Here is a 72,089-nt window from a genome sequence, read left to right as displayed (position 1 = left end):
ATCTCGGAGGTCACATCGGTCACCTGGCGAAGGATACGGTAAGGACCGGAGTAGCGAGACATTAGTTTTTCAGAGAGGTCGACGCGGCGGGTCGGAAACCATAGAAGGACATGATCCCCGGCAGCATAGTGAGTGTCACGGTGACGACTGTCATAAATGCTTTTCTGTTTGATCGTGGAAGCACAAAGGCAATGGTGAGCATCTTGGCGTGCTTCTTCGGCTCGGGCAATGACGTCGCGGGCATACTCATACACGGGCTCTTGAGGGGTAGGCAGTATTGTGTCAAAAGGCAATACGAGATCGCGACCGTATAACAAATACAATGGCGAGTAAGCAGCAGTGTCATGGCGCGAGGAATTGTACGCGAATGTGACAAAAGGGAGAGCAGTATCCCAGTCACGATGGTCATCAGACACACACATGGAGAGCATGTCCGTTATTGTTCGATTAAGCCGCTCAGTAAGACCGTTCGTCTGCGATGGTATGCAGTAGTAAGTTTGTGTTTGGTAGAACAGGAGCGGAGAAAGTCGTCCACAACTGTAGAGAGGATGTAGCGACCCCGATCGGTAAGAAGTTGACGAGGAGCGCCGTGCTAAAGAATGATGTTGTGCAACAGGAAGTCGGCTACGTCTGTTGCACAGTAGGTTGGAAGGGCTCTGGTGATCGCAAACCGAGTTGTATAATCAGTTGCGATGGCAATCCACTTGTTGCCCGAGGTTGATGTGGGGAAAGGTCCCAGGAGGTCTACACCAACGCGAGAGAAGGGTTCGGCAGGAACGTCAAGAGGTTGGAGTCGACCAGCAGGGAGCGCAGACGGCTTCTTCTGGCGCTGACATAACTCACACGAAGCGACATAGTGGCGGACAGATTGGTACAGACCAGGCCAAAAGAATCGTCGCCGGACACGGTCGTACGTACGAGATTCCCCAGGTGACCAGAAGTTGGTACATCGTGCAGCTGGAACAGAACATTGGTACGAAGATGCCGGGGAATGACAAGCAGCATCTCAGGTCCGCTAGGGTGCATGCTGCGCCGATGTAGAATGCTGTCCTGGAGTACGAACAAGCGAAGGGAGGCATCGCTTGACCCAGATGTGAGCTTGTCCATGATACTATGTATGGTTGGATCTAGGCGCTGTTCGGTAGCGAGGTCAGCAAAAGCAGATAGCGAAAATACAGAAGCATCGGACGCAGCAACGTCAGGAGGGTCGACTGGATGGTGGGACAAGCAGTCAGCATCTTGGTGTAAACGGCCGGACTTGTAGGCAACTGTGTGCGAGTATTCCTGTAAGCGTAGTGCCCAGTGCCCTAGGCGACCGGTAGGGTCCTTCAGGGACGAAAGCCAGCAGAGTGCGTGGTGGCCTGTGGTGACCTTAAATGGTCGATCATATAGATAACGGCGAAATTTCGCCACTGCCCAGACAAGCGCAAGACACTCACGTTCAGTGATGGAATAATTACGCTCAGCGGGAGAAAGCAGACGGCTGGCGTATGCAATCACGCGGTCGTGACCTCACTGATGTTGGCAAAAAATGGCACAGATTCCATGACCACTAGAATCAGTGCGGACTTCTGTAGGAGCAGACGAGTCGAAGTGAGCCAGGATGGGTGGAGACGTCAGGAGGGAGATAAGCTTCGAGAAGGCGGTTGCCTGCGCAGGACCCCAGGAAAATGAAACTTCTGCCTTCAGAAAAGCAGTAAGAGGACGGGCGACTTCCGCAAAATTGTGCACGAAGCGGCGGAAGTATGAGCACAGACCCACGAAGCTCCGGACATCTTTAGTACAGGTTGGTACAGGAAAGTTCGGTACGGCACGAACTTTGTCCGGGTCTGGGCGCACACCAGATGAGTCAACAAGATGACCGAGGATAGCAATTTGGCGGCGGCCGAAGTGGCATTTAGATGAATTAAGTTGAAGGCCAGGAGTGCGAAAAGCAGAAAGAACGAGTGAGAGGCGCTCCAGGTGCGAGGCAAATGTAGGAGCAAAAACGATGACGTCGTCTAGGTAACAGACAGATGGACCACTTCAGGCCATGCAGGAGTGTGTCCATCATGCGTTCAAATGTAGCTGGAGCATTACATAAGCCGAACGGTATGACTTTGAACTGGTATAAGCCGTCGGGCGTAATAAATGCAGTCTTCTCGCGGTCCAAGTCGTCCACGGCAATCTGCCAGTAGCCGGAACGAAGGTTGATGGAGGAAAAGTACTTCGCACCGTGGAGGCAGTCGAGGGCGTCATCAATGCGTGGTAGAGGATAAACGTCTTTCTTTGTGATCTTGTAGAGGTGCCGGTAATCCATGCAAAAGCGCGAGGTGTCTTCCTTGTTTATAACTAGAACGACAGGGGACGCCCAAGGACTGGATGACGGTTCGACGATACCTCGAGAGAGCATCTTTTCGACCTCCGTGTGAATGACTTGTCGTTCATGCAAGAACACGCGGTATGATCGCCTGTGACACCGGTGTGCGTCACCGGTGTCAATACGGTGTGTCGTGAGAGAGGTCTGGCCTAAAGGGCGACCATGCAGGTGAAAAATGTCGCTGAACGAGGCAAGCAGGTGGCGTAGCTGGTCGGCGTGGTGTGGCGGAAGATCGCGAGCAATCATGTTTGTTAACTCCGGATAGACAGCCGGCAAAGGAGATGTAGAGGGAAGGGTAGACGACGTAATATCAGCAGTCAAGGCTGATAACTGGCAGTCTTGGGAGGAGGACAGCGTACCCAAGGTTATGCCTTGCGGGAGAACGTAGTCCCCAATTCCAAAGTTTACGAGAGGAAGGCTGGTGGAGTTGTTGGTGATAGTGACGACGGTGTACGGAAGAGCAACGTGATGGGCAAGGAGGACGTCCGCGAGAGGAAAAACAATATAGCCACCATCAGGCACAGGTGGAGCGGGGGAGAGGAGGACGCAGGTCATGGCTTGTGCGGGGAGTCGAATGTGCTCACCTGAGCACACTCTACTGGGAACTTCCTCGGGTGGGCCAGGGCAAGGCAAATCGAGTTGAACAAGTCCAGCGGAGCAGTCGATAAGTGTGGATTGAGAGGATAGAAAATCAAGGCCTAGAATAACGTCATGGGGACACTCGAATAACAGTAAATAATATAGATGTTTGGCGGCCAGCGACGCCCACACGAGCGGCACGCATTGCTATTGTGGCCAGTGTTCTTCCATCAGCGACTCTCACAACACAGGACGCCGCAGGTGTCAGGACTTTAGTGAGCCGTCGGTGAAGCTGATCGCTCATCACAGAGATGTGCGCACCGGTATCAAGCAGAGCAATAACAGGTACACCATTCACATACACATCAAGTAAATTCCTATCCGTCGGTAAGGTCAAAAGGTATTGCAGTCCGGGTCGATCTAGCAGCGTCACCCCTCGGTGCGGCACCCGTCAGTTTCCCGTAGAGCGCCGGTACATGGGTGACGGAGAACGGCGAATAGTGGGTGAGGGTGAACGACTCTGCCGTGTAGATGCGGGCGCCTGAGTAGAGTAGTGTGGCTCTGTGGAATCTTCCGGTGGTGGTCGAGTACCTGGTGAGCGGCGGTAAGGTGGGGATGCAGACTGATATTGCGATGACGTCCAGGTATTGCGGCATTGACGAGAAATGTGGCCAACGCGTCGGCAGTTGAAGCAAATCGGCCTGTACATCGGATGTTCGCCATTCAGCTGGGTTGCTAAAAGGCCGAGAGGGGTACTGGCATCGCGAAGCAGGGATCGTAAGGAAGGTATAGGTATCCGATCGGTTGATGGAACAGACAGACTGAATGCCACGGTTCGCCAACTCTTCACGTACGACAGACTGCACGAGGGAAATTGTCCGTCGAGAATCGGTAGTATAGGTCTGGAAGCCAACCGGTGCCGCGGCTTCGATCTCTCGCCGAACGACACGAACGAGGCTCTCAGACAACGTTGGCGGCTGATGCGGAGAGTGAAGATTCTTGCACGGCGACGTAGCAGCTGTGTTTGGAAGACGCGTGAATTGGTGTGCGATGCGACGACTTTTTGCTTCTTCGAAGCGTCGACATTCAATAATGACGTCGTCGATGGTGGAAAAATTCTTATATACCAGCAGATGAAAAGCATCGTCTGCAATGCCCTTCAGGGCCGGTATTTTCTAGCGATGCCTTTAAAGTAATAATGCCTTCTCGCGCTTATCGCGCTTTGTCAGTGGTTCCGCTCGCGTTATCAACGTTGATATCGTGAGCGGACCGTCGCTCTGACCACTGACAAAGCGCGATAAGCGCGAAAAGGCATTATTACTTTAAAGGCATCACTACAAAATACCGGCCCAGTACGTGGTTCACTTTGTCTTCTTACGACATCTGCTCGTCAACCTTGCGGCAAAGGGCGAGAACATCCTGGATGTATGTTAGGTATGATTCGGTCGACGTCTGGACGCGAGACCCAAGTTCCTTTTGCGCAGCTCGCTGACGGCCAACAGGCTTGCCGAATAACTCGCGGAGCTTTTGCTTGCATTGCTCCCAGCTAGTCAATTCTTCATCGTGGTTTAGAAACCAGACCTGTGCCGTGCCTTGCAGGTAGAAAATTATGTTTGCCAGCATAACAGTTGGATCCCACCTGTTATGGGCGCTGACAAGCTCGTACATGTGGAGCCACTCATCGACATCAAAATTGTCGGTCCTGGAAAACGTGCCTGGGTCGCGGGGCTGGGACAAGATAACTGTCGGCGTTAGGGTAGCGGTTGCTCCTGTCGGCTGGGCGGCTGTCCCAGCACCGGCTCCAGCGGTCGTCATGTTGCTTAGTGGCCAGGCTACGTCCGCTGCGGAGCTCCGTCGTACACAGTAGTACCCAGAACCTCCACCAAATATGTGACGGAGGGAAGAGAGAGAGGGAATAAACATCTTTAATATGTAAATGCAGCTTTGGAGAGGCGTCCTTATTCCAGAATGCCTTGAGCTCGGGCGGCGTCCTGGGCCCTCGAAATCAGCCGTTGCTGATTTTTGAGGTCGGAGCTGGCCAAGGCTCTCTCCCAAAGCTCGTTGGTGTGGTAAGGGTTCGGAGCATTGAGTGGTGCCTCTCTGCAACCCCCTACTATGTGCCTGAGGGACCCGGGCTCTGCGCAGAAGCGGCATTGCGGAGAGAATTTTGTAGGGGCTATGAGGTGGTTTCTGGTTGGGTGGGGGAATGTAAGCAAGACGGGAAGATATATTTACAATATTTACACGATTGACAATGATAGACACAACCAGTCAGTCACTGAAGCGTCGTCTTCTTCAGCCCTCAAGCTCGTGCTCCTCTTCCTCGGTATTGTGCAGAGCAGTGTAACAATATTTCATTGTAAAACAATGTTATCAAGCGGCTAGCCCAAGTTGTTTGGCACTGACGACGTCCTAAACGGAAACGAAGGGTGTTACCGCTACTTTTGATTTTCTTCAATTTTTACGCAGAACAATGCTTGTACTGTCCCTTTCAGCGTAAATTTCTGGCAATTGCCTCAAAACAGCTATGGCTCCGCGTCGAAAGCTCAACTTTTTCCACTTACTTCGTCTCACGAACTTTGAGCCAGGTTTTCTATAATGTCATCAACTAACACCATCAGGGCCGAAAGGTAATGAAATCGCGAGATTTCGAAACATTCTACAAAATATGCACAACACCGTGTAGAATATAGTAAGACTGCATTTATAGTTTCTGTCGCTGTAAATTAGCCGATGCACCGCAGGGAATCATCGCAGATTTATTCATTTCAATCATAGCATACATTTATTTGGCGACGGTTTTTCTTGCCGGCGATGGTTTCTCGCCGGTCTCATCTCACAAATCATAGAGGGGCGGCGCCTGCAAAGCCACAGGCACTTGCGTGTATTCGCGGGATTATTTCACACTTGGAAAAACACATTTATATAGCACGTATTGAGCAACAGAAAGCTGTACCGGGAGTTTTTCATGTTGCTCCACAATCTTCTCAATGACATTTTCATAATTATAGGACAGTACTTCTCGAGTTAGATAATTAATTACATTCAACTAATTAGATCTCAGTAACAAAAAAATTACTGCTGGCTACTACCTACACTGTACTGGAAACAATACGCACTAGGTTTGCTTCGCGTAACGCCGTTCCTCTTTCTTTAAATCGTGCTGCGTGATAGCTGGGATACTCTGTATATATAGGCAGTACAGCTGAACCGCTCTACATCATTATACCTTGTACTTTTCTCTCTTTTACTGACATACAATACCATAGGTTAGGCCAAGATGCTCTCGCCAAGAACAGATGTAAAAATGGAGCAAACACATGCTGAACATAAACGAGCGACGCTGAGGTCACTGTACTCAGCGTGGTTCGAGTTACTCCGTGACGCACACCCGCGCTTATAAAAGACTTGAGCGCCGACCATTTTACAGTCCTTATCAAGGCAGCAGTGACACCTGCGTTTTTATACTTCCAGACCAGCTCCGGCTCGGTGCGAAGCCTGAGCAGACATTAGCGCATGCGCGTGTGAATACGGACGTGATTCAAGCCGGCGCTCGTTGCTGCATGCAGACATTTAATGGCCGTCTCGCGTTTCAAGGCGCGCCTCCGAGTTCGGGAACGGGCTGATTGGCGAAAAAAACGGCGCCGCAATCGACGGCTCCACTCAACTGTGGGCGTCCGTGCTACGGCGTTGGCTCGTATATCGCGGGGTGTGAAGACATGCGCGTTTGCCACGCTGCATGTATACGACCGTTGCGAGAATCCGCGTGCGCGAGCGAGTGCCGAAGAGGCCGTTAAACCCCGTGTACGTGTAAATCGTGAGCGGGGTTTTATGACGCAAAACAAGCCCTGGTCATGCGCTCGTGTACATGCGCGCCAAAACTCCTGTTCTCGCATTTGTGACGACGATCGTAGGCGCACAGAGAACGCCTTGCTTGTCTTTGGGGCGGCCGTTAAGGTTGACGGAGCGTGAAAAGAAGCGAATGGCCGCAGTGCGGGACGTTGCAAGATCCAGCGGGGATTAGCAGGTTTCCGGGAAAGATATAACGCATGCGGCAAGAAGTGATACAAACCGACGACACATAAAAAAAAAAACACACGCACAAAAAAAAAAAAGCCACGTTGCTGTGCGCTGTCTTTGAGAAGCACATCTGACAGCAACGGCAAGCGTTGTCATAGACTCCGTCTTCGATATTCACGTGTATATATATATATATATATATGTTTAAAGCGGCAAAGCAGCTTTCTGTTTTCTGACAGTGCGAATTACTAACAATAAATCTCAACAAATATTCAAGCCTAATTTTGCCTGCCACAACTTCATCTAATACTTTTACGATAATTGATATATGCACTAGTGATCCAAATATAATTGCTACAGCTTTTAACAATCGCTGTCGTTCAGCCTTTCGCGCAAAAAATGTCGACATTTCTCCTTTCAGCAGTAAGTATAACTGTTCAATTATTGATATATTTATATTACGCAAGGCGTCTTAAGTTTGCTTCTTGAGTTTTAAAGAGGTCTGTGGTTCTCAAACATTCCCAATCCTCTTCTGCTTCTGTATTTGGTGTAGCAGGTTCCTTACCGTATTTTTAGAAGTCCTTGCTAACAGCGTCTGTTCCTTCCACCTGTAAAATAGCAAAAAAAAAACAGAAAAAAAACGATCCCGTTTCATATAAGCCTGGCGGTAAACACGAGCTTTCTAACGACACACCAATTTCGTTAGGCTCGCAATGCATCTAGCTTCTAAAGCATCGAAACTATAAACATATGGTTGAGTTCCTTGAAGCTAACAACATGTTATCTCCCCGTCAACAAGGTTTTTGTAGATGACTAAGTACTATCACTCAATCTTCACACCATTTTCATTTCTCCTGGCATTAACTATAGTCGCAGAACGGATCTCTCCATTGCCATTCCATATTGTGAATCGGTTTGGATAGAAATTCAGCAGCCTCATTTTACACATAATCAAAAAAATTTAATACTTGCTAGCATCTATCGTTCACCTTCTTCCTCACTTACTCAGTTCTTATCGGCTCTTGAGACCATCCTAAACAATCTATCATTAGAGAACAAAAACATATTGTTGGTAGGCGACATCAACATTAACTTATTAGATTCTCAATCGAATAGTACCATTGCTTATAATGATTGTCTTCTAGGGTATGGGTTAATGTGCCTCATTGACTCGCACACTAGATCCAACACACGTGGCACTAACACTCTTTTGGGTCATGCTTTTTCTAACTTTAGTCCTCAAGTGTCCGGAGTAGTTGATGTCGACATTACCGATCATTATCCCATCTCCATCACATTTGATAGCCCTGTAGCTCGAATCAACACAGCTTTTACTGCAACGCGCTTGACCAAGAAAGTTTCTTCCGTGCTATTTCAACTGTGACTGGTCCAAAGTTAGCTCACAAAATGATCCAGAATCAGCAGTCGATACATTTTCCTCTTTATTCTCAGAAGCTGTTTCTTCTAGCACTCATACCATTGCTTATAACAAGAGGTACGAAAAGCCTCAAAACCCTTGGATGACCTCTGCCTTATTAACGAGTCTCAGAAAAAAGGATAATCTTTATAGGAAAGTGAAGAAACAACCCTTTAATAATGCCTTGGCACTTCGCTATAAAGGTTATTGTAACATTCTTAACTCTTTGGTAAAACTCGCCAAGAAACGCTATTATAATGAAGAATTTATAAAGAATAAAAATAATCCTAAAAGGCAGTGGAAACTGTTTAACGAATTCTTAAATTCACCTGCAATCAACCCGCCCATAACGAAAATCACTCACCATAACGCTACTTATTGTAACTCTGACGACATTGCTAATGCGTTTTCTGAGTATTTCTGTTTGCCATCCAGCTGTTCAAACAAGGTTCCTTCACCTAATTTGCCGCGCTTACCTCACTCATTTTTCCTCTTTCCCTCTTCCTCTGACGAAATAGTATCAGCTATTCGCAATCTTAAAAATACTTCTCCCGGTCTGGACATTTGTGCACATCATTAAGATGGTTGCTCATTTCATTTCTCAGCCCTTAACCCATATAATCAATCTCATTTTTTCTAAAGGTTCTTTTCCTGACTCATTAAAACGTGCTAAGGTCATACCAATTTTTAAGAAAGGTGATAAAGATGCTATCAAAAATTATAGGCCTATATCTATTCTTCTATCATTAAGTAAACTATTGAACATCTGTTCGTAAAGCGTCTTAATGCTTACCTTTCGAAATTTAATGTTATAAAGCCTTCCCAATTTGGTTTTCGTCATGGAAGCTCCACTAACCATGCTCTGCTTTCTTTGACTGACTTCATCAAACATTCTATTGATAGTGGTAACTTTTCGGGTTCAGTATTTTTGGACTTAACCAAAGCCTTCGACACGCTCAATCACTCCATTCTTTTTAATAAGCTAGATTCCTATGGTATTACTGGACCGCCTTTAAAGTTTCTGAAGAGTTACCTATTTAACCGACAAAGCGTGGTCTTTACTGGTGGCTCTTACTCTAACACTAAGATTACTAATCAAGGAGTTCCGCAGGGGTCCATTCTTGGTCCTCTCCTATTTATTATTTTTATAAATGATCTCCCTGATGTCATAAGTTTTGCACATTGCGTGTTGTATGCTGACGACACCACAGTATCATGTAAGGCCAAAACAGTTCCATCTTTAATATCAAAACTAAACTCTGTACTCAACAATGTAGTTTCATGGTGTAACAACAATGACCTAACTATAAACCCCTCTAAAACTCAGTTTATGATTTTCAGATCTCCTCAAAGCAGTTATTAACTTCTGCTGCTCTAACAATGGGTCCTAATACTATCTATGCTTGTGATTCTGTTTCTTTTCTCGGAGTACGTTTAGACATAACTCTTAATTTTGGTCTACATTTGTCAGACATTAAGAAAAAGACTGCTTTGGTATTCGGGCATTAATTAAAGCTAGGCCATATTTCTCCACTAATGATTTATTATCGCTCTACTTCTCATTGTTCATAGTCACTTTAACTATGGTATAACTACCTGGGCAAACACATATCATTCGTACATCTCATCCGTGCAACACATACAGAACCAAGCCATCCGCATTATCACTTTCATCCCTCGTCGTTCTAACGCTATTTCATTGCTTAGACAATATAATATTTTATGTATTAGTAAGTTATTTGAATTTCATTGTACTTGTTTGTTTTTTTAATATTATTAACCGTCGGCTGCCTTTTGATCTCATCAACTATGACTTACTAAAAAACACTAACCGCACTCGCTTCTCATTAGAAGGAAGTTTATTACTTCCCCGAGTTCGCACTAGTTACGGCATAAAATCGTTGTCATTCACAGCCATTTCATTATGGAACTCTATTCCACTCAATATAAAGTCTTTAACTGACCTTACACGTTCAAAAAGCTTTAAAATTACACCTTCTATCGTCATAATCATTCTATGTTGTCCTTTTGAATGTGTGATGTAGCGATTGTATTATTTAGTTGTATTTATCACTAGTTTTATCGTTTTGTTGTTTTGCTATAGCTTCTGTATAATATTATTCTATTTATACTACATTGTCTTGCCATTTGCCTTTGCATTTTTTTTACACGCTTCCTCATCGTGGGTCCCCCTACAGGTCTTCGGACTATGGGACCCTAGTCTGTAAAAACGTCTCCTTCATTTTATGTATCGCTATTTTGCTAATAATAATAATAAACTTCAAACTTCAAACTCAACCATAGCTACGGACTACGAGGGACAAGGCCTGCCCTAAGGTGCTTCGCCCCTAATAAATATCATTTTAGGCGTCACACAATGTGCTCCAGTGGGTGAAATTGGAGACCCCCGCCCTCCACACGTCCCGACGCAAAAGGCAGGCGAATTTCGCGTTTATACTTGGCAAAAAAAAGGAGCACTGAAGCAAAAATTGACGGTACAATGTTTCCTGCCTGACCCCCACCCCCAGACAAAAAAAATCACAGCATATCCACGGGGTGAATGATGATGATGGGCGAAGCTCCGAGGGAATCATCGGACTCCCGCTTAAGGACGCTAGCACAAACGCGTTAGAGACGTGCAGTACTCTCTAGTAAGGGGGAGCGGCCACAGCGTCTTACGCAGCCATTTACACATGCCGAACGTGCACCGCGTAGCCGACGCCATCACATGACTGCTGAGAGAGTATACCCCCCGTATTCATAAACGCTCCTCGACTTGAACTTGACTTGCCACCGCCTTGGCGCGCGTTCGAAACGCGTTTGAAGGTAAGGCGGAGAGGCCACAGCGTCTTACACCAGCTTTCTTACACTGGCCGTACGCGCTAGCACAAACGCTTTAGAACCGCGCTAGAAACGCGGCCTTTCGTTAATGTTGGGTGTTTATTGCCATCGGGTGGTTGTGTCTATGTGTGCTTCGTGGCGTAGTGGGCTAACGCCGCGCGCTCGGAAGCGAGGGGTCCTGGTTCGATTCCGCGCTACGGACACAACTTCGGAATTTTTTTTTCCCTCATTTTTCTCAGACTGGTTACACACTACTACTACGACGAGGACGAACGGGTGCCGCCTTAAGAGCTTCGCCCCTAAAAAGCCGCTTGAAATCCGCCTACGCTTGACCTGGGACAGAACGCAAACAGTGAAGAACCATGGCGGGTACCAAGAACGAAACCCGCGCTCATCATCAACGCTCATCAAACGAGAACCCTAAGCGTGACACGGTACAGTGCTCGTGCCGTGTTCTCTATTGTCCGTGTTTTTTGGCGCTGTTTTAAATATGAATGAAACAACTTTATTTTTAACTCTCGTGAAAATACGCCATGTACCAGCAAAATGTATTTGCGACTCCGGATCACTGCGCCGGATTCACTTCGGTTTGTTCCCCGAGTTCCAAGTGGACGCATGGTGCACCCGAGGCGATCGTGCGACAGCAGCTCGTTCGCTTTTATGACGCCTGTGCTCCATTTAGGCGCGTCCCGTGTTACAGAGATTGAATGTATGAATGAAAAGGCAAGGGAGCGGGAAGGGTGGGTCCCTAGTCCAGGAATCCAGTGGCCGTTGCCGTACGCTCAGCCTGGTCTAAGGGACCCTTCTGGATCTCCAAGTCAGCTCGAGCGAGGACGGCCTCCCAAAGCTCCCTGAGTGAGGTCATACCAGAAATTGCTGCGTGTGTGTGTGGTGTGCATGAAAGGCGTTGTGCGTTCAAGCTTGACGATGCGCTGGAGCCCGCGTCTCATGCGGCGTTTCTCTTGTTTCAAAATGTTGGTCTCGCATTCCTCTCCTTTGTTGCCGCCATGCATAGATTGAGAGTGGGTACATTCGATTGCGTTAGCCCAACACCATCTAGACAAGGTGGTTTGCCTCATTGTGAGACAACGCAAACAATGGCTGCTTTATATTTTGCTATCTCAGAACAAAGGTGTGGTTCTCCTCCAGGAGGCCACACTTTCTTCGGAGCACCATATCCAAGAGGCCACTCGGTTCTTCGGTTGCCACTATCACACATTTTCACACATTATCACATATTTTCAGCATAGGGTAGCCGCAGCTCTGTTTTGCGAAAAGGTCTTTTAATGCATGCCAAGAATGGGAAAAAGATCGAGGTATAGTGTATCCACATATTCTACTAATGAATCCGCTGATCATAAAGAAAATTTTTTTGTTAGATTGCGACAATTCATTGACAAAGTTTTCACTTCTCCGCTTGGCGGCGATTTTAACTGCGTCCTTTCAAATAAGGACTGTTCAAAACTTCCTAAGGGTAGAGCTTCAAAATTTGTTTTCTGATTATGATCTTCTGGATGTCACAAAGTTTGTTACTTTTCCAGCTCCTGGATACACGCATTGGCAGGGAGAACGTCATGTTAGGATTGATCGTCTATACGTTTCTCCTGACTCCAAGCAAAGGGAGGTTTGTGCGACGTTATATCTGTTGCGTTCGATGACCATGGTCTTATTGTAGCAGTTCTCAGTGGCAGTGGAAGGAAATCAAGTTGATCCAGCGGATGGGAAACTTGGAGATTGAATGACACTCTTCTTGAACACTTCACAGTTATTGCTGAAATAGAGAATACACTGGACGCTAGGAGAGGAGCTAAATTAACGGTTGTTGAATGGGAAGAATTAAAGGAAAGGCTGAAGCTGCTCTTCTTACGAAAAGGACAAGAAAAAGCAAGGGTGAAGAAATTAGAACGTAAAAGATTACCACCAAGTCTCTTTGCAACCTGATAAGCGAAAAAAAAAACTTAAGCACTGGAGTTTATACACCAAATTGCAATAGGTGTAAATCTGAACTACTACGGATAATGGAGTCGATTATCGCAGAAGTGTAATTCGGAGACTAGCTAAACCTCTAGAGAAGAGGAGGAACCTGCTAAAATATTGAATTCTAAAGAGCGTGCTCAAGCTAACAGTAACCTCATCGAATTTTAAGGGACAATGGGAACACACTTATTAAAAAGAAAGATATAGAACCTGTACTGAAGAATGGCCACGCTGAACATCTCAAAGAAAAATCTGTACAGACGTAGAGAAGTGGACCAGCTTGTCAATTTCCTGCCTTCATTGCCGCGGACACAATTGAGATTATAGATGGGGAAATTACCCCTGAAGAATTTCCTCACGCCATTTTCAGCTTCAATCTGCCAAATCTCCTGGATTGGATGGCTTCGGGGCTGCTTTCTACAAAATATTTTGTTGCAGACTATCTTCTATTCGTTGTGATGTATTCCGACACATGCTAAGAAGAGGGCCATTGCCTCCATCTATGAGACAAGCCCTAATGGCTTTAATCGCCCCCCCCCCCCCAAAAAAAAAAACAATCTGAGCCCTTCCACTATGTGACGATGGTAGACCAGGTAAGCCGTTGGTTTTGTTTAATTATATATTTTTAATTTGGTGATTATGTTAAATGGTTGAAAAGACACAACACATAACTTCGTTGCGTCGCCGCATGCCTTATGCTGTGTGTACGAATGAAAGCGAGTTTAGGCGACTAGATTCACACCACCATAAATTAAAATATCGTATTTTGCGTGCCAAAACCACAATCTGATTATGAGGCACGCCATTGTGGGGGACTCCGGAATAACTTGGACCACCTGGGGTTCTTTCACATGCACTTAAATCTAAGTACATGGGTGCTTTCGTATTTCTCTCCGATTTCTGGTTAACATCCCTGCCTTCTCTTTCTCTCCTCCTCCTCCTCCTCCTCTCCCATCGAAATGCAGACTCCGTTGCCGCGATTTGATCCCGCAACCTCATGCTTAGCAGCTCAACACGAAATCACTAAGCAACCACGGCCAGTCCATTTCAGGAATATCTAATCAACCCCGGTCAACTGTGGCGTTTGACTAAAGGTTGTGTGCTACATGTGATCTTGCTTCATTTATGACGTATCCGCATAGTACCAAATAATTTAAGGCTGGGCAAATTGTCAGCACAGGGTCTTCCGGCACCAGCAAGAGCAGTTACGTTTCGCGAACAGCTAGATAAAAGTACTTAGAACTACTAACCATTCAGAACTAGGCACTCGACGTCGTCAAGCATATTTGAAAGAGACTGCAGAAGACGCTTTCTCTGATGATTTTTGAATGGCTCTCCCTCGGAAAAGTCTGACAGTGGCAGAACAAGAGAAAAACAAGCGGCCTGAAACCACGGACACGTTGTAATCTGTAAATAAAGAGACGTACATATTATAGGTGCCGTGCGTCGTGTTTCAATGCTCCATTCTCCGAAACGAAGTAAGCTTCGCTTTCATGGTCATACATTGGGGATATATCCTCCTAAATTTTTCCCACTTAGAATTTTATTTTCCTGAAACAGCGGTTCACATGAGCAGTCGTTGTAGTGCGCCAACAAGTTTGTCAATTCATTCACTTTCGGTAATGCTTAATTCTCTCTCGCCTTGTAAGTAAGAAAGAGCAACGTTGCAAATAAAACTAATTTTCCTACAGGGTTACACAACAACTGGGGCAAGCGCCACAACGAATAACTTGCTGCTTTCGCTTGTCTCTATGGCAAATCCTTTACTTGGCAAACACCTGTGTTGCCAAATCTCCGGCAGACAACACGCAGCGGTGCCAGCTCTGGCAGCGCCCCTTCACGAAGGTACGAATTCAATGATGAGCTTGTCGCCATCAGCCACCCGAAACACGTGTGCTCGACGCAACAGCACGGCAATCCGATGACGCAACGCGAAACAAATTACGTATGCGAGTCCAAAGTTTGAACATTGTGTCGAGCTTGCCCACTAACTTATTCGAGACGAGTTGCTGTACTCTTTCGCAGTAAACACGTGCCATCACCAAACACACATTGCCTCTTAGCAGGCATACACACCTTTCAATCCACGCGAGGCATAAGCCAGTTTCACAATGGACTTCCCTCGCCCATCTCATTTTTAGCTTCGTTTTCTTTTCATCAATCAGAATGGCCATGACCGCCGCATACGCGTTCCGCAATACAACAGAATGGGCGAAGGAGACGCAGACCTTTCCGCACCATCGCGGCCTTCGATCGTTTTGAGGTTAATTCCACACCACTCTCTTATTTTATCGTTTCTTTCCTTGATGACGACTGCACATTTAATACCCCCCTGCATGTGTGACTACCGTTCAGTTTGAGTTGGACACTAGGCGAGATCGCGCGTTCACTCGTGATGGCGGCCAGCCTTCCTTTCGGACTGCTCGTTCTGGTCACTGTACCACTGCTTGGTGAGTTGAGCTCTGTTCTATGGTGACGATTGTGCTCTTCCACTCATTCACAGCGCGTAACTGTTAGTGCCGTATCATACAGCCAAACACTACTTCATTGAAAACTTTCGTTAACAAGGTACTGTACGTTATATTGAAGACGGAACCATCAATGTCAATGTAGAATACCACTGTTCGTATTCAGTTTCACGGTCTTCTTCCTCATCTGTCAAGGAATCTTACTGTGCTAAATATAATGAACTGTTACTTTTTGGGTTTCAAGGAGTCAATCTGAGCTGAAAAGTGCATGCCCCGAAAATTTTCTTTTGACAAGATGGACGTCGATGTGAAGGCTAAACCCAAGGAAGGTTTTCTGCTATGGTTCGCTGGTTCCCGTGCTTGTGCGAGCGAATTGTTCGTATGTATAAATCGGCGGAGGTGGAAAATAGGTGGCTCAAGCAGCTATACAACAAAGTGACCCTCCAACACGTTTATTCGATTGCGCTCGCTGAACACGTGATTCAACAGCTAGGGCTGGGAACTGGAAAAACACTCGTGCAATTACAAAATCTCAAAGGATGATTACGAGCATGTAATGCGAATAGTTTAAGCATTAGCTGATGTGTAGGCTAGGCACTTATGCTCCAAATTTCGAGCTCGCCAAACCACTTGGGGGCCTGAAGGGTCCACTTCTTCCATTACATTTCAGCGTAAAGAATGTTTTACAGCGTTGTAGCTTAAACTACTGCGGTCTTCTCTGATTGTCGAGCATGCGCCGGCTTTCTGGTGCAGCCGAAGGCACCATCACGCGTCGACGGCATGATAATGCGTCGACGATTCTGAAATGACCGAGATCGTATAATAACGACAGGGTGACGACGACCGCACGATAATGGGATTTCGGCGATTCTATAACGGCGGTGGCATGAAGACGACTGTATGAAGACGATGGCGGGATGCTGACGGCGTGAGGACGATGACATATACACATTGGCATGACGACCATACCCAGAAGTCATCGCCTGTTTCAGCTCCCACCGAAATGAATTGGTGTAGTGTTGGCATTGCAGCAGGTTTGTAAAAGGTAATTTTCTTTTTTTTTATTGGCACACGGTGAAAACATTGTGCTCTAGGATCGTTATTTGAGGAGAGGTGACGCATGCGGATGGAGCAGCACGAGTCAAATTAGGGCAAGGCTATTCCTTTGAGACATCGGCCTATTTATCGCAAGGCCTTCGGCGCAAGGGACATTGAAAACGCATCGAAGCAGCACCCTCACTCCTTGGTGAGTCACCTACAACTATCTGCTGTAATGGATTCCTCGCTCTGCAGAGGCCTATACTTACCCTGTCTGCCGGCTCCATCCTTTCTGCAATCAGGTTCACGGTGAATAAAATGCTTCGTCCTTCATTTTCAGTACATTTCCACGCTGTGTATAACGACGACGGGATTGAATGCCTGCAGTCTGCTTTTAATACTCCGGGAGAAACTTCAACATAGAAGGAGGCTACTCAGCCACCGCCTCGTGTGGTGGATTGATTGGAACCAATATTATAAAAGCTTCGTGATCCCCTAGTTTTCCACAAATAGTTCTTGGCATTAGTGAAGGCGGACAAACTTCATGATAAAAAGCACTTACGCTCAGATATTGTGCAGAAATGTAAAACGGGAATTTGGGCTACTTGACACACGGCGTCCTGTGTGTCTCATTTTGCAGTAGTCTTTGTCTACAATGCGCTGCAATTAATTTACCTACATTTTTGCAAAAATGTAAATTTCTGAAGAGTATTAAACGACATTTACCATATGGATCAGCTTATTTTACCGGAACTCGCTTTGTTGAAGGACCAGATATACGAGGTCTGTTAGAAAAGTATCCGACCTTTGGATGAAGAAAAAAAAAACAGGCATAACTGGAGTGTTGGAAACCTAATCACCCTCAAATTAGTCTCCTTGGGACTCCACACACTTCTCCCGACGGTGCTGCCATTGTTGGAAGCATTCCGAGAAGGCCTCTTTCGGAATGGAGTTTAGCTCAGCTGTCGTTGCAGCCATAATGCCCTATCTTGTCTGAAATCGCACTCCTTTCAATGACCTCTAGATTTTGGGAAACAGCCAGAAGGCGCAGGGGGCCATATCAGGAGAGTAAGGAGCCTGTTGAACTACAGGCGTCTGGTTTTTCGCCGAAAAAGTCTGAATCAAGTGCGACGAATGTGCAGGAGCATTGTCGTGATGGATGCGCCAATTTCCTGTGGACCTCTTCATGGCCAAATCTTCGGTCATAATGGAATATGCCGAAAAAATGCTGCTGCCCACCTTTCCCGCAATTTTTCGGTTAGTCACACGACGGTCCCGCATCACCGCAGCGTTCACTTCGGTAATGACCTGGTCATTTCGACATGTTGATGGCCGACCGGAGCATGGATCGCTCTCCACCGATGTGCGGCCGTCTTTAAACCGGTCGTACCACTCCTTAATCTGTGTGCTGCTCATAGCATCGTCACCGAAAGCCGTCTGAATCTTCCGAATGGTTTACACTTGGCTGTCACCCAGTTTCTGGCAAAATTTGATGCAGTGGCGCTGCTCCAGTTGCTCAGCCATTTTCCTTGCAATAAAAAAAACCGATGAGAGCGCTGCACACTACCTCATTCAAACGCTGCGTCCCAGCGACTGACGCTATTGGCAGGCAGAAAAAAAATACGCGCATGCGCACGAAGGTTCAAGGTCGGCTGATGCAAGCGCGCTTCTTTCATATCCATCAGGTGCTCGCAAAAAAAGTCGGATACTTTTCTAACAGACCTCGTAGTATAAATAGGATAAGCATGCGAATTGCTGGGAAATATCTCCTGTGACACTACCGAGATGACATAATTTATTGCACATACTTGCTATGGAATGTATACAGCATGGTGTCACCTTAGCATCATTCTTAGGTAACGTCTGTAAACGTCCAGTACAACGTTTGCCGTACACCGTTTTGTAACACATTGTAACAGATGATGTGCAATATGCCGCAATGTGTCACAAAAAATTGCTGCATCATGCGTACGTTCATCTTGATTTTCTGGATATAATGCCATATAGCGACAGTCTTTCACGGTCCTTTAACCATGGCTCATTGTCTTCTCTACCGTTTCCGAATTTTTGAAGTTACTGCCCAAACACGGCTCATTCTGTACGCCCCCAAGGCGACAACATCAGCGAGCAGAGACAAAACCACCGGTGCGTCTTAAACCTAACTTGTACAGATGGCTTCGGACGCCTCCGTGCAGAAAAATTGTCTTAATAACAAGAACACTTGTTGGCATGCTGTCTACGAAGCCTGGTTCTCGTTGTCTGACTTGGAAACTTTTATACCGCGCCACTCAAACTACTCCATCGGAACACCGCTACCATGCGTCCGTTCATTGGGTCGGTCGAAAGGAGAATCATGAAAGCACTCATGTAACAAATATATAGCCATATGTGCTACCCCTACATTTCTGAGGGCGATCGGCTCTGTTCTCTATGAAATTGTGGAATGAAACGACAAACGGTACCTAATTATCAACACCGCAACAAATATGCGCCTTCTATTCATTCACTAAATTCACTAAAATGCTTTCACTCAAGTCAAGCTTGCTCCGTGTTTCTCACCGGGGTTTGGCGTGCCTGTTCGATTGGCTCTTTGGAGAGTAGAGCGGGCCGTTCTTCGAAAGAGTGAAATAGTAAACGGGACCAATACCGGAAATGGTATAGTGAAAACTGTGCCCATCCTGGAGACAACGCAATCCGCTCACGCGTGGGCCATGTGTCGGCCGCGTGGTGTAGGTATCCGCGAGTTTGCCGAGCAGGCATGTAATCATTCTGCTGTAAGACAGGGAAGAGAATATGAACAATTTCGTGGCTTTCAATTAACCGCTTCACGAGAGATTCGATTCACAAGGATTCCGCCATCTGCGTTGGATCTGTCTAATTTATTTCTATAGTTATAAAGGTGAACGTGTAAAACTAAGTTCTTTTTTCCATCAAAGGAGACACCTATGGCGCGCTGTCTGCTCACTTACATGTTTTCTAACGTGGAACAGTTCCATCCATGCTCTGGTAGGCTGTGGCGTTTGCTCAGCCACTTACGTTTATTTTGTCGACATAGGCATTCAATGCATGGGCTTTAGTTTTTCGGCAAATGGACACAATGTCTCGATAAGAAAGATGCAAATTATTACTGCACCAATAACTGCGGAGAACTACGGGAGGTGAACTACAAGTTGGAATCAGCTAGCGCAAGACAGGGGTAATTGGAGATCGCATTCGTCCTGCAGTGGACCTCAATATTGGCTGATGATGATGATGACGACGAGAGAGGTGAAAGTAGTGAAGAAAAAGATATGATGTTGTGGTTTCCCGTGAAAAATTCCCCATGAAAAGCTAATAGTTGCCGCGCTTTTTTCTTTGCTTCAATAATGTCAATGCTGCTCAATGTCTTGTGATATATTAAACCTGCCTTGGCTTGCCGAGCCTTTCGCTGGGTTAACTGTTACAGTTATTGTTAAAACTCCTCTCTCCAGCGCGCACATATTATTACGTACAGGTTGATGTACACAGCCTAAACATTTTTGGATACATTCTTGGCACGATGGGTTGGCGATGAAGTGAGAACACACATACAAAAATACGCAAGACATTTGACGGGAGTATGGCCAACGTGGTAGCTTATTTGGTGACTGTACCGTACGCTAATTGGGGAGATATGGCTTCGGCTCCCACCCTGGGCCAAGTTGTCTTTTCATCCACTTTCATTTCCCTCATCTACATCTCTTGATTTCGAATTTGTACTCTTCAAATAAACGTGCTAAAATAAGGTGCAGAAACTTAGAGTTTAACAAGGAAGCTCGAGAAGAAGTTGAGCTCGAGAAGAAGTTGAGTTGCACAAAGAGCGATGGAACGAAAAATGTTAGGACTAACGTTAAGAGACAGGAAGACAGCGGTGTGGATCAGAGAACAAACGGGGATAGCCGATATTCTAGCTGACATTAAGCGGAAGAAATGGAGCTGGGCAGGCCATGTAATGCGTAGGATGGATAACCATCGGACCATTAGGGTTACAGAATGGATACCAAGAGAAGGGAAGCGCAGTCGAGGTCGGCAGAAAACCAGATGGGATGATGAAGTCAGGAAATTTGCAGGCGCAAGTTGGAATACGCTAGCGCAAGACAGGGGCAATTGGAGATAGTAGGGAGAGGCCTTCGTCCTGCAGAGGACATAAACTATAGGCTGCTGCTGATGATGATGATGATGATGATGAAATAAACGTAACAATTTCCCTATGATTTCTCCATGGCTTCTCTTTCTCTTTCATTTATACGATTTTTAGCTCACGAAGAATCTATCCCGTCAAATCCCCGTATTTTTCTCCATAATTAACTGTCACCTGCTCTCCTTCTCCAAAAGGCAAATGCGAATTGAGGCTGAATGCCGGCTGCAAAATCGAGACCCTGAGGGCTTGCGGAGACGACTACGTGCCCTATAAGAAAGGGCCGCACCTGCACGAGTCTGGGCAAGAGTTCGACGAGGGATGCAAGTGAGTGACGCAGCAGAGTTCATGCTTGTTAGAAAAGGACCGAGGCAGCTTTTCTAATACGGCCGGCGGTATACAGCCGCTACGACGTTGTGCTGCTTAGCACAAGGTTGTGAGCTTAGATTCCAGATCGCGACATCCCCGTTCTGCTAGATATGGTATGCAAATACGTTTCGGTAAGAACATTTAATTTCCTTTGAATCATTTTTGGTGGTGCAAATTTAATAGGAAGCCCTATACCACGCTGTCTCTCGTAGCCCACAGTGTAGCTCCGCGAGTTGGAGCACGTAATTACTTTTTCAATAGTTTTGGTAAAATTTAACCCCCGTATTCAATACACGCCTTGGCTTTGTCAATTTCGGATTAAGACAGCGCCTGACGTGAACATTCCCAAGACGCTCATTGTGTTTCCTTGAGTGCACTCACGTCATGCGTTGTCGTGAGCCGGACTTGACCAAGACAAGTCGTCGCTTAATGTGAAGGCGCATTTCTGATGCGGAGGTAACTCTCGGTATTCAGAAATCAAACACCACGCCACAATTACAAAAGATGGAAAGTAAAAAGAGAGGGGGGGGGGGGCAGAGAGGTTAGCGAGTGCATAGACAAGCTGACTATTCTGTACTGGGATAAAGGGGGTAAAGCTAGTCAAAGACGATACGAGCAAAACGGAGGTTAAATAATGAAAAGCGGGTGTCATTCCACTCTGTGAAGGTGAACGACCAGTGAAGTTGCTTCACACGCAACACAGGGGCCACACAGAATGGGGGGGCCACGTATAGTTCCGACTCCCGAGGAGCAACGCGCCTACGAAGAGCGACGAGAATGCAGTCGGCGCCGGGAGTGCGCTCTATACACGCGGCCTCCCCATTACGACGATGAAAGAAAAGTGAACTTCAAGATGGAGAACTGCGCCTTGTTTTATTTACACGCGCGATGGTGCCGCCGCCACGGAAGGGCGGCAGGAAACTAGGCGTGCAAGCGGTTGGAAAGTCGACAAAGAGAGGGTGGTGCGAACTTAGACATGGCCGTTGCGGGTCGGCCTTTCGGGATAAGATACGATCGTATCTTCCCGCGAGATATACCACAACCATGTGGCTCATCGGTAGATGTCACCCCAGTTGTTGCATTAGACCAGCGATGTCTACCATTTTTGGGCCCTGCATCGGCCCTTCTTGTGCCACTGAGTGAGGGAGAAGCTTAACGTCACCCACGGCACTCTCGACCCAAGCGCGCGCAGCAAGACAGCAGCGCCCCGTTGTGGCTAGGCAGCCGCTCCGGCCGCTGGAGCTGTGGTCCGTTTACTTTCTTGGCCGATAGTACATTTTTAAAATGTAGCAAAACGCATTTTTTACGTGTAAGATTTTGTTCATGTTTTCTGCATTATTTGAAGCGATACGATTGTGGCTGCCTTACAGGTTCTGCCAGAAAAGTCTGATGTAGCTTCGCCAGGCATGTTATCATAATTCATTATCAAAATTAATATTATCGTTACCAATAATGTTTCGCCATACAGGCGATACTGCCAACTTTATTGTGACAGCAATTACAGGGACGGCTGAGGCGCGTTCGTGCTGCCCTCGCTCTGTTCGTGTATGGTTCAGTGCTAGAGCGTGGCGGTTAATAAGGTGTCAAAGCAAATACTATATTCTGAGGTTTTACAACACCCTGGTGCATAAAGCGTCATTAGTGCAACCAAGAGTAAACTTCTAGTTACGAACCCCAACTCTTTCCCTTCGGTCTCACCTTGAGCCCCATTGAGAGGACGATGATGATGATGATGATTTCTAATGGCACACCCTGCGAAGTTTATTTGCTCGCTTTCTGCACCAACCTTGAAAAGCTATAAGGGCCACGCCACAAGCATTGACGTTGCAATTGATGGGCGCAAATTAGAAGGCGAATATAAGAGATGGGAAGTCACATTAGGGAACCCATATTGGCAGATATTTATGTACTTGTATAGCCTGGCAAGGGAACAAGAATTCAGGATCGCCAGTCAGCCTCTAGAATCTGTAAAGGAATATGTTTATCTAGGTCAATTACTCACAGGGGACCCTGATCATGAGAAAGAAATTTACAGAAGAATAAAATTAGGTTGGAGTGCATACGGCAGGCATTGCCAAATCCTGACTGGGAGCTTACCACTGTCGTTGAAAAGAAAAGTGTACAATCATTGCATTCTACCGGTGCTAACATACGGGGCAGAAACTTGGAGGTTAACAAAGAAGCTCGAGAACAAGTTAAGGACCGCACAAAGAGCAATGGAACGAAAAATCTTAGGAGTAACGTTAAGAGACAGGAAGAGAGCGGTGTGGATCAGAGAACAAACGGGGGTAGACGATATTCTAGTTGACATTAAGCGGAAGAAATGGAGCTGGGCAGGCCATGTAATGCGTAGGATGGATAACCGGTGGACCATTAGGGTTACAGAATGGATACCAAGAGAAGGGAAGCGCAGTCGAGGACGGCAGAAAGTAACCCAAACAAACAGACGCAATGAATTGCCATGTAATTCGTAAAGCAGATAACCGGTTGTAGGTCACAGTATAACAAAACTGCTGCCAAAGAAGAGAAAGCACAGTCGGAGCCAACCAATGATTAGGTTGAGTGATCAGAGTAAGACATTTGTAAGCATATATACAGCATGGAATCCGCCGACGTAAGATAGATGTGAAATTATTGATGAATGTTCAGTGGCTTAAGTACCCGATAGCACGGACAACAAATATAGTCATGGTTCGGTAGTTAGTCTTAGGATGTCGCTAGTGGAAAGCGTAAATCAAGCTACGACACATGATACGATTTTCTCAGCATTCCAGTATGCGACTATTATTTTATCACAGTGACTATACAACAAATATTTTATAGCTATTCGTACTACACAGGAAAATCTTTTCCGCACCTAGGGATGCTTAGTTTGTTGCATTTGTACACTTGAAGCGCTCCAACTGTTGAAGTATCTTGACTGGGACCACCTGGTCAGCACCAGGCGGTCCAGATTCCAACTACCACCTCTTTAGTCACAGCTGCAGTACTGACCTGTACAATAACAATATTTTACTGCCTTAAATGCAATGGTGTGAGCGATGGCATAAACTAGCGCATTTAAGGGTGCAAAAATGTTTACTGCGTAACAACGTCATCCAACAAGTTTCTACCAGGTTCCAACCGGTTCCGAAAATCAGAGCAATCGTGCTTTGTACGCGAATCATGTGGAATGCCACATTGTACCATCCGAAGGCAAACCCAATCGATCACTGAATCAATCGCTCTTACTATCTGTCATGAGCTTCACAGCGTGTCCTATATTTCGGTGCATATTTCATACCTCTGTGCTTCATTACATATAGCGTGTGCTTTAATTCCAGGAAAGACAAGACACAGATCCCTTGCACGCTCAAGTTCATCAATGACTGTACGGATGGATTGCCCAAAGCCGCGTCACTGGTGGCAATAAAGGCGTTGGAAGAGAACATCGAGGCTGTCTGCAACGTTGGTTCGGATCCGTACAAAAGTATGTTCGTTTTATAGCATCTCTGCATTTTCCGCAGGCATGTCAGAAGCATACCCAGAATAAATGTTGACAGTGCGATCAAAGAATAGCGCTTTCTCTCAAAGGATAACGCTAGAACACGGAGTTGTGAAATGTCCCCAGTTTCATAATATTGCAATTCGCTTCCGAGGAAGTCCGTAGGGTGGAGGAATATTCATAAAAGGGAAAATGTATCATTTACCAGAATGAAGTTCGAAGCTATAAAGAACGATATAAGAAAGTGAGGTTTCGTTGTAGAAGAAAAAACCGTCCTGGTCCGGGAAATTCTGATCACATTTAGTCGGACATGCCTTAGGTGACATGTACACCAAGGTAATAACCAAAATCTTTCTTTCTTTCTTTCTCTCTCTTTCTCTTTTATTCGAGACAATTTTCATACAAATCTAGTGAAACTTTGCTAATAAAGAGGTTATTGATTTTATAGCACAATTTCTGAAGCCCAGCCATTGCTCGGAATTTCCTCAATTAGGAACAATCGTTTTGTTTCAAATAAATATTTTTGGTAATTGGACATAGTCATCGCCGAAAGGCACCATGCATTGTAAATCTGTGTGTAACGTTCTTAGCTAGAAACACCTCACGCACTGGAAAGCAGCTCGCAGGGGCCACGTGACAAATTGATTATCGCTAACGCTGTTATTCGTCTCTCAAAAATGCTGTCACCGGAGCGTCGCTACGATAGCTGTTCGAAAGCGCTTGTATATTTCAACCTCTGCTGAACAGTGCACGGAGTCATTGCTTAAAATTACCCGCTGGTTGGATGTTTGGGTGATACTGAACAACGAGATCAATGAGCGCAAATTCAAAGACGAGGTTCGAGCTTGAAACTAGTGCACAGTGCTCCTTATCAGGTCGCATAGAGTTTCTTGCAATATTACCTTGAGCCTAAGCTGGCGGCACCGTTCGCGCGCTTAATCTGGCGCGAACTGCACCACCACAGGCATGCCGGGATATGGGTGATTCCACTTGTGTTTCACCTTACTTGGCACGAAACGGGGTCACGGCTAAACAAATACAGCTTTCATTTAATAAAGCGTGCATAAATATTCTTAGTCGGTTTTAACCAACACACCGAGAGCGCAGACCGGCTGGCACTGTTCGTGTTTCACTTAACCACGCAACCCAGCGCGAGTGCTCATGCCTTAATTAATTATGCTCTTGCTTAACCATACAAGATATAGTAGTATACCCCGGTATTTTAGTACAGGGTGCAATTGTTGCAGAAGGAGCGCTGTTAGCCGGACGCGGCTTCAAGGTCTGTAGGTTCTCCGAGAAAGGTGGTATTTCGGAAGACCTGAATTCACGGCATTCCAAAGCGCGTAGCTGTGCCGCAGCCCCACTTAGTCTTCTAAGAAATGCTAGGAAACTCTACGATGCAGGCGTTGTGAAATTGCCAGCCATATCCGATTCTCTTGAAAAATTAAAATCAATGTATATCTCCTGACTGCATTACTGCAACAGCTCGTTTCTACTTTGGTCGTCGCCTTTGAACTCATGCTCATGGAACTTCGTGGAAAGAGTGGGCATCTGGAACACCTCAGTAAAGTAGGAATAAACATCTGAGCGAGCAAAGCGGAACATTACATGGTCCGGGAGATCTTGTCCAAAATACTCTGCACAGTTGTCAGTCTTAGTTAGGAAGCCTGTAAACTCCTTAGGGTATTGTCATTATTGACTTCAACGTGTTTTGTAATTCCGGTACCTCCGTGATGCCATACCTAATGTCTGGCTTGGTGTGGCGAAAAGTCTAGGACACCGAAAATGAGCAGGAAATATTTTTCTGTAATGTTGATCTCCTGCTTTTTTTTTAATTTTTATTCTGTTCAATTCCCACACCAGAATACCAGAGAGGCATCAAGTGTATGAACTCCCACGGCGACAAGCTTCACAAATGCGTTAAAAACTTTTTAACTATTCTGGAGCGTGCCATCGTCAAGGCACCTGCCAAGGATGTCATTCACTACACCTGCTGGTAAGTTTTCTTTTTCTTAATGCTATTCGCATTATTACCCTACGTCGGCCACGTTGTCTCGATCTTTCTATGTGGCCTCTTTACGCCGCTTTCTCTCCAATAAAAAAGTTCTTAAAATCTATCTGGTACCGAGTGGATTCGAACCCGCGTCACACTGGCTTCTCTAGCACAAGAGCCTGACGCTGTTTTCAACTTTACTATGCAATACCTATGTCCCTGGGGTGCAACAAATTACTAAATATGAAACGCAGTTTCATGATGTAGAGGTAGTAAATGCAAAAAGAAATGCTCTTTAGAAGGAAAAGACCTCACGGAGTCTTGTGTACTACAAAAACTTGTATTTTCTTTCAATGACTACGGTGTTTAGTGTCTTTCGCCTAGCAGCATAGCGCGTGCATATAGACCGAATATTATGGCTGTCGATTATCTGTGAAATAAACCAAAGTAGCCAAATTACTTTCTTGTAATGGTAACTGCTTATGCCTTTGCGTAAGAACGCCGGAGTGCCGCAATATTACACTTCGGCACATAGTCCTCCTCTTGTACCGTCTCAAAACGACCCCGTGGCTCTAGAGTAATTCAGAACAATAAGCCTCACCAACTGCAGCTCCAAACTAGTGGAAAATATAATCAATGAATGAATACAGTGGTGCAATGAGACACAAAATTTGTTGCAACCAAATCTGCTCAATTTCCATTCTGGGTGTATTGTGGACAGCGTTACGGATTTTTTTTTACTTGTGTGGATCACGAAAGAAGAAGACAAAATGTCACAGTTGCCATATTCCTGGACATCAAACGGGCATACGACACGGTTTGTCACGTGCATGTCATCAAAGGCTTAGTGTTATACTCAGCATTATTGGAAAGACACTGCGTGTAATAAACAATTTTCTCACTAGGAGACGGATGTTCGTTGCGATTAGCAAAGTAAAAACCTTGGAACATAAGGTGAAACATGGAGTTCCGCAGGGAAGCTTCTTAAGTCCCGCATTATTTAACGCAGTGTTGGTGCAGTTGCCTCGTTGGCTTTCACCGAACATTTGCTGCTCGATGTATGCGCGCGACATTTGCAGTTTAACATCGGGACAAACACTTCAAATCATAGAAATAACTTTGAAAGTCGCGTTTAACCAAGTAAATGAGTTCTTACAGGAAGGAGACACGAGCTTGTCTCCTGAAAATCAGCTGCAAGGCCACCGTTCACACTGAAGCGTCATAAGAATTCTAATATCTGTCTCGATGGTCATCACTAAGAAATAGTCAAAGTTCATCGCCTTCTTAGAATTATTCCTCATCGGTGCTTACTATGAACCCAGCACTTGCAAGCTGCGGAAAGAAATGTCGATAGTGTTATCCGAATCCCTCTTACCGTGTAGTCGAAGCGGAGTCACTGGTAGTGTGACTCCCTTTTATCAATTGCCGAGTCCTCGTTGGGTCACCACTTGCGCGCAAGAAAGGATATATGGCTGTAGCGCGATGAAGAAGCTCCACGGATAACATGTTAAAGCTTCACGCCACTGTAGTGTGATTGGTTTTAGGATGTTCATTGCCAGTACTCCACGGTGTCTTCCGTTCAGAAGACAACTTGCGGCGATTGACGGGAAAATATCTTAGAGTTTTTCTTGGAGCTCCCAACTTGACGTCAAGCGCTCTGATCATCGCAGAAGGCCTTGTGCTATTTTAGATAGCACCACTGTATTCGGATTGATCGTTTAGTACAATATGGCCATATGACCGGAAACAGATGCACAAAAAGCTGTCCTTTTCCTGTTCTTCTCCTTCATTTGCTTTCGTAAACAACAGAACGGGATAAAATTATTCGGGCCCTCCTACATATCTGACATCTTCTACCGTCATCTATTTTTTGTCACAACAGTAGCCCTATACCGCTCTTTAAGTTTTGAGCAACGTGTATATTTGCGTGCGAGATTAAATACGCGCGCTCGCGCGGCCATGTTGTTTTTTTTTCGGACAACAGCGCGAATTCAGAAGAACAAAATTGGGTGCAGGAGCCACGCACAATGATTGTCAATGTAAGAGACACGCCAAATCCTTATGAAAGGTTGCTCGCTTTATAAAGGAGTGATGCGCTTGAAAGCACGTATTTTTTTTTTTTTTGCATTGAGAATGTTGGGGTAGTGTTTCTTACTTCATTGCCTAATTCCATAAGGAAACGGAGCCATTAACGAGTACATCTGCAGCGGTATAGCATAGGTGACTCTACGTGTAAGCCGATTCGTCATTTGCGGGTTGTCCTATACACCATTGCGAGCGTCGGCGTGAAAAGTGACTGTCGCCCTCCTCACTCTTGTTACAAACAAGTGCGCAACGTTGCTTCAAAATTCGGTACGTGTCCTCTGCATCTGTGCCTTTTGAGAGGCGGTGAACCTCCACCCACCAACCACCGTCCACCTCAAGGACGCGTGACAGAGCCAAAGAAAGGCATTAATCTAAGCTGAGTAAACTCCAGTTGATATCTACTCAAGGCTAAACACTACGTAAATGTCAGTACGTGGGTGTTGTATACGTAGATGCCACTGAGTTGTTATATTGTGATATTCAGTGGCCTGAGTTGGCGCCATAGAGGTTCATTTAAGAGTGGCGCGTTCCCAGAGACCTATAACCCAGTGGTCGCAAGGGCACATGGGGCCGCATTTATAGACCACACTATCTTAGAGATTGGCCAGCGAGAACGACCAGATACCGGCCACATATCCATTAACGAAAATCGGGTTGAACTCGACGAGGACGCGTTCGCAATTAAGTAACGCACCCACGCGACTTGGTTCCCACCAAATCTCACACCGGAAACCGCATCTCGAGGTGGGCTGGTCGATCAGTCATCCTTGCGTTCTTAAATTAAGGTAGTCGAAGCGGAGTCACTGGTAGTATGACTCCCTTTTCTCAATTCCCGAGTCCCCGTTTAGGTCACCACTTGCGCGCAAGAAGAGGTACTCCTTCGTATTTATTCGCTTGCCCGATATACCCTGCCACATTTTGCAGTTTTGATGCGACATGTGTTGTTATTCTGCTAAGCTGTGTGCACCTGTGCGCGTGTATTGCACAAATTCGCTAGATGTGTTTTCTGCTACCCCTGTCTTCCGGGTATGATGAGGCCAGTCAAGTAGCGTGGCGGCCCAGCGATTTTTCTCGTGGTCCTTGATTTTGTAGAAACCAGAATTACCTTGTACTGATTCATTCTTTTAATAATAATAATAATAATAATAATAATACCTAAATAATTATTTTTTTTTTGTTCATGCGCCGCAGCTCGTACCACGACACGGTAGACTGCCTATCCAACAGCCTCACGCCCTGCGAAAGCGTCGGCTCCAAGGACTTCATGGTCAGAGTCGTCGAGGAGATGTTCGGCGAGACGCTCAACCTCGTCTGCGGCCGCTACACGAAGGGCTCGCCAAACTGCAAGTCACTGCCGCAGTTACCGCGTCTCGGTGCCAAGGACCGCCGGGTCAACAACATCGTCGAGCTCCTCCTGGAGGCAGCCGGCACTTTGGGGCGGAAGAACTAGACACCCATATGTGCAAATAATTGTGTGTAAATTACGCGAGTCGACAAATTGACGGCAGCTCGTCCGCGGGCTTAGTACATTCACGTGACATTTCATTTGCGCATTCATCCTAACAACCCCATTTCAGACGGGAGAAACGTTTAGTAACGGGTCACCCCAGCGTATTCTCTCCCACAGTCATAGCCATCACTTGAGTGCATCGAATTTAGGACAAGGAGTCTACTTCTTTTTATTGAAGACAGTTCCATAGATTTTTTTTTCACAAAGCATTAGGGCGTGCACACATTTATTTAAATGTATTACGCCTCATGGAGACCCGCGCGACAAAGAAGAAAACTCTGCTCATTAGTTCGCACAGAAAACATCGCCATTACCACTCACTTTCGTATGCGCCCCGCGTATTGCGGACCAACTTCACAGAAAATGCAGCTTGACGTCTGTCAAGTAAAGAAAACTTTCGCGTGGCTTGCGAGACTGCCTTTGCTCAGCGCTTTTCTTAGGGCAATAAAAGTGATAGATTGTTTGACTGACGTTCTGACTGATTTATTGATAAATTAATCGATTAATAAAGTGATTGACACAATATGTATTTTAATAAATCAAAGGACAGTTTGTTTGACCCAAAATGAAATACTAGTTGCTGTATACCAATGGGCGAGAGAAAGAAAGAAAGAGAAAAGGAGTGACAAGAAAAAAGCAGAAAGAGAGACTCACTTTGCCTCTCTACATTGACAAAAAGGAGGTCAGGGGAGACACAGAGATGGAAATAAAAGCGCAGATAGTAAGCGGATTAAACGAAAGAAAGTTTAGTAGTGTTAAAGTCATTCAAAAGAGAACTGGGTGGGTGACCATATAAAGTCACTACGAGACGCGAAATCTGGTTCATGGCTACGCATTTCTGACCATGCAAAGTCTCAGAAGAAAATGTTTATTAGTGCTTACCGCAAGACACAGTTTCAAAGGGCTTCTCAAACAACGTGCACTCAAGATTGCCTGGCTTAAGTAGTTTTCAGTTTTGTAGCGTCCGTTCAGAACTCGCACGTAACAATATATCCGCTGTTTCCACGCGTGTTCGGCAAACGCTTTCTTAGTTCCCTGTGCCACTATCCATTTACCCCGAGGACAACGCCGGCCACATCACATGACGCATGAGCACTTTAGGCCAATGCACGTGTAAAATGTTATAAATAAAGAACAAATCTAAATGCTAAACCACCGCCGTAGATCTCGCCAGCGCGTGTGAGTAGTACGTACCTAAGATGCCTTAAATCAACGTTCAGCATTTACGGCACGCAATGCCCCGTTGTGCATGGGCGACCGAACCCTTCCGCTCTTTTTATGTTTGCCATGTTTTTGTGCCTTTGACGATGCGTTCCTGCGCTTTTAATGTTTCTCTGTCCAATAATAAATCAGTTGTCAGTCAACGCGACATGTATTTTCAATGTGCCTTCACCTTCGTCTGTGTCCCTAGTGCCGTTCGCACCTCAATATGCCTATGCCTCAGTTTGTTTACTTAAGAGCAAAATTAGCGCCACCAAAAAGGAAACTCACACAGATGACAATGCAATGACAAGCGCTACTCTTTGTCTTTCTGCTCGCCAGCAGCGCTAGACCAACTAGTCCAACAATTAACTATTCAGTTTGTCTACTCCGTCGACCGACTTCAGAGACCTCGGTTGGCGTTCTCCATGTACGCCATCTTCACAGACTGGCTCACCTGCCAAGGCAGTCTTAGGTGCGCTGGTCGCTCCTCATCAATGGCGAAGGAAAAGTTCTAGAATGAATAAATCAATTAATTAATTCATTCACCAGTATCCTCATGAACACTCGTTTTATTATAAAGGAGATGTGCGCTAAGCGTATCGAAAAGACCAATTTTCTTTCTCTTTTTCATAAACGTGCCTAGCTTAGCTAGTGAAAGAAGGCAAACGCTAAATATCAGTTCGAGAATGATACAAACGTACGTTATAACATGATCCAAAGGCACGTGACAAACGATACTACAGAGAATACGCAACAAGCGATGCCGTATGCCAGTTTTACCCGGTAAAAGGACGAGACCTCCCCGCCAGATTTTGCATTCATTTAGACCTACAGAGCGAAACGGAAGAAAGAAAGTCGTGACTTTTCATGTTCGGGAATCCTCAGCACTGTGCGCGCATGAAGTCTATCTTCCACGCTTTGCACGCTTGAAACACGAAACTAGAGCGGACTGATGGAGTGACCGCCACGCACGTGAATTGACATCCAACTCTTGCGAGAGCTATAGCGTGAGTGCCAAGGCTATGACTTTGTAATGAAATGGTTTGTTTCCTAGAACACCTAATGACTCAGGAGTATTACATATAGCAATTCGAACTCACTTTAGAAGACTCGCCTCAGATGCGCTTGAATATGTTATGGCAGGGCTGCCCAACTAAAATACAGCCACGGTCCAAACGAACTTCTCCGAGGTCACACGTGGCACACTTATGAGAGAAACATTCCATGTTTTGCTTACACAAAGCTTTGGTGTCAACATAATCGTTCAGGTCCTTGGCCCATCTTGCATTGTCCCGTCGGTGAAGAAAACAGAATGCAGGGTAGTCTTCCGAGTCATAAGACAACCTACGTGTGAACCTGCATTCTAAAGAGCAACGCTAATTTCGCGGATTTCTTACGCCTATGTGCATATTTACTCGCATCGACATTCCTATAAAACCAAAGGAGAGGCTGCTCCCTAAGCATGCCCTTTAGCTCCAGCGAACACTTCAGGTTGGTGAGCTCTAACAACCTATATAGAGTCGCAGCGTTCCGGCGTCAAGAGAAAGGTTCGTGAAACACATAGAAGATTTCTTTCTCATCTTCGAATGATTTGGGACGCTGTTAGAACTCTGCCACAAGATTTTCGACATGTTCTGGCACACATTGTGTTACGCTTAGACAGTTGCATGAACGTTAATATACAAATTTAAGAGCGTTATCTGACGCCAAAAAGTATACAAGAAAAAAACAACGCTCTTGCCATTCTAGTTTTTGGTATGAGGCTGATAAAAACGCTGCACCTGTTGCCCTTAGGCCTGATTCATACAGCCGTCATCCGCCCCGTCCCGTCCCCGTCATGGAGGGTTTCGGTCATTGGGGAGAATTTCCTCGCCGGCTTATTTTGAAAAATGGGACGCCGGCGACCATGGCCGATGCTCCCAACGTTGCCGGCGTACCGTTTTATCGGAATGAATTAGAAATGGCTATGTGTCCATTCGAATGGCAATATTATGAGTAGGGCTGGCAGCATGTCCATAAATCAAATCGTAAATCCTTCCATCCTTTATTACGAGCTACTTAAAGGGACACTAAAGGCAACTACTAAGTCCACGTGAGTTGTTAAAATACCATTCCATAAACCTCGCAGCACTTGTTTCGTGTAACGAAAGGACTTGGTTTATGAAAAAAAAATCGTGGTTGAAGGGCACACTTACTTATAGCGCAATTCATATCACCCGCCCGCCAGTGAGTAAAACGGCTCCCAGTAGGGGGCGCTGCGGTTTATTGCGCAAAATACAAATGTGCAGCCATGCAGAAACGGAGCCAAGACAGAGCGTTGGATTCTCTGCTGCAGCTGCTCTTGGTCAAGTGGCTTGGACCGTTCGGGAATCCCGCGATCGACATCGCATGGACGTAGCACATGACATTCTCAGCTACATTCTCGAAGCACGTAGCATTATCAGCTACTTCCAGTTTGTGTGAGCTTCGCGAGCCAGTATTGTGAATATACCAGCCTAACACTACGTGATAACGAAACTACTGAAGCGCGAAAGCGCGGGCGGCGCAGACTGGAGAAAAGGAAAACTTTCGACCGCCCGCGTCGTTGTCAAGGGTAAAGTCAATGAGTTCTCTCTAAAAAATAAAATAAAGCTGGACAAGTAGCATTTTCGTTCGTGTTATAATGCAATACAATGATCTTTTTATTAGAAGTCGTACAGTACTAGCGATGTTGTGACGGGGTAAGACAGGTAGGATTCCGTCGATATTTGGGCACGTGATGCTAGCTCCTTCTTCGCAGCGATGTTTCGACCAAGAGACTTGCCAAACAGACCAAGCATATTTTGCTTGCATGCATCCCAGCTACCGATTTCCTCTTCGTGGTTCTGGAACCACACCCATATGCTGTCCCTTCAAGATAAAACACTATGTTGGCCAACATGACCGTATCATGCATCCCATCGCTTCTTACTCGCACGCTCGTAGATCGCCAACCACTCTTCAATGTCGACATGATCGGTCCCACAAAACGTGCCTTGGTCTCTTTAATGGGCAAAGACAGCCGTTGACGTTGCCACTGTTGCAGTGGGAAGCATCTTTTCTATCATTGCGGAAATAGCCAGGCGTCGGCCGCTGCGGAGCTCCGTTGCATCGAGTTGGTACCACGCAGCTCCACCAAAAATGTGACAGGGATAAGAGTAGACAAAACAAAAGGTAATATGTATACACGGAATACATACAAAACGAAGCCTAGATGGCGGAACAACAACCACACGAGCGCTTCTTCAATAGTCGTTTTCATCCCCTTTCTGGCGCCTTCTCCAATGTACGGGAATGGCTGGTAACAATATTATGATAACGCGGAGTGCCTTTGTCATCGGAATGGTATACTTGAGTGTCCCAAGGGAGTGTCTAATGATGTCCTACATTTGCCTCAACTTCTCTATTGCTAAAACGTCCCCCTTTAGCAATATAGAAGCAGACGACCGATAATATCGACTCCTTAAACGATCTGGAGCCCTAATATACCACTTTAGCTTGACTGAATGTTTGCCTTTAGTGTCCATTTTATATATGTCAATGAAGAGTGGGTTGCTAGTTGTATCGGTCTATAGTCGGGTACAACTTTAGAAGGCAGCGGCATTTGCCCCCTCAAAGGCGGGTGCATACGAGCCTCCACCAATGGGCGCGCACTAAAGACTTGCGTCATGAGCCGGACAGCCTTTGTCCCCGCCGACGGAGAACATGGCAGCCCGCGCTTCAAGCCGGGACGAGTCGCGTCAGCAAGACTATTTCTTTAGTCGCGGAGGAAATCGGCTGCTGCGCTTCGGTCATCTGGGCGGGGCCTCTCCTGTCTTCTTAAGTTGTACCCGACTATAGTACAGAGCCTTCAATTGTGTTGAACTTGTCAACTTGACTGACTGTTACTCCCGATGCGCTTATGTTTGAGAAATAATCTGTGAAGGTCTTGTAAAGCGACCACACAAAGCAAAAGCATCTGTTCGCACGCGCTCTGTCTATACGGTCGGTATTCAGTCGAAATATATTGTGCGCAAACAAGTACTTTGGTTTTTTATAATGATTCTGTGCCAATAATGCAATCATGGTGATGTTAGTTTGACCAATTCATGCGGAGGTCGTGCACCTTTCATATCTGTTCCCGAAGAAAAACCTGCACACTCCTACATATTGTCTTATTTCTTTGTGCAATTGTCCCTTTCATGCCATTAATTTTTCATTGCTTGTATAATATCTGGCAAGGGAGGCTTTATTTTCCTCGTCATAAGCGTATGCACTAATTCCAAACCCAGCACATCACAGAAATCTTAATCTGGTCGCGGGCCGCGAAAATTATGTTCGTGTACCGCATGCTGCAAAGCCCTGCTTTAGGGTATTGAACTGCAGCCCGAAGTGCATGCCTTCGTATAGGGGCAGTCTCAGCGTAGGCTTCGGCCGACCAGACGGTACGTGTTTTGCTAGTGCTTCCTGGGCATGCCGTGAAAATGTGCACTAGAACTGGCAGCGCAGGCATGCTTATTCGGGGCAGGACAGTGCACATTCACTTTCCGTTTATTGGCGGATAGTGAAGCCTATGCTACATTTTGAAAGCCTTAATGGCCTTACAACGTTTGCGCTTCCAAACAACCATGACACGATGGTGACCGCTAAGCCTTTAAATATTTCAGGGATTTCAAGGATGTCGCAACTTCACCGTTGGAAACACAGGGGACGTTACCAGCACTATCACAGCACGAAGCATTTTGAATATGTGCTGCACATGTCGCTGCCACGGTGCCCAACCGTGGCAAGATATATTTCAGTGAATGGAACGGTGGCGTCATCTGTATTTGTATGGGTGAAATTACTCTGTATTTTGTCGTTCCTGCAACGGGGGGTCGTTTCGATCTTTAGGGAAAGATGTCGCTTATCTCCCAGCTTTTCAAGTTTCTGGGCGGAAAGACTTGGGGAATGTCAGTACATGCAATGTTGGAATTGTACAGGGCTCTTTTTCTGGGCTTCTTGAGATACAGTTTGCCCGTACTGACCAACACTTGCCAGACAAACCTTCGTGCTCTACAGGCTATTCAAGCTCGGGCTCTAAGGATTTGTCTTGGTTTGCCGAAATGCACATCAACAGTGGCGACTATTGCAATCGCCCGGGACCAACCTATACAAACGCATACTGCGGTGGAAGTGTTGAGAGCGCACATTAGGCACTTTGCCCGGGCCTGTTCCCATCATCTGGCAACACTACCGTCAGAAAGGCCGCAGGCATCATTTTGCAGTCTGATTTTGGAGTATTACACTCGCCTTCCATCAGGCTTCTCCGCCGCAACTAAGCCATCGATTCCTCCATGGTGTTTGGATCGACCTGCAGTGCACCTCACCGTACCAGGAATCAGAAAGAAATCTGAGCTGTGTTCACCTGCTCTTAAACAACTCACTCTGCTCCTTTTGCATGAAAGGTACGCCGACCACGTACATATTTATACTGACGGATCGGCAACTCTCCAGTGTTCCTCTGGAGCCGTGGTATTCCCAGCGAAAGCCACCACCATCAGTTTCAAGACGTGTCACTACTCCGTCGCTGCTGAATAAACTATACCCCGATCAATTTCTCGATCCCAGCTGCTATCGTTGCACAGCCCCTTATGCTAACTATAACCACATACTTCTAGAATGCCCCGACCACCCCCGTCCCCCTCGCTTTAAGAGTGTGGAGCTGTGGGGGGCTGCCCTAGGCAGCTTCGAGCCTGGTCTGCAGGACGACGTCCTGCGCTGGGCCTTGGAGGTGATTGGGCTCTACCGCGAGTAGATGTCTCTGTCACCGCCCACCTCCGCAGATCCTGCAGGGTTTTAATCCTGACAAATAAAGTTGTTCATTCACTCATTCAAGACGTGTCACCCAACGACATCGACGGCTGCGGAACTTGCAGCTCTTCGCGCTGCACTTCGTCTCGTCAGCCAAGAACAACCTCGAGCATGGTCAATATTTAGTGACTCGAAGGCAGCACTGCAGTCTTTGCTATCAGCCCTGCGACGTGGACCACACGAGCAACTGGCATTCGAGATTAGAGAACTAATCCATACCTTTACTGAGAAAGGACACCACGTGACTGCTCGGTCGGCTCTTCAAGGCGACGAAGAGGAACTAATACCGTTATCAAGGACAGATGCCGCTCGAAAACTTCGAATGCTCACCCGTGATATCACGTTCTCTCTGTGGAACGCAGAAAGTTTTCAAAGCAACCGGCTACACAACTTAGACTCCTCTCTACGCCTTTGCATCCCAGCTGGACTCTGCGATCGAGAAGCTACCCTACGTTTTCGAATATGGTTAGGAGTGGCCTTTACTAAGTCTTTTGCATTCCGAATCGGATGGGCCGACGACGCCTGGTGTGGTGACGGTGGTAGCGGAGAGACTCTTGAGCACCTTCTCTGTGACTGTCCTCGTTACAATTTACAGAGATGGTCGCTCGCAATCGCAATAGCGTGCTTTGACCAAAGACCTCTGACAGAGGAACTCATTTCAGAATGCCGACATCACAAGCCATCGCAGCGGGGGGCGACGTGGGCACTGCTGCAGTTTTTAAGGGCAACAGACTTGGACAAGCGGCTGTAGCCTGGACAGATATTTATAGTGCTGCAAGTGCTACTGTGCTGTGCCACCTGTGACCGATTGTGATTGTGTATCTGTGCTCCTTTCTTTCTCTATCTCTACTTTCCTGTCACTTTACCTCCCACTCCCCTCTCTCCCCAGCGTAGGGTAGCAAACCGGATCTTCCCATCTGGTTAACCTCCCTGCATTTCCCCTTTCTTCTGTCTCTCTCTCTATATATTTCTCTACTATGGGAGAAACGGGTTTTTTAGCGTCACACCACTACCACCGCCGACACTCTGACGCAATACAAGGTTTGCTTGAAAAATTCGAGAAGTGTTGTTTCGTGTTCGTGCCTCGAGAGAAAGTCGTGCGCTGGTCAAGCGCATAGCAGAGGACAAGCGGAATGGCGTTTCCCCATGGCGCATCAACAAAACAGTTGGCATGGCAACATGCCTAATTTTTCTCTTTTTTTTTGTCTCCGAAGTTGGCATATCAAGCACCAGGGGAGAAATTGGCACTCGTGACGCGATTCCAGTTTACCTGGGAGTATAACATCTGATGTAGCCATGCCCATACTAGCAGCGGAAGCCAGAACACTGCCCTCGCTCCGGCAAAGCCGATTGAGTGGAGCGTTACGCTGCGTTCGCTTGGCGTCGCCACTTTTGCAGTGAAACGAGCTCCGCGTTTCTGGAGACCTGACCTGTCATGCGAGGGATGCGCATGTGCATCGATACCGTGACAGCATGACAACGCCAGCGGCAACGGCTCAATCACGCCTAGAGAGCGCTCGTATACGTGTTATCGCTATAATCTAAACATACGCTCTTTTGCGAAACTACCACGCTTTGGATTGAGCGTAGCAGTACTGTTTATTTATTTATTTATTTATTTATTTATTTATTTATTTATTTATTTATTTATTTATTTATTTATTTATTTATTTATTTATTTATTTATTTATTAGTGTACGTGAAATTGCGTGTCGTCTTGGTTCTACTTGCTGCTCGTGGCCGGCTTTTCCGTCAAAACACCAGATGTTCGTTCCCATCTAGATGCTTTAGCTTTTGCCATTACTAGGTATTTTTCACGAACTTACGCATCTGCCATTCTCAGAAACCACACTATGCACCGTTTGATCATTGAACAGTTTATTGTATGTTGTGTGGCTCAGGCGGTGACATGGTAGTTGCCAACTTTTTTTCAATTTCTTCTAAAGAAACGACTTACTAGTCCATCGCTTCTCAGCTGGAAAAACACGCATCGAAAATTCGGTTTGTGACGTTAACACTTGAAACTCCCATGTTTAGTTGCGACTCAGGAACAATGAGGTGCACTCTTTTATTAGCTTCTTAAGAATGTCTGTCTGGCCACACCTGCGATAAACAAATATGAAGCGCAGGTCAAACGTGCCCCGTGATTCAAAAAATACATTGCAAAGGAATGACACCTTGGTGCCACGGGCACGTTTTGACTGGTCATGTCATGGAGGAAGGAAAGCGTGTGAGAGGCGCCGGCCGGCACGAACGTATTAGGGAAAGTGTGGCGGAAGTCACGTGCTGTTTTTCGCAAAGGATGCACTGGGACTGGTACCCCAAACGTAAACGTTGTCATAGCAACCACGCTCCTGAAGCTCTCGCTGATGCTCTCGGCCAATGAAAAGTGAGATAAGATTTGTCCACTGGTCTATTGCTCGCAGCACATTTTTTTTTCCCGAGAAAAGCTGACTGGAGTGTAGTATGTTAGCTTGAAAGTTGTGTTTTGGGTCTGTGAATGTGTGTGTCAGCCAGCAACATATACTCAAGCAATCACTGCGCGGGTCTTCGTCTTCTTAAACGTGCTATGGAAAACACTGGAGCGCGGCTGCTTCACTAAAACTGCTACAGAAGTTTCGTAGGCTTTGTTTTGACAATGCAAGTTCAAATCTCGTGCCTATCTGCTCCGTTGAGCTGATTGGAGGCGCAAAGGGAGATGGCACACGAACATGGGCTATTGCAATTTCTTCTGCTTCCACGATAGCCCTTGCTATCAAAGCGACGGAACCAAACCAACAACAAATAACCATCTTATCAGACTCTCAAGCGGCATGCAGTGGCTACCTCAGGGGACGAGTATGCACCGCAGCTTATAGGAATATACGAGATATAAAACCCCGAGCCAGATTTCACCTTTTATGGGCACCCAGTCATGAGGGAATCAGGGGAAACGAAGAGGCTGACAGAGTAGCTCGTGTGCATGCTACACACCATGGGTGCTCACGTACAGGACGCCTGTGACGCCCTGATCCCGATTGACCAGCACTACTCTGCAATTTTAAACTATAACAGACGAAAAACAGTGAAACTACCACCCCCACGAACTTACGCATCTGCCATTCTCAGAAACCACACTATGCACCGTTTGATCACCACGAGCTAGCACGAACTACCACGAGCTGTGTGACACGATGAACAGGAACATGAGCGTGGGACGCACCTGGAAGATTCTCAGGCACCTGCTCGACCCGGGAAGCACCAGAACGGCGACCCGTACAAAGATGGCCAAGCTGCGACACAATTACAAGGACGACCCGGAAGCCTTCGCGGAGGAGATCGTGCAGACGCACCTCGCTCGACCGGAAGGGAAGAGCCACCCCGTGTATCGCAGGGCTCCCAACGAGGAGCTGGACGCGGACTTTTCCGTGCAGGAAATTAGAGCGGTCCTCCAGCTATTGAAGACCAAATCGGCGCCTGGTCCTGACAGGATCACCAACAAAATCCTTAGGAACCTGAACGACGACGCCATCGAGAAGCTCTGCGAGTACATCAACTCGTGCTGGAAGGAGGGCTGAATTCCGCAAGGGTGGAAGTCCACGGACGTTATACTCATACCAAAGCCGGGCAAACCGCTAGAGGTCCGAAACATGAGGCCGATCTCCCTCACGTCCTGCGTCGGGAAAGTGATGGAGCATGCCTGCCTGAACAGGGTGACGACGCTCCTTGTGAAGCAGGACGCCTTCGGCACCCACATCATTGGTTTCCGGAAGGGACTTTATACGCAGGATGCCATGCTGTAGATCAAGGAACAGGTCGTGGACGCTCCGAGCACGCACGTGCGCGCCTTACTCGGGCTAGACTTCAAGAGCGCCTTCGACACGGTGAAGCACCTGGCCATATTGGACAAGATCAGCCAACTCGATCTTGGGGCGACGTTCCACCGATATGTCAGCAGCTTCTTGAATGGGCACGAGGCGACGGTCAACATCGACGGGCCCAGGCGACGAACGGTCCGAATGGGCGGTGCGGGAACGCCGCAGGGCTCCGTACTTTCCCCATATATGCTTTTCAACCTCGTCATGATCGGCCTGCCGGAGCATCTCGATGCGATAGAGGGCATCAATCACACGATCTACGCAGATGACGAGACGGTGTGGACCACGGAGAACACGAGCGTCGGCGAAATGGAAGACCGGCTGCAGCGGGCCGTCCGGGAGGTGGAGCGGCACCTTGAAGACACGGGACTCGTCTGCTCACCCGAGAAGTCAGAGGTCCTATTCCACAGACCGCGCAAGAAAGGACCCCTCCCGCAGGGCGTGCTCGACGCCCGTCGTTTGGGCGTCCGCGTCACGACGAGGGAGGGGACCCGAATACCGACGGTGTCCAAGTTGCAAGTGCTCGGCCTGTGGCTGGAAGAGAACGGTGCCAACCGCGAGCTGATTGCCTGACTGCAGAAGAAAGTGGCCGCCGCCACGCACCTCGTGCGGCGGGTCGCGAACAAAAGGAAAGGAATGAAGGAACACAACGTGACGAGGCTGATACAGGCGTACGCGCTGAGCCACATATCGTACGTCGCCGCGTACGCTGACTGTAACAGAAGCGAAACCGACAAGCTCAACGTGGCGATCCGCAGGGCGTTCAAGACCGCCCTGGGGATACCCCACTACACGCCAACCCACAGGCTCCTCGAGCTGTCCGTACACAACACGCTCGAGGAGGTCGCCGAGGCGCAGAGAATCGCGCAGCTGGAGAGGCTGTCGGGCACCAGAACGGGAAGATGAATCCTTGACCTGCTCGGGATTCGATATCACGAGGCACGCGGACTGAAGGAAACACTTTTACCGGAAGTCAGGGATGCCATACAGACGGAAAACATGCCGAAGAACATGCACCCGGTGCATGACGTGCAACGACGTAAACGCAGGGCGGTAGCAATCCTCGAGGAGCACGGAAGACGAGAAGGCGTCCTCTTCGTCGATGCAGCCAGGTACCCGCGGCCCGCCGGTAACGTTGATGGCGACGAGGGACGACGACCACCAGCGCCACTACAACAGAATGTGCGAGACGAACCGGGGATGCCAACACCACCATCACTACTACTACTACGACAAAAACGGCAGCATCAAAAGCGGCAACATCAACGACACGGCCAACCGACGGCGTCGGCGCCCGCCTTCTCCATGGCAGTCGTAGATACGAAGGGAAGGATACGAGTCACGGCATCAGCGAAGCTGCCGTCGGCCGAAGCAGCGGAGGAGATGGCCATAGCCCTCGCGGTACTCCACGGAAGTACGGAGGATAGCCTGATCATTAGCGACTCCAAATCAGCTATCCGGAACTACACCAAAGGTTGGGTGTCCGCGGATGTGGCGCGCATGCTCAACGCCAGAGCCGGAGACTTCGTGTCCGGCACGATTACGAACAAGGCCCTCAAATGGTTCCCCGCGCACGTCGGGGAGCTTGGAACCACCAAAAACAACAGCCGTGACAACAACGACAACAATAATTCCAACGGCCGAAGACACATCGGCATCCCGCCCAAGCACAACGAGCGCGCCCATCTCGTCGCGAGGCAGCTTACCCGCCGCGACGCGATCCCCTAAAGGGCAGCCGCCGCCGTTGTTGTGCGGGACCCCAACGGAGGAGTTACCAACACAACCCAAATCGCGGCGGACGGAGCTGGGGGCCACGGGGACGCCAACCGAGATATCGAGGAGTTTCCGGCCTCGTACCGAGAGGTTCTTGGTCACTACAAGAAAGAACGTAAGAAATATCCACAACCCCACGGGTGGCTGGCAGGCAGTCGACCTGAGGCGGTTGCAGACAGGCACTTTCACCAACCCCTACCACCTGCACCGCCTGTGGCCCGCGCGGCACCCATCGCCCGGCTGCCCCTGGTGCGAGCACGAACGGGCTGATATGGCCCATATTCTTTGAGAATATCAACGCCATGAGCAAGAAGCACCAAGAGGAAGGCAGAAGACAACAGCAGGACCCTCTGAAGGCGGGCGCCCCGCTGAGAGATGGCAAGCCGCCCTCATCAGCGGGGCACACGAGGACCAGGAGTCGGCCGTCCAGCGGGCCAGGGCTATTGCCGAGGATCTCGGAAGATTTTTCCCCGGCGATGGACCCCTGGCAGCCTAACCCCGGGCACCAACAGCCATAACCGTTGGACATATAAAGTTTATTTCTATCCTATCCTACCACCCCCCGATAAGAATCTCAAGTAAGGAAGAACAGGTTATATGGAGAAAGCTGCAAACCTATACATATAACAACCTGGACATTCTCCATGAAATTCATCTCGAGACATATACCGACACATTTACTACTACTACTACCACCACCACCACCACTCGTCCTTTCGCTCGTCCTTTCGTCGGACGCCAAGGCCGTCGGCCAGCGCTGTCGCACGAGAACAACTAAACTAAACAATTATCTGGTGGTCGTAATTCACTACTTTTCACTGCACAGATTAAGAAATAATAAAACTACCCGCGTCACCAAATTCAGACAAAAGTCGACATGCAAAACAACACATGTGAGGGGGGGCGTATTGTAACATGCGCGAACTTTACGAGCGCGTCTTTCTACGCACTCCAAGAGCTGCATTGCATTGCAAGTGATAGCGGCGTCAACTCCCGCCGCTATCGATGGGCGCTCTAACGGTGGGCGCTGGAAAAAGGTATTTATTGATAATGCTCAAGTAAAATAAAGTTATCTCTTCTTTTCCCGCCATGCGTATATAAAATTGATTAGGAATTTTATTTTCGTGGAATGAATGTAACTGCGTCTCGCTTTAATTAAAAATGCTTTTTTTCTTTCCCAGTGTTCATTCCCTCCAAACATAGTCGCGCTTCAATCGCTGCTCCCATAACCACCCTTGCTGATGTCGGTGACAATTCCTTCTGAACCGCTTTTCGACCGAAGCTTCGCGACCTATTTGAATCGACCTTGGTCGTGATGCCACCATGCTAATGGGTGACCTTGGCAAGCGTGCCTTATCAAAGTGGGACGATATCGTAGCCTGTGGCATATAGCCGAATCAACAGAAGCCTGAGAATTAGCACTACATGGGTTCAATAAACGTGACTTCAGGAATACGGCCTCTCGCTATATTGCTCGAATGCTATCCCCCTTACCGTCAATAGTCACCGTGAGATGAGTTCTGCCCTAATGCTTTTACGCCCAGTTTTATTTATTATTTTTTTCAGTTTCATTCTTCAGTTTGATTAAATATACTCTTCAGCAGTTCGAACCTTGCATTGGAAGTTATCAATCGCGGTCTTATTAGTAAGCTTCACCTCAAGGTATGACAGAAAGAACGCGTGCATCCACTCGAAAAACCAGGCGGGTTCCTCACCTTTCAACAAGTCTAACTAATGCCTGTATTATTGAGTGTAGGGTAAATTATTCCAACTTCAAGGTCTCGCCTGCAGTGTGGCTAGCTGGACGAGCAACCAAGCACCAGGAGGTATAAGGCGTCGCCAGAGCAAGTGGACATTCTGCTTTCTAAGTTTTTTACCCACGTGCCAACGCTTCGCTGTTGTAATGCATGCGCAATCGACTTAGACAGCGCGTGGCAACCCTGCCCCCTTTCGATTCATTAATTTTCACATCCGCTGCCACGCGCATTGCCATACGTCCAAGCAAAAACAAAAAAAAATTAAGAAAACTGAGCACTTTGACAGAGAAAGCAGCGGTGGCTATCGCGAACCGGGCGATCGTAATTTCTGATGGTATGTTTCATTTTGCAATTCTTTTATTTCGTCCATCATGCATTACAACACTTCGCCGATCCCAAAGAGGACGGTGTCTACCGAGCTGTTGGAAAAGACCGAGTGGGATGTAAAGCGACATTACTTGTTACATAATACAACCTCAGAGAGTCAACGCAGTCTCCTCTTTCAAGAAAGCAACGAATGCTAGCGAAACTCTTCGCAAGATGTTGCATTGCTAAATCGCTGGCACTAGTCCCGTCCAACCACAACCCTTCTCTGCAACGGTGCAATCCGAAAGCTGGCGCTTCTTTAAAACGTTGGTCTCTCTCTGGTTCTGGATATTTAGTTTCTTCTTCCCTCATTTCGCCTGCAATTTAAATATGTATGTGTGGACTGGTCCCGACAGAGGATGTCACTGACTAGCTTGGGGGGAAGGAGGCCAAAGAAACTCGTTTCCAATTTTTCACTTTTTTTCAGTTATTCTTTGCTGTCGTGAGGACACAAAATTCATGTTAATGGGGCAGCTCATTCGCCTTCGCATCACTTTGATTTTGGAGCTGGGACAGAACACAGCAGTTTCAACAATGGCGGTGGGTCGCGGTATTGGCGCTCTTGATCTCTTTCTCGCGATATCACTGATAGGTGAGTTTTCTTTGCGTTTCTCTTTGCTGATTATTTCTGGAGCAAACAGTAATGAATCTTTGTGAATGTCTAGTTTCATAGTCGAAATATTTCATTTTTTCCCCTTTTAATGCGCCCTAATTTCCGAAATATGGGTAGAGTGTTTCTGGCACAAAAACGATCAGTAAATCAATGTTTGATTGTAACAGCTTGAGAATTGCTTTTAGGCAACCATCCGCGGATCCGAGACATCTTGTTTACCCCATCAATAGGTTAGTACTTACATGGCACTTAAACGAGAAGTTCTATCTTGGAATCCGCCCTGTTAAATTTAATGTAAAACGTCATACGTTTGCTGAACAGAAAAACGGCTTTGTTTCAGGCAGGGTCATTGAGATTCCGCTTCTGCTGCACTTAGGGATCCATATTAGCTAACCACAGCAGAAATTCACATTCACACGAGGACAAAAACAGACAAAAACGTTGTCCATGTGTGAACATCTGCGTCGGTTAGCTATTACAAATTCGCAGTTCCACTTCACCCAGTTCCGAAGTTGATAAGTTGCACTCCAGGATGTATTTATTCCTCTTTCTTTTTTCAAACTGTCTTTAAGGAAATTATTCGGGATGTAAAACTAGCGTACCTTTCAATTTTACTGCACTATATTGATATTTCTTGCTCGGGCGATTCATGTGCATGTCATTTTACATAGTGTACTTTTTACCATTGGACGCGTAACATTTCATGTATTTCCTTTTTGTTTGTGTAAAAAAGAAGAAAAAAACGTCAAGCGCGGAGGTACCTAGGTGCCTTTCGTAAGCATCTGTTGGATTGAGCGTAATTAATACAATCAAGAAGACGCTTGCATCCAGCGACTCGGGTAAGCATTGAAGTTATGATTTAGGCACATATATTTTTTGGTTAGCGAAACATCGTAACACATGAACACATCCGAATGGGCAAGCTTATGATATTATAAATCCGTAACAAGAACCGAGATCGGAATTGTCTAAAATTCTAGTTAAATATTTATATATACATATATAATTCTAGAATAATATAGTTATTGAAATGATCGAGAGTCTGGCACTATGAAAAACAAATACAATGCAGCCTTTCTACGCTGCAGCTCTTTTCGGCAAAACGTGTTTCGCAACGTAGGAAGAAGGCAGGGCTGTTAACCAGTCAAGAGTCCGGTTGGCTACCCTATGCTGGGGGAAGGGAGAAGGGGAAGAGAAAGAAGGAGGAGGGAGAGAAGGTTATAGAGACGTACACTGACAGTACTACAGAGTCAAAGGCGCTCGTACAAACAAGACGTTCCCAGAAAGCACAAAAAATTTGAGGATGCCTAATCTTCGCCTTTAAGAGTGGAACGCGATAGCATTCAAAGATCCCTGGCTACTATCAGGCTTTCCGGCAATTGAATTATGTCTTCTCCTATATTCAAATTGCAATACGACGTTATAACGTCTATAGGTTGTGGTTAAGTCGTAGTTTATGAGTTTTCTGACGGATTTTACTTTGAGAAATGAAATTTTGTTCACTAACACCTTGCGCCACGTGGAGGACCTGCGCGGTTGGGGTGCTTCGGGAAGATTATTTCCGCCAACGACGCCGGCGCGCCCGCGCCCACGCTGACACTGACGCCGACGCCGGACTTTCTGTGACACGGGGCCCTTAACACTATCGCCTTAAAAGTGTCTTCACTGCTTTCTGAGCCGATGATTGGTGGGGACGGTGCTCTAGTATTGTCTGTTCACTCAGAGGACGATGATTTAGTTCCCTGAATGCGTTGAACATAGATTGTCTTTGTGCTTCAAATCAAGGACAGCGGTAGAATAAGTGGTCAATGTTCTTGCATCCGCAGACATCACATGCAGGACTGTCAGGCATTCCAATTAAAGCTGAATGAGCTTTCGTAAAGGCCACTCGCAACCACAACCAACACAGAAGAGACGATTCGCGTCTGGGCAGTCCGACCGGAGGTGCGAGTTGCAGTGAACGGTTTGGTTTGTGCAGTCTGGTGCCCCTCTATGTGTGGTATCCTCCTCAGCTAACGAGAGTGTGCGTGCTATAATGCGAAGCTGTCTCGCAGCGTCGGTCCTTGAGAGGGCAATAGGAACGCGACGGTCGTCTTGGTTTGACGTCCCAGCTGTCTTATCTGCGTCATCATTTCCAATGATCTCGCAATGGCCTGGTATTCATTGACAAGAGATATCATGGCCTTTTTCTCTCAAGTGATCGATAAGTTCCACGATATCGCACGACAGCTGATTGTGAGTTCCATGTCTGAGAAACGACTGTACACATTGTAAGGCCGGCCTTGACTCGCAGAAGACCGCCCCGTTTCCAGCACGCTCTGCATTCATCACATGAAGTGCACCGTGGAGAGCCGCGAGCTCTGCACCTGTAGACGTAGTGATATGCGAAGTCTTGGAGCGTTGAGTTATTCCCATTGTTGGTATAACTACAGCGCGGACGGAACTAGCTGATGTAGTTGAGGCATCAGTATAGACGTGTCTGCAGTCGCTGTATTTCTTGTACAAGAGAAGTAAACTAAGTTTCTTGAGTGCAGATGGGCGGTAAGTCTGACTTTAACAGCGTAAGCTGTTATGGGCTCACTCCAATAGCCATTTTGGTTCGCGTTGTTGTCCGCCGCGGCCGCCGCCACCACGTAACCGCTATCGCCCGAAATGCAAAATAATGTACCCGGTCTCCACCGGGATCAAACCTATGCCCGCTCCCTGGAGGGCAGATACTCTACCAGTGATCCACGCAAGCGCTTGCTATCGGGTAGCGGAAAGATGCCCTAAAACGCTCCCAAGCGCGAAGGGGCAGACGACCCGAGCTTCCGCCAGTATGGTGGCGCCATCCAGTTAATGTGCCTGCAAACGCAGCGCGCCCGACATGTAAGTTGCAGTTGAAAGGCTTGATCGGGCTCAGCAGACTGCTGTGCAGAGAGCATTACAAGCCGCAGCTCGCCGTTTACGCCGGGCGGGCAGTTCAGATTGTTCACGTCAAAACGAGGCGAACAGACTACCGCGAAGACCCTGTTATTCGTGGTGCCCAAATTGGAGCTACTCTTGAGCAGCTCCACCCAGCTTACGCTGTGACTGTGCTGCGTGTGCCACGCAGAGCTGTGACTTTTTCTGAAGGCCTGGGATTGTAGGTTTTTAAATACGGCTCACACACAGTGGAGAAATCGAAGGTCTTGCAGCACGCGCGTACCCTGATGTAAGAGAGGCACGGTGCGCGAAGACAGTTGCACTGAATGTCGTGTGGGGCCTTTCTACTCGAAGACTTGCGAGATGGTGGGTAGGTGTCCGGGCGAAGTGTCTTATGTGCACACGCATTGTTCCAATGATAATAGCGTAATCTTGGGCGACTTCAATAACCCTTGTCGTTGACGCGCTCCGCACTAGACCACGGGATATCCTGAGGGCTTGGGCTCGGATGCTTTGGATTGTATTTAGGTTAGTGCTGCAAGTGTTGGAGATCACCGGTAGACTGTACGACAGGAATTCAATAAAGAGGACTCTGTACAGTTAGTTGTAGCATAGATTGTATTGACATTCCCCATGTCTTTCTTGCTAGGAACTGAAGCATATGGCAAATCCCCGTCAGACGTTTTCTCGCATAATATACATGAGAGGTCCAGGAGAGATTTCTGTCAAAGGTTATTGACAGAAATGAGCGCAGAAATGAGTGTCAGTTCTCCGTATTTGAGACAGAAGTTTTCTTGGATCCAAGGACTCGCAGAACCACCCACAAAAATTTGTGACTTGTGCTATACGAGATCAGATGTCAGTCGACGCCTGTCACGTATGGAGACATTGATATCCTGCTAAATTCCATCACTGCCCACTTTTCACTTGATATTTTAATATACCTGATTGGTTATACTTAGTAATGTGCGAGGTACCATTCTAAACACGCTAGAACCCTTCTTTCCATTCGTTTTTCGATGCAGCTGGCAAGCGTACTTGGTCACTATGATGTAATGTCTACAGGTGACTTGCCAGGCTTGAGCACTGGAACTAGGTGACTGGTCTTCCATTCATGCGGAACCGTACCTGTCTGCCAGGAGCTGTTGTACAAGAGCAGGAACACTTTCCGAGCCTCTTAGCCAAGATTCCATAAGGCACGGTAGGTTACACCGTCGGGTTCTGGTGATGATGAACGCTTCAACAAAGCAGATGCAGCTTCGAGTTCTCCACGCGGAGGTCGCGTCCAATCGGTAAGTGGTCGAGCGTCGATGTTGCGGCGGATGTAGTTTCGCTAGCAATTTCCCAGTAAAACTCATCAGCGACTTCACTTTCTCTGCACTGTTGGTGAAGTGCCAAAGACGAAAGGGTGGCGCTGCTGAAAGGTTACACGGGGAGCACGAACAGTTCTCCATATGTGAGACAGAAGTTTTCTTGGATCTAAGGACTCACAGAATGACATCCATATTTGTGATGCGAGTTGGTCCATGCGACGCTGAATTTTCTTTTTAGTACTTCTGGCCAACCTCAAGTCATATAGAGACTTTGTACTCATGTATCTTCGCTCTGCAGGGCGATGAATTGCCAGAAGCTACTCCAGTTCAATGTCGTAGTCGGTGCGTGTAGAGGTTCTCCAAAGCGAATGCGTGGCAGCCTTCAAGGTACCCTTTATAGAGTCCTCTAGGATACAGGACAAGCAATCACTACAGCCGCCTTCCCCAATTGATTTGAACATAAGCCAGTCGATAGATTAGGTGACGCCGGCTGACTTGCAGTACGTCAGCCCTTCAGACCGAAGATAAGTGAGGAGGCGGCCCCTTCCCTGCGTTTCAGTGTCTGAAAACCACCTAACCTTTCTGGCGAAGGAGCGTAAAACAAAATTGAGGCCCAGGCAGCTACTGTAGACAGTTCCACGCAGAAAAGTGGGGATTACATCATTTAACAAACACAGTTCTTGTTCGGAGGCAAATGACGCTAATCTTCGGCCCCTCGAGTTTATCTTACAGCTTCTCCAGAGATAGTGGTGGGCATTAAAATCTCCAGTCATCACCCAAGGCTGTGGAGTGGCTGTCGAGATTCGCCGTAACCGGTCGCAGTCCAGCCGACTTGACGCCTATATGTAGGCTCCAATCAATTACTGTGTATGTGAGCTCGCCTTTGTTCGCTGTCAGAGACACGAACTGGTTTTCATGGTCAAGCGACACTGGATCTTAGACATACGTAAGGACACGCATTACGAAAACGATAATCTTGCTGCCTTCTCCGTGTGTAGCGGACACAAAACACTCATACCCGGACAGTCTGATGTGAGCTGATAGGGACTTGCAGATGAGGATAATGGGGAGCAGATTTACGAATAGAAACTGTCCAAAGTCCGACATGTGTGACTTAAGTCATCTGGCGTTCCTCTGAAATATCGACGCGTTCCGGACATCATCACGAAACCATGGCTTCTGACAAGCCATGCTTTCAACCAAGAGCTGCAAGCACTGCACTCAAAGTGTGCAGCACCTTAAGCGCGCCTTGCACTGACAAAGATTCCCTATTGTTAAGTATAACGTGAATGGCATTCATGAGAGACCGCAAAGTGTAGATGACCTGGAGATCATCAGCCATCATTCAACATCATTCATCATCCATCATTCAACAGTTGCCGAAGCCATCGAGGTCGGTGCGTATTGAGGTAACTCAGCCGCGCATTTTGCCTTCGGTAGCTCAGGCCATTCTTCAGGACGGGCGAGTCTTTCCGCTTTGTTTGTTGTCCTTGAATCCGTGTTGGTGGTGCTATGCGTTGATACGGCATCCCTTCTGATGGAAGGTGTGCATGTCACTAGCTACAGCTGCAGTTTTTCGCGAACATCTTCGGTGTCAATACCGATGTCGCCGAAGAGCGGCAGCAGCCTCTCGTTACGTTGAATGGACACGCATCATTCGTTTCATGATCGCGAATTCCTTCTGCACCCGCGGGCAACCTGCTGATGAGGCCTTGTGAGCACCACTGCAGTTAGGGCACTTTAGAACATCTGTGTAGCAGGTGTCTTCTGAATTGGACTCAGAGCACAGCGGGCACAAGACGTTGTTCACAGAAACACGATTTTCTTGGCCAACCTCGCAACACTTGAAGCACTTGAGGGCCTTCGACACGAATGGTAGTACTGAATGGCCGACATGTCCTACTTTGACGTGGGATGGAAGGCTGCCTCCTTCAAACAAAACCTTCACATAGCGCGTGTTTTCCAGTCTGGAAATATTCGTAAAGAAAGTGCGTTCTGTCGTTCATTTGATCAGTATTGGCAAACCGTAATTCGGGATCGATGGCACCGTCGACCTCATAAATGACGCCCGCAGTGCTATTACCGCCTGTAGGGATCATTGATCGCACCTTTACATTGTCGATATCAGTTACTCGTATATTACGTAGGCCTTGTAGGGCGATACGGTGTAACACATCAACTGCTAGGGCACTTTTGCACGAGTTTAATCTCCCGTCTTCAATCTCTTTTGGTGCAATTTTCTCGTGCAACGAAGAGAGGACCAGCCTGTTTAGGAGCCGCAAGTTGGTCGTCGGGTCCAGAGGCATGAAGAGCAGAGTGTGCGGCCTGCGCTGCGGTGCACTCTTCATGTTAGAAGCACTTGCCGATGAAGATGCATGCAGTAGTGTTCGTTTTGCTACTCTACTCATCGCGATTTTGAAATCATCGTCCGACGAGTCGTAGCAGTCCGAGCATAGTTCAGTTGCCTCGCTGTCTGCATTCCTTGACGCGCTTCCACGTTTCCCGGACGCTATCCGACCTAACAGCTGCGCCTCAGTAAGGTCCTCGGAATTCTCTTCGAAGATCCATTGCCGCAAGGAAGGAGCGGCAGCTCCCAGAAATGCAGGGAAAGAAAGCGAAAAGGCAGAGTCAAAAGTACAATTGTTCTATCAAAGAACCAGTTCGTCTTCGTCTTCTTCCCCGCAACGAAAACATTTAGAAATGTTAAGTGATGCGTAATGGGAAATTGTTCTATGAGGTGCCGTTTAGTGAGTCGCCACATCTGTTACGGTTGCAGAGTAACAGGGTTAAAGTGGGCGCATTTCCTTTATGCCAATGCGATGTGGTTTTCCTGGTAGAGCAGGTGGATCTATGCCCATATGCCAAGACAACAATTATGAGATAAACATTAACTGTATTTGACAGACAAGCCGATACTCTGTAGTGTGCCCACAAACTCATTCACAGCGCTAAGCCTTTTATTAAATCAACCAATACAGCTGTTTATTAAATGTGCTATCAGAATTTTTTACAGTGAACAGAATTTTTTTTAAATCACCCATGGAAGATAGCACAGTTCTCGCGTATGTAGAACTCTGCTGCATGGTATGTAGAATTCTACAAGCAATTGTTTTACGAATGCTGTAACCAGCCTACACAGCTGAAACTTTAATTGTGAATCACCGGTAACATGGTATTTTCCTGCGGGTGTCATGCAGCGCATATCATCAGGCAGAAACCTAGCGTGCAGCATTTTTGATTCAAACCCTAATCAACCAACATACGTTGACCATTACTCCTCTCTTTCTCTTTCATTCTCCTCTCATTTCTCTTCCCGTCCACTCTGAGGAGAGTAGAAGGCTAGAGGATATTACCTCACGCTAAACTCTCCCCTTTCGTCAATAATTTCTCCTCTCTCTCTCTCTCTCTCTCTCTCTCTCTCTATCGATCTTTCAATTATTTTGTTTTATTTCATATAATACGAGCACATTTAGGTTTGAAGTATATGCAGAAGGCGGTCTTATAGTCAGAGACTGTAAGCGCGAGACCTCCGGTTTATACTATAACGTATCTATTGGGACGACGTTTATTAAGTCATGGAGCTCGTCAGCGAACCAGCGCAGTACATACACAATGATGATGATCACAGACACAGGTGAAGAATAGGATAGGCAAAAGTGTCCGGATGATTATAATATACAGATGAGGAAGAGGTGCGTAATAAACGCCCACACTAATCCCCCCCTTCCCATGGGAAAGCGGCCATCCTGGCCACCCGTCAAGGTGTAGAGGCACGCCGCGTGAAGAGCTTCATGCTTGAGACGAAGACAACCTCAATATTGCGGCAACGGCGGTCTGTGGGAGCGTCAAGCGGAGTCACGCGATAGTTGGCAGGCGAAGTCTGTTCAAGGTCTATGTACGACCCGATAAACCACGGCTGGAATTTTTCGCGCAAACCTGGGGTACGAAGAGGAGTCAGGAGCAGCACCTCGTCACCAGGTCGAAAAGATACCACGTGATGGAATTCGCCGTAAAGAGTTTTCCGGTCTTGTTGCCTGGCCTCTATATTCAGCCGAGCACGCTGGTGGCAGTGGTCGAGTCGGGAAACATACTGTTCGCACGATGCTGGAGATGAATTAGCCTTGGATGTGAAGAATGAAACGTCCAGAAAAAAAAAATAGGGGAGCGTCCATAAACGAGGTAAAACAGCGAGTAGCCAGTTGTGCGCTGCACGGCCGTATTATAGTCGAAAGTGACGAATGGTAAAAGGGCACCCCAGTTTTTGTGGTGTGGTTGAATATAAACGGGGATCATATCGGCAAGTGTGCGATGAAACAGCTCGGTCAGGCCGTTAGTCTGATGATGATAGCTAGAAGATAGATGCCTTATGGGTGATGCCGGAGTCTCGAAGAACTTCGTTTAGGAGTTGTGAAAGAAACGCCTTTCCACGGTCACTGAGCAGTACACGAGGAGCACCATGACGTAGAATTATGGCTTGAAGAACGAAGTGAGCAACTTCCGAAGCAGAGTCAGTAAGCACAGAAGCTGTCTCAGCGTAGCGCGTCAGTTGGTCGACGGCAGTCACTATCCATCGATTGCCAGCAGTAGTGACCGGAAGGGGCCCGTAAAGGTCGATACGAACTACCTCGAATGCGGCTGTAATTGGCTGAAAGGAGGATATGTTTGTAGCGTGCGACACTGGCAGGGACAGCAGGAACCGACGCATCTCGAGACGCTTGCAGACAGGCCAGGCCAATAGAAACGACTTCGAATGCGGTCATAGGTCTTATGGAACCCAAGGTGGCCAGTTGTCAAAGATGGTAAATGCGGCGATACAGCACGCCATCGTCCAGCTTAAAGTGCGCAAGTTGGCGATGGAGGCGTGTGTTAGGTGGACGAGAAGCCCCAGATAGGTGAGCTATGAATTGTTGACAGTACGGCCCAGCCAGCTGACGAGAGGCGAGAGGCTGATCGTCGTCTAAAGGTAATTGGTATATTGAGGCCGGGGAGGAAACCATAGCAGTGTTGGTCAAACTGGTGACGTGCGAAGTAATTGCAGAGGCGTCGAGCGGGACCGTAGGAAGTGGGCAGCGAGAAAGAGCGTTGGCGTCTTGGTGTTTCATGCCAGACTTGTGCATGATTTCAAAATCATACTCTTAAACGCATAAAATACAGCGACCCCGGCGTACAGACAAGTTCTTGCGTGTGGAAAGCCAGCATTAGGCGTGGTGGTCCGTAACAGTTATGAAATGACGGCCGTGGAGATAAGAGCGAAAGTGCTGTATCGACCAAACAGCAGTCAGGAATTCGTGCTCAGGGATCGTATAGTTCTTTTCGGAAGCGGTGGGTACACTGCTGGCGTATGTAATGACTCTCTCTCTCTCGCGAAGAGTTGTCGCAAGAACAACACCTATACCGCGGCCGCTAGCATCGGTGGGTAAGAGAGTCGGAGCAGCCTCATCAAAATGGCAAAGCACAGGTGCAGACGTGAGGGCGTCCTTCAAGCGTGCAAATGCCAATTCTCAAGCCTGGGACCACAGAAAGGGTATACCGGAAGCTAGTAGCTTGTGTAATTGAGATGCGATGGAGACCAAGTTCTGAATAAAACGACGCAAATAAGAGGCGACGCCAAGAAAACTGCGCGTCTTTGGGCCGGTCGGGACGAGGAAAGCGAAGGATTCAGCAATCTTGTCAGGGTCCGGCTGAATGCCGTCCCTGCTCACGACATCACCAAGGATCTTAATGGCTTTGCTGGCGAAACAGCATTTCTTGGTGCTCAGCTGAAGACCAGAACGGGCGAGGCACGTCAAGACTTACAAACGGGGGAAAAATTAAAATGTTATTACGGCAGACAGCACTTTGATGCACCAGTAATTGAAATATAAGCGTAAATACATATTAAACAATGAAACATAGGTATCGAAGTAGAAAGAAATATATAAGAATAAACATTAAATCAAGTTTACATATAGCACAAGAAAGTGCGCAAACTCGAATTTAAGTGAACTAATGGCAGAATACTATTTAAAGGGGCCCTGAACTAACCCTGGGCTTGGTTATAAAACGCAGTCCGTGGATACCGTATACGCTGCTGTCAATGTCTCAGCCAAGTTCTGCATGCTCCACGCGCATGGAGCATAAAGTCACCTTTCCTTCAAACGCTCTCTTTTCAACAGAAGCCTGTCCCTCACTCTTTTCTGGACGCTTTATTTGGAAATAAAGCGGATTACCTTACGCGCCTGCTATTGGCCAATAGCTGACATCAATCAAAAATTGTGTTTGGATCAGTGCGCTTCTACCTGCTGCTACTGCGTATGTTCATTGACACCGTTTAATAAACAGGCTAAAGTAAGCGAGAATGTGCTTTCGAATTTCGATAATAATTACGTACTTCCGGAAGAAGCCGACTGCCGTCTGCTCACGCTCGACCGTGGCCGCCCGCGTAAGAATTACACTTTGGCCACCCGGCTTATTAGTGTCGTAGCCGTGAGGGTCTCGCTAATTTTGCCTAGTTCTGTAGACTCAACTAGCCTCAAAGCATGCGAAACTTAAGGTCAGGCCACACGCACGCTCCCTCCTACCATGCGTCGGTCAAACTGGTGCAGGAAAAAGTCGGTCCGCACCACGTAACGCAGCGAGACAAGAGCATATGTGCGCGAGCGGGAACTCAAGCCAAGTCGTGCACAAAGCAAACGCTGCAGTTGCATGCAGCTGCGGTCTGCTACGTTGCGTAGATACCGCGGCCGCCGCGGGGTGCCGCGACGAGTCCACTGGCTTAGGGTGCTTTGATGTCGGGACACCCTAAATGGCTGAGGGATATGCGGCGCAATAAGGACAACCGCGTAGCAGCGGAAGCTCCGCGAGCGGCGTGTTTGATTGTCAATAACTCCGCTTCTGCTGAACGCATTGAACGACTTTTGGCGGCAATGGTATTTCTGAAGTAGTCTAATTTAAATTCAAATGTATTTTTCGACTTCGATACAAAGTGGTTCAGGGCCCCTTTAGGGTTTGTGGGTAAGGTATTCGATAGTGAAGCTGAAGCGAAATTGGCAGTTAATGTTTCGTAATTGGCTCTTGGTTTAGACAACAAAAAGGTATTCTGCGACGCTAATCTGTAGAGGTTACGTGCAGTAACTGATTTGTTCAATCAGGGCTATTGGAAGCTCTATTGGAAGCCCCTATTACAGCCACATTTGGTCCAAATTTAAACGCGACGCATCGTTTGCTTCTCCTGTAACACCAGGAGAAATAAATACATCGTTTTCGAGTATGTACTTTTATATTCTCATTGGATGTGCGCACCACTCACGAACCTAATCGTTTGTCGAGTCAGTCCTTATTACCGAGTAAAATGTTGCCAAAGTGAAATAAAGAACAATCTTTAAAGAACTGTGCTTAGATTTAGAAGGCAGCGTTTCTCCCCATATGCGTGCTGCCAACCAAGGTGATTTAGTTGCTATGGAGTGGCGCTGCTAAGCATGAAGTTGTGGGTTCCGTTCCTAAACCTGAAAATCCAATTTCGATGTGCGCGAAGTGCAAAAGCGCTCGCAAACTTAGGTTCACGTTAAGTAACCGCAGGGGACCTACACTACACGAACGCTTTTGGGTTCCGGCCCCGCCGAAATGGGGCCACCGCATCTGGGAATCAAACGTGGGACCTCATTCTCAACACGAGAACGGCGTATCAACTGCACCACCGCGGTACTGGTCCACGAGAGTTTCGTATTCCGGATGAATATTTTGCATAATATCTTGCAAGGTAACTTTAATAAAAACGGACGGCAATGTGCATCAAGAATGTATGGCCCGAAACAAAAGTATCTGGGGCGCGCCCACAGAGAAACCGATGAATGTTGTCAAACTCGGCGTGGGCGACCAGTAATTGTGTGGTGCACTACGATTCTTGAGCGAGGACACATGGGTCCCCATTCTCAGTTGAAAGTAGAGCGCACAGGCCATCGGCGAAATTCAGCGTTTTCTAGGTGGTCCACAGATTTCTCTCCCCGTATGTACAAGGCGACGCCGGAGAATATATTCCATATATATCCCAGATACCATTGCTTTAATGACTAACCGAGAACTGTTCTGTGAGAATTTGTATGCATATTATTTATTGCCCTAAAATTGTATAGCGATGCAATTCTTTCTGAGTAACGCACATTTCTGTTTAGTCGTGCTCCTGCTCATTATGTATTTTGCAGCGTTATTCCTCCATCGCCTAATGTTTTGACAGTAGCCATTGATGCGTCCTGAAGTAATTGACCCATACTAGCGGCTTCGCTATAAAAAAAGCAAAAGCAACTGCCACGTTGCATTGGTTAGAACACTTCGCTCGGGAACGTAAAGTCGTCAATCACGCCAGGAAGCGAGAACATTGTGTCTGCTAATGCTTTCTTGCTACAAACATGCATACTGAAGAAAGAGAGAGAGAGAGAAACATGCTTTAATGAGATGTTGGAGATGTTAGCTTGGGTATTCGCCTGATATACTACTCCAACCTGAAGGAAGACTGTTTTATTACGTGAAATTGCTATCACCATAACAATATTACAGAGGATAACCTGTAAGAGGATTGTACCCACTCATCGTCATTCTCGGTCTGCGTAAAACTGCACGTAATCGTGCAGCGCGCAGCTGGACGTGGACCCGCGGCACTGCCCAACACGTCGCACTCACTCTTACACTATCACCCAATCAAAAATAAAAAAAGGTGGCTGACTAATGGAGTAGCACACGAGCAATAAGGATTATAAACAGGGATAAGGTGCCTCAGAAAGGCTGGCCAACGTTTTGATAGGAGGACCTATCTTCGTCAAAGGACCTATCTTTGACGAAGATAGGTCCTCCTATCGAAACGTTGGCCAGCCTTTCTGAGGCACCTTATCCCTGTTTATATCACTATCACCCAATAGTGTGTGTATGAAGCAGTGCAGTAATCCAATGCAAAGTGGTAATTGTACTGTGCGATGGGAAATAAGAACGTCAATACAAGGGTCACGATTCCTTTTCAGTGGTCCTGATAACCACAAACGACACGTGTGTATCAGAGCCAATTAGCAGTAACGTGTTCCATTGCGCACTCGACATAGCGCGTGCGAAGAATACGAGGATGCTAAACTACAAAGATCATAGCATAATGAAGGGTTCGAAACACCTATAGCGGTATGCGCTGACGTCATCGCGCCATCGTATTGTTGTATAGCCATCATGTGGAAAATCTAAGCGTTATCTCAATCCGCTTATCTTCAGCAGCACAGTGGAATTTCTGAATGCAACAGGGGAAAAAACAATTCGCCGTTATGCGACGCCACGTGAATACTCCATATATTATGGTGTCTTAAAAAGACATTGAAGAACAAAAGACGCCGGCAATAAATTTCAAAAACATTAAGCGGCACCGTGAGTGTGCAAAAAGAAAACACAAAACTGTGAACGACATCCAAAGTGTACCTGCACAGCCAATGCGGGCTTACCATTATAGTTTAACATCACTCTGCAATTTGCAGGAGCGAGCCAGGCGTACCTGAAGGCTGGCTGCAAGATTGATACCCTGCGGGCGTGCGGCAGTGACTACGTCCCCTACGGAAAAGGCCCACATTTACACGAGTCTGGTGAAGAGTTTGAAGAAGGATGCAAGTAAGCGATACACGTCAAGTTCGCTGATGTAATTTCAATGAGTTTTCTGCTTCCTTAAACGTACACCATTGAATGTCATAAGACCATTTCTTGCTGCTAAGGCTTGTGCAGTTAAGGGGCTGCAGGGGCTAACTAGCGTATGAGAATTCATAAACAAAGGAATAACAATTATTAAGTCTATTGGCATTTTTGTTTTGTTGTGTCTACCACATATGATCTAGCAACCGATGGGCAGTGTGATCCATGTGTTAAGGCCAAGCGTAATTTCAGGCGAAGAGCGACGTCACAGCTCATATCAGCGCTGACACGAACAATCATGGGGTAAAAGCTGTTCACCGAGGACGAGCAGCCGAACAAAAGGCGAAACGGTTGGAGTGCGAATATACGTAAGAGAGACACAAAACGGGAGGGAATGTCAGGAGTCGAACCAGGCAAATCCTGTTTGCTGCCTTAAGGATTAATGAAAAGAAAGGAAAATTAGGACATTGAGAAAATCCTATGGGCGTGAACATTCTCAGCATCACATTGAGCCTTAAGGCGATCAATCGGTTACAGGCAGCAATGCTCCCGTTGCTTTCTGAAATCTAAATCTACATGAATCTAAATACACAGAAAACAAACAAACAAATCCTACCAACGATTACAAGGAGGAATCCTCTGTCAGAGTACACATTGTAATGACCTTCGTGCAGTGTGTTATTACTGTGTTACTTCTTCCTTTGGATGTGTCACAAATGAACGAAGAAGCGGTGCTTTTTGTCCGTCGCTGAGGCTTAGCCATACACTGGCTGTCTTTTATTGAGAATGCTGTCGTCTCCTAAATTACGACAGCCTGAGGAGTTGAGTCATCGAAGTGCTAGCTATGCGAGAAACATCCGAAGTAAACCTCAGGGCGAAAGAAACGTGAAAAAAAAATGTGAATATTGCCGAAGAAAAGAAACAGTGCAAAAGTCATGCGTACCAATAACATTGCTTACCGTGATTTTTGTTCCTTGCTCATGATTTAGTTCTGTGTGTTTCATTCAGGAGGGACAGGATCCAGCTCCCTTGCACATTGCAGTTCATCAAGAACTGCACGGAAGGCTTGGCCCGAGCAACAGCACTGGTCGCAGTGCAAGCACTGGAAGAGAACATCGAGGCCATCTGTGTCGTAGGATCGGAAGCCTATAAAAGTATGTCTCTCGTCACTTCGCTTGTGAAACTCTGGCACTTGAGCAGCACATATAGTAAGTTCGTATTAAAATCGCGTATGTGTTAGAACTGATAAGTGAATTCACACGCCATCGCATTAAGTGGAATTGTCGGAGCCTAAGTTCCAAGTTAGGAGAAATTAAAACCAAGCTTCAATCCAATAAGCTACATGTATGGGCACTGCTTATTCAAGAGCATAATAAGCTATGCCCCATGTTCAATTTTATTGGGTATCCTAACCCATCTATTAGAGATAGACGTGCTACTACAATGACTTCATCTCTGGGAAAAGCTGCAGTGTATGTATCATCGCCTTTTGCTCACACAGTGATTGATCTGGAGCCATGGTGTAGTGGTAATCAAGAAGTTGTCGGAGTCCTGACACGACCAGTGAAGACTCCTGACATTCTAGTGTCATTATACCCCAGACCACAGCGCACACGTTTGAACTTGGGGTGGATAGCCCATCTTCGGTCTACGTGCCCGGGAATTCCTATTCTCGTGGGTTTCCAAAATTAAAAAAGATGGCTGACTAATGGAGTAGCACACGAGGAATAAGGATTATAAACAGGGATAAGGTGCCTCAGAAAGGCTGGCCAGTCTTTCTGAGGCACCTTATCCCTGTTTATAATCCTTATTTCTCGTGGGTTGAGACTTCAATGCTCCACATACAGAATGGGGATACAAGTACAACTCCCGAAGAGGATGTCAAGTTAAAAACATCATGAGCGATGCCATTTTTACGCTGTTGAACCATCACGCTGTGTCTACCTGTGCTGTACCCACAGTATCTAGAACACATGCTCCAGACCTCGCATGGTGGTTGGATCCTGGAATGCCGCAGCGGCGCGTGGAACCAGATACGTGGGGCAGTGATCAAATGCCAATAATGACTGCTTTGCGCAGAAAGTGCACAAAGAAAATTCGACGCCAAGTAACAGTCACACATTGGGATAAGTTTCGGGAATCATCGATTGATAAAGTACCTTCAGAGCCCTCGAAAATTCCTCCCGCATTGCAAGAAGTGCTCCGTAGTAACACCACTGTAACCACAGTTGGCGAGGAACAACCTCAATCTGACCTTGCCCTTTTGCAGCTTTGGTCAAAGCGACGTCAGGCACAAGTGTATGCGTCGAGGAATCCCGATGTACCAGGTAGCCGTGCACGTGCTAACCATATAGCGACGAAGGCGCGTCGGCACGAAAAGCCAATTTCTCGACGACGATGGTATGCGTGGTGCGAGCATCTTGGATCTGGCATTGGACACAGAGCACTTTGGCGTGCGTTAAGGTCAATGGAACGCTGTCATAAGAAACCTCACCCTGCAGCGAGCTTTAGGTAAGCGGCGCAGAGTTTGCCACATAAATTTGCTGAGCACGCTGCTAGAGCGCTTTTCCAGAAGTACGATCACGCGTCACCTATAAACTGCCCCGAAATTAATCAGTCTGACACAACTGGCAAATCCGAAATATCCAGCCTTTTCAGCCTGGCCGAACTAATAGCGGCGATTGAAACTTTGAAAAACGAACAATACCTGGTCCCTATGGTATTCCTTATGAGGTCTTCAAGAAGATGGAAGGAGCCGCTCTCACCGCACTTCTTCAGGCTATTAATAAAGTATGGGAGACTGGAAACGTTCCACTGGTTGGAAACATTCAATTGTTGTCCCGATTTCGAAACCAGGAAAGGCTCCAAATAACCTGCAGTCTTTACGCCCAATTTAACTAACTGAAACTGTCTGCAAGCTCGCCGAAATGATGCTGGCCACACGTAATTCCTGGTGGCTCGAACGCCATAATAAATATCATCCTGCTCACATTGGATTCCGCTCTTACTTGGTAACTGAAGACGGACTTTTTATCTTATCAGACGAAGTTTTACAGATTTCACCACACAGTCAAGCTGTGCGCACGGTCGTCGCAACAAACATAAGGAAAGCTTATGACAATATAGACCATGAAATCATTATTACCAACCTCATCGAACTTGGACTTCCACCACGGGTCATAAGATTTATCTACTCATTTCTTCAGAATCGCTCATTTGCGATTAGAGTAGATGGAAGGCAAGAAGGATACTTCACATCGAACAGAGGAGTCCCACAAGGTTCGGTTTTGGCTCCTCTTCTCTTCAACGTTGTTCTAATGCCTCTACCCTGACAACTACACCAGATTCCACACGTGAAGTGTTTAATCTATGCGGATGACGTCACTTTGTGGCCCGTGCATGAAGGCGTATCTAGACAAACTCGACAGCTTCAAGAAGCTCTTGATGTTCTGCACAACTACGCTCGGAAAGCAGGGTTGGACATTTCCGCCGAAAAATCAAGCTATGACGTGGAGGCCAACAAGAAAGGACGCACAACAATCCCGCAGCGTCCTTTACATTTAAACTCGGTGCAGTGACAATCCCTGAGGCTTCTGAGGTCCGCATACTGGGTCTCGATATTCACCGCTCCGGCTGCGGTGCACACTGGCTCCGTAAAATCAGACGGAGTTCGACAAAAACCCTTCACCTTATTCTTCGGCTTGCAGCAAAAGCAGCTGGAGCTTAAACTGGCGTAGCTCGACGGCATGGTACGTGCCGTCTTGCAGCCACGAATTTTATATCAGGTACAATTTCAAAGGCTGACTTTGGCAGAGTTGGTACAGTGGGAGACGATTAATCGCGATGCTATGCGCACAATCAAAGCACTATCCCGCATCATTCCGATACCAACCTTACAGGAACATGCCCAGCTCAACACAATTGCAGAACCAACTTTGCAACGTGAAAAAGCACTCGAAATGAAAAAGTAATTTGTTCCGGCTGTGGCTGCGTTTCATGCTCATTTTCAACGCGGCTTTCGGATTGACAATCAGCCCTATCCAATGCCTTCCTGGGAATTCACCAGCATCACGACTAATACGCCAACGAAGTTACGACGCAGCGATACAAGAGGTAATATTGACGAACACAATGTGATCGATTCATCATGTGCTAACACCTACAAAGTCTATACGGATGCTGCTATTCTCCCAGAAGGCGGGAGGACCATCATTCCTCAGTACTACGCATAATTTAATCAGCGGCAACCAGCGTTATTTATCTACGGAAGCCAGCGGTCTAGTAATGGAAGTTCAAGCCATCCACGACGCTGTGCAAGATGCCACATCTAAGCTGCCTACAATCAAACAACTAGATATCTTCACTGATTCTTTAGCGGCTATTCATGAACTCAAGAAGATTGACAAGGTGATGGAAATCTGCGAGATACACGCTATGAATAGTAAAACAGCTACTTGCGTCAAGGTACACTAGATTCAAGGGCATGCAGCGAACCCTCACAACATTGCTGCTCACCAGCAGGTACACTGCCCTCCTAATCCAGATCCTCCGTCTATTCCCTTCCCCTCCCACCTCAACCCCTTAATTCACTCCGAGCCCGTAAAAATTTTCTCCGGCAGGACACACGCACTCTTCCCCCACCGTGTGTCTGCTCCCTCCCCCTTCACCTTACTAGGGCGGAGGAAGTTGTGCTTAGCAGGCTTCGGGCCGGGGTGGCCCTTACACCGACTGTGATCTCAAGGTGGAACGGGTCGCATTTAGCACTGGGTGCTACGTGTCCATGCTTATCTCTCCCTGTGATGGACGCAGATACAAACCACCTAATATGGACATGTACAGGCTTACAATCGTAACGCTCGCGTCTGCTACTGCAACCGGCCTCCGCTACAGTGTCACAACCAGCTATGACCGCTGGATACATGATAACAGATTCCACAAAACACTGCTTCAATTCATACACAACACAGGCCTCACAGTACACATGTAATACACATATACACATCAATAATTATGCCTTAACGGCAAGTGCTTATTGCAAAAAAAAAGTAGGAAACACAAGGGAGGACTAATATGAGAGCCCGAGGTATAAGACGCGCTGTGCTAGTCACGTTTCCCTTGTGTTGCACTTCTTGATAAAAAATTCTTTTCAGATATGTGTGCTCATCTGCCACCAGGCCAACTTCCACAAGTACTTTCACATCGAGCAAATGCTATCACTATAGTCGACCCATGGTGGCAATCAGTGTATCGCTTTGCGGTGAAGCAAAATAGACGTTCCACCTAGAACGTTTTACTGGATGTATGCGCTACCGTTGTTCGAGGTTCTAGCCCGACAGATTGTAATGTTTCCCTCCATTGAAAACAACGTTCAAGCGAAATTTATCTGGCCTTTGTAATGAATGAAGAGCAATTTAGGCTTTTGAAACTGTTGAAGCAATTATTCAAGCTCAACCATTAGTATATTTCAATCTACTGCGGCAAAGTTTAAACATTCGTTTAATGACTAGAAAGACAATCCCAGCGTCAGTACAGAAAACTGATGTTTTTCGAAGGTTGCTTGAGAAGTAGTTACTATTAACAAATTCTTTGCTGTGCAGATATTATCTAGTCAGAAAACAAGTTTTCGTGAGATGTCTGACATGCGTACGGCGCTATTTTGGTACACTGCAATAGAACAAGCAGCCTTGGTCGTTTTTCAAGCTACGGCTATCCTAGAATAGCAAGGGGTGCATGTGAGAGATATTGAACGCGGAGAGCTGCAAAAAGAAAGAGACGTCAGAAAGCAGCGATGCGGAAAACATTGCAGCTTTTTACATAAAATATACAGGGTGTCCCAGCTATCACGCAGCACGCATTGATAAAGGAGGAACGGCGTTACGCGAAGCAAACCTAGTGCGTATTGTTTCCAGTGCAGTGGAGTAGCCGCCAGTAATTTTTTTCGTTACTGAGATTTAATTAGGTAATTGTAATTAATTATCTAACTCCAGAAGTACTGTCCTAATTATCAAAGTGTCAATGAGAAAATTGTAGAGCACAATAAAAAACTACCGATACAGCTTTCTGCTGCTCAATACGTGCTACATAAACGTGTTTTTCCGAGCGTGAAAGACGCACGCGAATACACGCAAAGTGCCTCGAGCGGCCAGACGAGCGGCAATTCTGCGTATATTCGCGGGCTTCTTTCACACTCGAAAAATACAATTATGTACCACGTATTGAGCAACATAAAGCTGTATCGGTAGTTTTTCATGGTGCTCTACACTTTTTCTCATTGACACTTTGATAGGACAGTACTTCTCGAGTTAGATAATTATTTACAAATACCCAATTCAATCTCAGTAACGAAACAATTACTGGCAGCTACTCCACTGTACCGGAAACAATACGCACTAGGTGTGCTTCGCGTAACGCCGTTCCTCTTTTTTTTTTAATCATGCTGCGTGATAGCTGGGACACCTTGTAACAAAAAAAATGACAGCAGTCTTGCGTAGCATTGCAGAATCGCAGCCCCATTTCCATTGAAGCTGCTTTGATAAATTAGTTGCAATAAGAGTTCCGATTGCCTGTAACTGTCTCACCTACTTTAAAACGTTTGCCCGTAATGACTTCCGTTTGAAACCTTGTGCGCATGCGCAATACTTTCGAGCATTTGTTTAGGAATTTTCACAAAGACAGTCATTCTTCCATACCCATTTTACTTCGCCGGAACCTTGGCCACATTAGCAAGAAAACGGGGGTTCACTAATTTATTGCAACGCTTTTAATTAGGCCAGGAACGTGAAAATTTTCTCCTAGGTAGCATAACTCTGCTTTCCACTAAATATGGGCTTCTTTTAAATTACAGTTATGTCGGCACATTGGGAAGCATAGCTGATAGCTGAAATATGACACTTTCTAAAACTTCATTAGGAATTTTTTACAAAGGTTGTATTTGATCTAACGCAATAAGCTTCGCACAGAGGGATAAATAACAAACTTAGTTGACACCAGCAATCACGGGGAGGACTTTGCACAGAAATCTTTAACAGCGTTTCATCTATTTCTGCTAAATATGATTTTGGTGGCATTTTTAGTTCTGCCAGGGTAACTGGTTAAATTGTGCACCAATCAGAAGACACATTCATAATGTTCCAGAGCACTTGCAGAGGCAATTTATTGCAATGACCCCAATAATCCACCCACTTTGAACTTGGCCTACACATCACCCATTGCCTGGTCCTTACTGTTCACAAGCCGAAAGAAGCTGCCTCGTTGAGTTAACTGAGGTCACCAGGCTATCGTCCTATCACACATTCCAAACTGAAAAATGATGGTGCAATAGTTATTTCTAAAGCACCGTAATATTAAGCGAGAAAAGTTAGAACATTGCGACTCAATACAGTTAAAATGCCCAGAATTCCTAATAAATGTAAATTTTGTGTAAGGCAGAGTTTTATCGTGACATTGGGAAACATACCTCATAACAGGAGCATGGCACGTACTTTTGAACACTTATTAAAGAAATTTTCTGTCACAAATTCTGTATTATATCTACCTACGTTTATTCACACACAAATTGATTTTAGCGTTGCACCTATATGTTCGCTGCATTTTGTAGTTTCCACTTGTAGTTACGTAAGGCAGCAGTAAAATTTATTTGCCACTCGTAAAAAAAGAAACATCACCAGCCTTCCCCCTGTCGAGAAAACGGGGGTAAGCGAAGCTGGTGGCAAGACGACACTGTCGCAGGCGTTCCGCTTCGTTTGCCCTAAATTCAGGGTCAGCTGGCTCTTCGCTGACGTTTCGCCTGGGCTTCGGAAGCCCTCACGCTAAAATCGCAATGCAAGCGTCGCTTACCCCCATTTTCTCGACATGGTGAAGGCCTGGTGATTTTGTCTCTTGGGGTCCCACGAGTGACAAGGGTAGTTCAAGGGCGTGTTACAGCTCCCCGAGTCCACAGGGGTATGTGCCATTGAGCTTGGACCCTTTCTGCACTATCACCAGGATCGGCGCACTTTTCATCATGACACCACCACCATCACCACCACCACCACCACCGCCGACAGTTGCTTATAAAAAGCTTCGCTTAAAAACAATGTTAACGCTCTGGAGGACTTGCATACATAATTTATCACAGAGGCGCCATTTCACCCATACACTTTGAGCTTTTCGCATACATTAGCGAAAGCCCGGCCCTTTTTTTCTCTCGCTAAATATGAGCAAAATGCGTTGTTTAGTTCACCAACGACATCGGTGAAACCCACTACAAGCGTCGTATGTCACGTGAACATAATAAAAACGCGGGTTCAATAATTATTTCCAGCGCTTCTTTATAGGCCAGGAACGTGAAACTGTTGCCACACATTGCACATAAGATTTTCATGACTTTCGCTGAATTTGAAATAGGTATCTTGTGCAGTTGTTTTAGTAATAAGGAAAATATTGCGAATAGTGACGGTAATAATCTGGAAAGCTTAATAAGGTATGTTTCTACGGAGGCGGCAACTAATATAGATGTAATAAACATTTATAGCTTTTCATTCGCAACGTGCTTCTACTTCAAGGCAAAGATAAACACCGCGCCTCGCATATTTCACCCAGGAGACCGGGAAAAGTCAACTACATACTTTGTATAACGCACAAAAATTGGGAAAATGCGCCTATTGAATAATTTTTTGAAATCACACTATAACCTACACACTTCAAACTTTCGATACACTTTCTTCATGAAGTGGCCTCATTTCCTGAAATCTCTGGCGTTCCTGGTCCTTTCAAAGAAGCTGATAAACGTTCGAAGCGTTTCATATAACGCCTCTAAATGGGCCGAATGCGAGCGTCTAGCAACTGTTTGTTAACTCCTAATTGACACACACACTTAAAAGCTTGCCTGCATATTTCCGGTAATGTTCTCCAATTTTGATTACCATAAACCTCCATGAGTAACATAGTCTTTTTATAAAACTGGGAAAATTGCATGTAACATTTTCGAGTGCTGACGTACATTCAGCCAATATTAGCGCTACATGATGCTGATAGTGATGGGATGAAACCGTGGAGGTTGTGATAACCACAGCACAGAAGTGTTTTTAGGAGTAGACTAAGTATTCTAAGTGTTGCCAGCTGCGAGAATTACCTCATATATTGAGCATTATCATGGAGAATAAATAATTACTGTGAGATGACGAGCTATGGTTATGCTATCATGATTACCAGTATGAGAAACTAACACCATGAGAAAAAGAAACACGTAAGCTTTTCTCCTTTTTTTTCTCTTGAGACGCGGTATGTTTATTCTACTCTTGATCCACACTAGATTACCAGAGAGGAATCAAATGCATGAATTCCCATGGCGACAAGATGCACAAATGCTTAGGAGGCTTTCACGACATTCTGGAACAAGCCGTGATCAAGGGTCCCACCAAAGAGGTTATTCCCCACACATGCTGGTTAGTATACGTTTTATTGCCTCCTACAGTATAATTCTCACTCCTGTTCAATCCTGTTCATATTTCATGCTAAATTGTCGTATTTTGTCGTATATACAAGCACGACAAATATTTATTAACGCGTATTGGGTGCTTGTATAGCGCCGTCGTGTGAAGAAACTTCGCAGTTTCTGCAGGGTTACGCCGGCGTGCTCAATACAGCCGTCCTGCACAATAGACGCAAATTCTTACCAGACGCTTTGACATTTCTGCAAGAGTTTTATTTCAAATTGCTGTCTTTTGCCAAAAAGCGATGTCGTCTCTGAGTAAAGTTTTTTATTTAATTTTGGTCTTATATTACGTTATTCTGTTCATGATGAAAGGGCAACTGCATTACAAGAAAAATTGACAGGAGTAGATGGCTCAGGGGGTTTCAACGCGTCAGCCCAGTCAAGGCTCATCGCTCGCCTCCCCTGCGTCATTTTGTGTCATTTGCATATGGGCAACTTACAGAGCAATTACGTATGGCGATGAAGGAGTTACACACTGGTTAATGTACTATCGCTCAAAAAGTTTATGGACCACGGGATCTCAGAAAACGCTAAATATCCGAGCAGCCTTTAAAAGTAGACAGTAAAACCGTACATTACAATGTTGTTCGCGTATACCAGTAGATCTAGGCCTGAAATGAGAATACCAGGCTGAGTTTTCAGGCTGCGAAGATATTCAGCTTTTTGTCAGATCCATTGGTCCGTAAACTTTTTTGGTCGATAGTACCTAAAGCAAGATGAAATCGGCACACTACATCAGTTTAAAAGTTCTATAAATTTGTTATTTCGAGAAAAATTGCAGAAGATGAAGCCCAAACCATAACGTACAATAGTGCGCCGAAGCCTGCACTTCCGTAACGCCAGTGTATCGTCACGGATTGCAGAGTTCCGTCTAGGTGTTGCGCATATTGTGGTGACAGCAAAAGTTCTGGAGTGCTTGTTTGGTTCAGTGACTGGTTCCTTTAAGACGGGAAGCTGTCTATTGCGCGAGTAGGCGGCATGCCATCAGCTACATAATGTGTGCGTTTACATATTCAAATCTCGTCCGGCGCGAGGATATGTTCAGTGCCTCCCGCCAAAACTCCCGAAATACGTTCTGCATGCAGGAAAGCTCGACAGGTCACGTCTAGCAGGTTTGTTACGCATTCATAGCTAGTGCGAAATTTTTCGGTATATGTTTGTGTATTAAAAAAAGACGAAATACATGGCACACACAATAAACCGCGGACAGTGTTTCATGTGGGCAAGTATGGTGACCAGATCCCTAAAACCAAGAGACGCACAGTTCTCTCATTTCGCTCCGTGCAGCTTTAGCATCGTAAATACTCGCACTGTAGCTTAGCTTGCAACAAGCGATGCTTTCTTTTTTTTTCAGCAACGAAAAACAGTCGCGAACCGATCGGCGTGACGAAGGCTTTTTTGTGTCGCGCGTCGTGCATTTCCCGGTCGTCAATTTTGACGCCAACCAGAAATCTTCCAGTGTACACGGGGCTTTACAGGGTAATGTAATCTTTCTGTATCGATAAGCATATAACTAAAACCAAATTTACAAGGTCAAAATTCATGGCATCATGACGGGTACGGTAACTTCGGTCAGCGACTCCGTGCACCAGTCTTGTTCTTTCTTGTTTGTTGTTTATCAAGCCCAAAATAAGTTAAATTCTGTGGTTTCATGTGCCAGACCCACGATCAGATTATGAGGGACGCCATAACAGGGAACTCCAGATTAATTTTGGCCACATGGGACTTCTTTAACGCTGACCTAAATTCAAGTAAACGAGCGTTTTCGCATCGAATGGTGCACGGTGCGGCAGGGATTGGACCACGCCCTCGTGGTCAGCACCGCAACACCACAATCAATGAGCTACCATGGCGGGTTGCTTTTTATGATCACTCTCACAGTAAGAGTGGCATCGTACTACCGTAGACGTGTAACTTAGTCATCTTTCCTGCATTTTTACTCGCCCACTTTATGAATCTCTGTGTTCGTTCTGTGACCTCTGTTTTGAGCTGTTTCTATTGCTTTTTATGTCACCCGAGTTCTAGTGGGACTCTTTCGTTCTTGTTACCTATTTGTTCAGTACGGGCTTGTCACTATATTTTTATTATATATCCGTTCTATCGGAAATGAAGTTGCCGGCTGCGCTTATGGGTCCCTACATCTCCACAACACGTGATTAAAAAATATAGCCTAATGTTTTTATAAGATCGTCAACAATGCGACGTAAATTCCGAGTTCAGTACGCGCGTCCTTCGTCGAGCGATAAATAGGTGGCAGTTATAACTCGGGGAAAAACGGTCACCGTCGTAACGTACTAGTGATAACATTCCCTTGGGCTTAAAAAGCAGCTCTGCGAAGATAAGCATACACATAGACGAATACGGCACAAACAAAGCGCATCTTTCAACTGTTTATTAAAACATACAGGGGGTGAACATTTCCCGTGGCGTTCCCCACTAGTAAGCCTTTTATTGTCATTCAACGACTCGCAATCTTGCTTTTCTCGTTCACCGCAGCTCCTACCACGACCTGCTGGCTGCGTCTCCAAGGCACTCACGCCGTGCGACAGCGTCGGCTCCAAGGACTTGATGCTTCGTGTGATAGACGAGATCTTCGGTGAAACTCTGAACCTTGTCTGTGGCCACTATTCCAAAGGTTCGAATGCCTGTAAAGTCCTCGCACCGTTGCCAAAGCTGGGCCCCAAGGACCGTAGGATAGCTAACTACATAGAGCTGATCTTGGAAACTTCGAGCACAATTGGGCACAAACACTAGCCTTCTGGGTCAATAAATGCATTTTAACGGCAACCTGCCTTTATCATACCTACTTTGCACTGAAGCGACAGTGTGTATGTACTTTTGGTGGGAGTCAAGTCACAGGGAATTTCTGTTTACTGAAACTGAAGCTATTGTTTCATGTTATACACTTTTATTCTGTGTTACCGTATCTAGGCGGCCCGAAAGGTTATTCAAGATACGCACTTGTAATCTGGACAGACTTGTATGTAACAAATACAAGTATTTATTTACTTCTAAATAATCAAATTTAATGCTAGTTTTGTAATTGAAC

At 46.6% G+C, this 72,089-nt stretch overlaps 2 protein-coding genes across 2 annotated transcripts; both read left to right on the top strand.

Moving 5' to 3' along the window:
• Positions 1 to 15,528: 15,528 nt before the first annotated feature.
• LOC119458197 (uncharacterized) lies at positions 15,529 to 30,762 on the top strand. The gene is made up of 5 exons (XM_037720021.2): positions 15,529 to 15,643; positions 21,053 to 21,182; positions 24,548 to 24,693; positions 26,572 to 26,704; positions 29,978 to 30,762. Exons 1-5 carry the CDS (start codon positions 15,589 to 15,591, stop codon positions 30,234 to 30,236), a joined length of 723 nt encoding a protein of 240 aa, XP_037575949.1. The 5' UTR covers positions 15,529 to 15,588; the 3' UTR covers positions 30,237 to 30,762.
• Positions 30,763 to 45,557: 14,795 nt separating this feature from the next.
• Positions 45,558 to 71,782, top strand: LOC125946800 (uncharacterized). The gene is made up of 5 exons (XM_049670838.1): positions 45,558 to 45,694; positions 59,418 to 59,547; positions 60,574 to 60,719; positions 68,858 to 68,990; positions 71,537 to 71,782. The coding sequence occupies exons 1-5, from the start codon at positions 45,562 to 45,564 to the stop codon at positions 71,607 to 71,609; spliced, it is 615 nt and encodes a 204-aa protein (XP_049526795.1). The 5' UTR covers positions 45,558 to 45,561; the 3' UTR covers positions 71,610 to 71,782.
• The last annotated feature ends 307 nt before the right edge of the window (positions 71,783 to 72,089 follow it).

This window comes from Dermacentor silvarum, chromosome 7, assembly GCF_013339745.2.
Source record: "Dermacentor silvarum isolate Dsil-2018 chromosome 7, BIME_Dsil_1.4, whole genome shotgun sequence".
Classification (NCBI taxonomy): Eukaryota; Metazoa; Arthropoda; class Arachnida; order Ixodida; family Ixodidae; genus Dermacentor; species Dermacentor silvarum.
The sequence above is the reverse complement of the archived record's forward strand: the minus strand, read 5'-3'. Positions and strand labels throughout refer to the sequence as shown.

What these genes read in the sequence shown, in the direction of transcription:
- LOC119458197 (XM_037720021.2), top strand. Translation starts at nt 15,589, where the DNA reads ATGGCGGCCAGCCTTCCTTTCGGACTGCTCGTTCTGGTCACTGTACCA. An exon ending in GGTCACTGTACCACTGCTTG is followed by an intron (nt 15,644 to 21,052) that starts GTGAGTTGAGCT and finishes CTTCTCCAAAAG; the next exon opens with GCAAATGCGAATTGAGGCTG. An exon ending in GAGTTCGACGAGGGATGCAA is followed by an intron (nt 21,183 to 24,547) that starts GTGAGTGACGCA and finishes CTTTAATTCCAG; the next exon opens with GAAAGACAAGACACAGATCC.
- LOC125946800 (XM_049670838.1), top strand. Translation starts at nt 45,562, where the DNA reads ATGTTAATGGGGCAGCTCATTCGCCTTCGCATCACTTTGATTTTGGAG. An exon ending in TCTCGCGATATCACTGATAG is followed by an intron (nt 45,695 to 59,417) that starts GTGAGTTTTCTT and finishes TGCAATTTGCAG; the next exon opens with GAGCGAGCCAGGCGTACCTG. An exon ending in AGGATCGGAAGCCTATAAAA is followed by an intron (nt 60,720 to 68,857) that starts GTATGTCTCTCG and finishes GATCCACACTAG; the next exon opens with ATTACCAGAGAGGAATCAAA.